We start from the raw sequence: 72,089 nt of genomic DNA on the forward strand, positions 1-72,089 counted from the left end.
ACTTGCTCTGTAACTCAGACAGAAGCCTAGGTCTGTCTCTCAGTCCTGAGCATGTAGAAGTCATGGATTAAGTGTGTTTTCTTATCTCAGTTCCACCCTGACCACAGCCAGCCTGGCGCAGACTCAGGTTCATCATCATTTGCAACGAAACCACTTTTTAGAAAATGAAATTGTGTTGTTATGCAGACCAGCCCTCACAGCCTTTCTCTTCCACCTCACCGTCCAGATGAGCAAATGATATGGAACCAACATGAGATGCTCAACCTTTGATCTGAGTTAGCAGTAAAGTATTAAAACTCAGTTGAAACCATCTTGGTCATTTCTAGAAAATTCTAAATTGCAGAAATACTTGTTCTTAAGGCTCTCCAAGCTGTGTGACCATGTAAAGAGAGTGGATTAGCCTCCAAACCGAAACAGAAGCCACGTTCCCAGTTTTGAGCATCCCAGCCAGGGGCCCCAGAGTTTCTTTGTGTTTTCTCTGAACTCTCACAGAATTCCAAGCTTCCCTACAGGTTAGCACCACCGCCCGCCCCCGCATTCACATACCATCTATCCAACTCATAACATACATGAAGCTATTTCATCCCACTGAAATAATTCCCTTGTGTGTCAAAGGAACAACCATTTTGCACATGCTGTACTTGGCAAGCTTGGTAGAAAGACCAGAGGTGAAAAGACATTCGAACACTCCTCTTGGCTTTCCTCCATCAAGGTGGTATGGAAGTGCAGTGAAGGTTCATTTCAGGAAAGGGAACAGGCCTTGAGGGGGCGAGATCCAACCCGTGACTCTGGAAACACCCTGCTCAGCCCCTTTGCTCTCCTTTCTAGCCATATTCGCAGGCTGGTCTATGAACCTGGGTATCAGACGCATTACTCTTTATGCCAGCACCAACCTTCCACCCAGTTTCAGACCAAACCTGCTCTTTAGGGAGTGGTGCGGAAGAGAAGGCACTTTTCCTGAACCTTTGGACAGGCACATTAGCCTCAGGTTAGCCTAAAGATCCCATGGGTCTTCTTTCCTTATCCCTTTCAGAGAAATGCCTTATAAAGTCAGGCTGACTCATACTGACCTCCCATTCGGACTTTGCCTTGTTGTTCAATCATGGCTATAGAAGTGATTGCAATCTTCAGAAAGAAGGCCCTTGTAAATTACCATTATTTAGCCCAGAAGGGGTGATATACCAAAATGGAAGAAGCAAGACCTTGATTATACTAACAAACATTTCTCCCACTGCACCCCCTTCCAAAGCATTTCAACGTGTACCCAAAGGAGGGAAGCGTCCAGTGACACGATTGGAGAACTTGGACGCCCTTTATCTGGCTGTCTTTGCTTTGTGCTCATGTTTAGGTTATCGCCACAGGCTCCACATTCAGAAATTCTCTTTCCATGTTGGGGATACCCTTCCCCCTCAATGAGAGGGGGAAACTGAGCAGGTGGGCCAGGTATGGAGGTGATTTATGTCAATTGCATCTACATCACTTTGGCCGGAAGTAGGCATACGGCCCTACCCAGATGCAAGGGAGCTGGGGAAGGATGTCTTCATGTGACACCGGGAGGAAAAAGAAAAATTTTCATCGAGGATTGTCTCTGCACAATGAAGGATTACATTCTGGAAGCCGTAGCTCTCATCTCCCTCCCAGGCTGTCCACGGAGCAAGGAGCTTGCCTGGAGAACCACCTTTCTCCACCACACCCCTAGGGATCCGCTCACACTATGCAGGGCTCTCCCCCACCGCCAAACCCTTGCCCGGGTCATAAGTCTTGCACTCAGCTCCCCTGTTATATCTTGCCTTTCCCCTTCTGAAGGACAAGCCCAGACAACTCTTGCAGCCTTTTCTCAATTCAGGGCCCTTACAGGTCTACAGCATACATTAAATGGGTTCTGTAAGCCTTGGGTATCTGCATAAATCCAGTTCTAATGAACTCAAGGAAGCCCGTCTAATATCACAAGCCCCCCCACACACACCTCTGTCCCCCTGGGTCTCCCTGTCCCTCTACTTCTAGAAATGCTCTACACTCTTCTTGATTTTACCTCTTCTAAGACAATATGGACTGTAAAGTCCACATCTGTGACTAAATTCCTCTTATTCCAGCCATACAAGAAGGTTCCCAATGCACGATGGTTTTGGGAAAAGAGAGCACATCATGGAGAGTCTAAGAAAGGGAATACATGCATCGATTCTTTTCTTTTTCCTTTCTGTGTTAGTTTCAGGTGTAGCAAAGTAATTCAGTTATACATATATATATGCATATATAAAAATATATATATTCTTTTTCAGATTCTTTTCCAACATAGGTTATTATAAGATATTGAATATAGTTCCCTGTGTTATATAGTAGGTCTTTGTTGTTTATCTATTTTATATATAGTAGTGTGTATCTTCTAGTCCTAAACTCCTAATTTATCTCTCTCCCCTCCATGCATCGATTCTTAATCACCACAGCAAGAGAGGATTCCTCAGGGACAGAGGGAGAAGGAAATTGAAATGATTATAGTCTGTCCCCCAAGTTTTCTTCCCTAACCTTTAGGAAACTTTTCCATTTATTGCAGGCTTGAAGTTGAGAAATGTTTCATTCTATCACAATTCTGCATATGGGTAACAAAGAAAATTCTTCATGCCCAAAGAATCCTTGTTTAGCAAATGTTCACTGGCATAACTGTGCACCAGGCACATTGCTGTAATACATCGTGAACGTGATGCTGTGTTCCCCCAGGGATAGTGACCGATGCCTGAAACACACATTTAGATCAGGCAGAGCCAACCATACAAAGCACAATTAAATTGCTTTTGAATTTTATTTTATTTATTTTTTTATACAGCAGGTTCTTATTAGTTATCCATTTTATACATATTAGTGTATATATGTCAATCCCAATCTCCCAATTCATCACACTACCATCCCCCTGCCACTTTCCCCCCTGGATGTCTATACGTTTGTTCTCTACATCTGTGTCTCTATTTCTGCCCTGCAAACCGGTTCATCTCTACCATTTTTCTAGGTTCCACATATATGCATTAATATATGACATTTGTTTTTCTCTTTCTGACTTACTTCACTCTGTATGACAGTCTCTAGATCCATCCACGTCTCTACAAATTACCCAATTTTGTTCCTTTTTATGGCTGAGTAATATTCCATTGCATATATGTACCACATCTTCTTTATCCATTCGTCTGTCGATGGGCGCTTAGGTTGCTTCCATGACTTGGCTATTGTAAATAGTGCTGCAATGAACATTGGGGTGCATGTGTCTTTTTAAATTATGGTTTTCTCTGGGTATATGCCCAGTAGTGGGATTGCTGGGTCATATGGTAATTCTTTTTTTTGTTTTTTGTTTGTTTGTTTTGTTTTTTTTTTTTTTGCAGTATGCGGGCCTCTCACTGTTGTGGCCTCTCCCGTTGCGGAGCACAGGCTCCGGACGCGCAGGCTCAGCGGTTGTTTTTTTTTTTTTTTTTTGATATTGAGCTGCATGAGCTGCTTGTATATTTTGGAGATTAATATTTTGTCAGTTGCTTCATGTGCAAATATTTTCTCCCATTCTGAGGGTTGTCTTTCGTCTTGTTTATAGTTTCCTTTGTTGTGCAAAAGTTTTTAAGTTTCATTAGGTCCCATTTGTTTATTTTTGTTTTTATTTCCCTTACTCTAGGAGGTGGGTCAAAAAGGATCTTGCTGTGACTTATGTCATAGAGTGTCCTGCCTATGTTTTCCTCTAAGAGTTTTATAGTGTCCAGTCTTACATTTAGGTCTCTAATCCATTTTGAGTTTATTTTTGTGTATGGTGTTAGGGAATGTTCAATTTCATTCTTTTACATGTAGCTGTCCAGTTTTCCCAGCACCACTTATTGAAGTGACTGTCTTTTCTCCATTGTATATCCTTGCCTCTTTTGTCATAGATTAGTTGACCATAGGTGCGTGGATTTATCTCTGGACTTTCTATCCTGTTCCATTGATCTATATTTCTGTTTTTGAAGCACAATGAAATTAATAAGCATGTGCTTCTTGCCAAGTTTTGTGTTCCTTGGTCCTATGGGGAAGAGAAAAGTAAACCCAACTTAGAGCCTGCCCTCAAGGTGCTCAGACGTGGTAAAATCTCTCTAATTGACTACATTTGGCCCCTGATCATGCTCTTTCTCTGCCCTGCTCTGTGCTCCGGGAGGCTGACCCCCAGGGAATGCATCATCCAGACTCAGATTCTTCAGCCAAGAGGTTGTATTTATCCAATAGGAGACCTCAGAGAGGTCAGAGGCAGAAGAGAGTGGCTGGGGTATTTCTCTCCTGTCCTTTCCTGGCCGTGGCTATAATTCTGAGCCTCCAGCTCCTGCCAGGTGGCCTCTCCCCACACCGCCTGGACTCCAGCTCTCCCTGGACTCATACCACCACACCACAGCTACCACTTCTAGATATTTTTTCACTGGTTTGTTGATGCTTTGCCACTCTTTTTAGAATATGTTCCTTCAGAGCGAGGAACTTGTCTGTCTTATTCACTGCCGTAAATGTCCAGTGTCTAGAACGATGCCTGGTGTGCAGCAGGGGATAAGTACTTTGTGTTGAGTAAATAACTAAGTGAATGAATGAAATAGCAAAACCATCATGACTTACCACTTGCTAGATTCCTATTCCAATATCATTTATTTAATCAATAGTTATTGCACGTCTACTATATTCAAAGCACTTTCCCTTGCCCCAGGAAGAGGGAAGCACAACAAAGTACACAACCATGACAACGAGGACTCCTCCAAACTAGCTGGAAGCCAAGAATTCAATTGCTGAGAAACATCACAGGCTAAAGGAATTATCCAACCAAACCTTACTCTATATTTACCTTTTTTTTTTTTTTTTTGGCTGCGTTGGGTCTTTGTTGCTGTGAGCAGGCTTCCTCTTTGTGGTGGCTTCTCTTGTTGCGGAGCACGGGCTCCAGGCGTGTGGGCTTCAGTAGTTGTGGTGCACAGGCTTAGTTGCTCCACGGCATGTGGGATCTTCCTGGACCAGGGCTTGAACCCGTGTCCCCTGCATTGGCAGGCGGATTCTTAACCACCGCGCCACCAGGAAAGTCCCTACCTATTTATTTTTAAATTTCTCAGAAGATTGATAATATTTCTATAGTTATTTCTCCATTAATTTTTTTTAATTGCATACTTTCTCTCTATAATTGCCAAATCTTTAAAAGCAGGTTAGGACTAGTTTCAGCAGTTAGCTGGTAAGTGTTTATTTAGTGCTTACTATAAGTAATATAATATAGTATAATAATATATAATTATAGACTATGTTTATATACTTATATATATTCTATCAAATAATGTGTACATATATGAATATATAGATTTTATTGAATTTTATAGATAGATCTATATCTATTTATCACTAAATAAATACCAGCTGAATGCTGAAACTAGTCCTATATATAGTTATTTATATAAACATAGTTATATTGTTATAGACTGAATGTGTCCCCTCAAAATTCATATGTTGAAGCCCTAATGTGATGGTATTTGAAAGTGGGGGCCTTTGGGGGGTCATTAGGTCATAAGGGTGGAGCCCTATGATGGGATTACTGTCCTTGTAAGAAGAGGAAGAGTTAGCCCTCCCTCTCTACCATGGAGGACATTAAATGAGAAGATGCCATCAGTAGACCAGGAAGAGGACCTTCACCCAGAACCCAACCACACTGGCACCCTGATATCGGACTTCCCAGCCTCCAGAACTGTGAGAAATAAAAATATTTGTTTATGTTTAAGCCACCTGGTCTATGGTATTTTATTACAGCATCCCCAGCCGGAGAGAACTAAGAGATAGAGATGGAGATTATAGAGACAGAGATATGTCTCATCATGCTGTTACATGATTGCATTCTGAGATTGAGCCGCTCTGATTTCATCCCCTTGACTTACATGACACCTGAATGAGTTACTAGGTAATGTTCATTTCTTTAAACACGTCTTGAGGGCAGCCATGTTCCTGGCCACATGGAGAAATGTGAGAACGTTGGAGCCCACCCACTGACACCCAGGTGTCTTTTTCTGGTTCAAGAATGAGCCATAGATAGAAGGACTCCTGGGAGCAGGGCACCTGCAGCCTGAACCCTGGAGCCCTTCAGAGTCCCCAGACAGGCCTCCACTGATGGTTCTCTCATTTCCCTCATGGCTAAAGATACTGAGGACAAGTCAAGACTCATGGCACAGTCCTGGGTGATGGACAATACAACTCTGGGCTTGAGATACTAGGATATCTTCCAGAGATACTAGGAATGTGGCATGTATAAAAAAAAATAAAAAAAGAAGTCAGCAAATTCAGCTGGAAGAAGGACCTGCCCACTCTTCAGAGGCTCTCCATGGAGCACACTTCTGAAGGTGATGCAGTGGACTGCAGACCAACCCAGGCAAGCGTGGGAGCCACGTGCTAAAGGTGGCAGGGCCACTGGAGGAGAGCCTCACCATCCAGGAATGCTTGGATGGAACGGCGACAAACTGGCTCCACCGAAAATCCATGAAATATCGAACACTTCAATTTCTCCTGAATTCTTCCAGTTGAAAGCCAGCTCTATAAGTTAGTGCCTTTGGTGAAGCCCTTCAGTCCCCTGTCCCTGCCTGCACTGACCAAACACAGACAAGATAGGGAGTCCTCAGGGATGAGAGGTCCCTGTGATGTCCAGAGGTAGACCAGGGTTCTGAGCTGCAGGAGAAAACTTTAAATCAGGAGAAGAGTGAGCAGGTGAACAGGGATAGAGCACACGAGTCCCCTGCTGCAGAAAATGCCACCATAGGCCCTGCCACACTCCTGTGCAGAGAACGGGTTATGACCCAGCCCTGCTTTGATGCCTCCCAGGTTTGCCATTGGCATTTAGCAGTAGGGATTTTGCTGTAGGTTCGCCACGCAGGGTCTACGGAGGCCAGTGCTTCTCTGGCTACAGTCAGCCATTTGCGTTTTTCCCCAATGCACCACGCACATCATTCCACTTTCTCTTCGTGCATTTTCTCTTTGCTTACGCAGAGCAGAGTTAGAGAGCCCTGTTTTACAGAACTTGGCCTCCCCATCTCCCCGCCCCACTGATGGTCTGCCCTGGATATCAGGCACTTGTTTGGGTCAGAACTCTGCAGGATTCCATGCCATCAATTGTGGCTCACAGGTCACTGGCAACCAGAGACAGAGCTGCAGTGTTCTCTGGAGCCAGAGAGGGCCTGCTGACTGCCACAGAAATGTCTTTCCAGCAGCCCTGGAACAGCTGTGTGGTGCTCTGCCTGTGTTGTCCGAATGCTGGGGACGATGCCCAATTCTCTGTGAGTTTCCCAGTAATTCTGGTATCTGCTCTTTATACTAAAGAGCCCACGTACTTTAAGGAGGGAAAAAGAGTGAGCCAAAAGGTTTTGTGCCAGGGATTAAGACTATGGTAAAATCAGAGAGAAGATCAGACCGCTTACAAGACCAAGAAGGCCTGAGTCACCTCTAGTGGAGGTTGGTCCTCTGAAGTTACGAGCACTCGACAAAAATCTGAACGTGTCCATCTCTTCCCTTGAGGATAAGTAGAGGTTCCTGACAAATGATGGAAAAGCGAGGCTCCTAACCTTTCATTTCATGGAGTGATGTTGCTCGCCTTCAAGGACAGACGCACAGTCACTTGAAGACGCATCAAAATCCTCCAATGCCTAGTAACACACACCAAAAATATCTTAAAGGCATCTCAGAAGAACGTAGAACAACTTTGGAGAGAAATGATGGGTGGTTTGGATGAAAACACTCATCTTCAGGAAAGCCTAAAACTGCTTATCTGAGGGATTTCCCCGGTGGCACAATGGTTAAGAATCCACCTGCCAATGCAGGGGACACGGGTTTGATCCCTGGTCCGGGAAGATCCCACATGCTGCAGAGCAACTAATCCCATGCTCCACAACTACTGAGGCTGTGCTCTAGAGCCCGCGAGCCACAGCTACTGAAGCCCGCATGCCTAGAGCCCATGCTCCACAACAAGAGAAGCCCCTGCTCGCCGCAACTAGAGAAAAGCCCATGCGCAACAACGAGTACCCATCACAGCCAAAAATTAAAAAAATTTTAAAAACCAAAGAACTGCTTATCCTAGAAGTTATGAGATGGAAGAAAGTGTGGGAATTAAAGAACAGAAAAAAAAAAAACCCTTGAAAACTCAAACCATGAGAATGAAACAGGTTGTGAATGACAAAGCAACCAGTTAAAATCTCTAACTGAAACTATACTGAAGGTGATACATTTGTCTGCTCTGTTTAGAGAAGATTATGGATGATGGCAACTTCGAATGCGATGAAAATAGTGAACCACACGTGGCTGCCTAAACTGTCAGTCAGAAGTCACTTTGAAGAAACTCATTGATGCTGCTAACTTAAACGTTTCCTTAAAAGGGTTTAAAAGAGAAGACCAGGAATTATTTTAAATTATTTGAATAAAATCCAATGGATGAGGAGCTTACAGGTCAAATGAAAAGTTTCTAAACTGAGCAAATATCTTGACATTTAAAAATTCACAACCTAAAGGTGAAAGTCAAGAACTTCAACTGAAACTTCAGATACCGCCTGAACTGTGTCAGGAACATGCAGTGAAACTTGGCAGAAAACCAGTCGAGGAAATAATTTACCTCTTAGGGAAAAAGCTTCCTAAAACATAGGAAAGCATCAGCAGCATGAATTGGAGACACAACTCCAACTGGAAGATGACTGAAGATCTGGAGAAAGAATTACAATGAACAACTTCCTTCTTGGAGAGCTAGATGGACTATCTCCCACGGGAAAAAAGCTCAAGAGAGCTGGTTGGCAGCTTCATCAACTGAAAAAAAGCTCAATGGACTAAGAAAAGGAAATGGCCGTACCAGACAAAAATCGGCTGAAGCTGATTAAATTTCCAATTTTCTCAAGTGACCCTACAGTGGGCTGATTAATGGCCACACCCTACTGTCTGGATCCTGTGTATATGTCATGTCACGTGGCAAAAGGGACTTCACAGAAGTCATTAAGGTTATGGATCTTGAGGTGAGGACTATCCTGGACTCACCAGACGGACCCAACCTAGTCACTTCAGACCTTAATGCCAGAGAAATTTCTCCAGCTGGAGCCAGTGAGATGCAGCCAGAAGAGGAAGTCAGGGAACTTCCAAGTGGGAGAAGGATTCACTGCTCTGTTGAGGTGTAGGTGTCCAAGTGCAAAGATTGCAAAAAGACCTCTAGAAGCTACAGCCAGCCCCTGGCTGACAGCTGGCAACAAAACAAGGACCTCAGTCCTACAGCTGCAAGGACTGAGTTTTGCCAACAACCTGAATGAGCCTGGAATGAGTCTGTCTATAAGAGCCCAGCCCGTCAGCACTTTGATGCAGAGAAACCAGAGAGCAAAGCCACACCTCTAACTTACAGAATAAATGTGTGTTGTTTTGAGGGCTAAGTTGAGACCTAATGCCCTTCTATTCAAAAAGCAGCCTTAGGCATAGGTCCAAGAGGATCAGTGCATCCCCTGAGCCATCAGGTCCCTGGGGGAGGAGGAAGGTTAAGGAGTCTGGAATGCAGGTCACATGCAGGTTTGCTTCTGCTTTCAAGGCATCTGACCCCTGCATACCCATGGCTACAGGAAGTTTTCCTGCATTCTCTCTTTAAAAGTCATTTTGAGTCATCTGTTTTTAGCTTAACTACTATTTTTTAACTGAGGCTACATCTGCTGATAAAATTACAATTCCTAAGGTAGTGTTTTTCAAATATATATAGGTGGTTGTTACGTAATTCTTATGCATACATTATTTCCACTTCACTGGACCCTGTAGAGAATAAGTCAGATAAATACTGTATTTTGTTTAAAATTAAAGGTCTAATTTATTTATTTATTTATTTTTGGCTGCGCTGGGTCTTTGTTGCTGCACGCACGCGGGCTTTCTCTAGATGCCGCGGGGGGGGGGCTCCTCCTTGTTGCGGTGCGCAGGCTTCTCATTGCGGTGGCTTCTCTTGTTGCAGAGAAAAAATTAATTAATTAGTTAATTAATTAATTAAAATAAAGTAAAAGGTCTATTATCACTTAAGCCATCATTGAACTTCGACATGACCAGACGGAAACATTCAAAAGAATAAAGATCATTTCTACATCCTATGAGCTGTTATTAGAAATCCGTAAAAGTAGGTTGATACTTACCTCAAAATTTTTTTATTGTTTTTAAAAACAACACACACACAGACCCGAATGACAACACCACCCCCAGCTAACCTTAGTCCTATAATATTTTTATAATCACTAATTCATAGATGAGAGGATTTGACATTTGCATTTGTTTCTTATTTTTCCATTTTTTAACCTTTATTTTGTTTAGGATATTCTTTACTGTTTAAATGTCTCTACATGTCATGCAGTCAACAAGTTTTCCTTTTGTGAAAAACGTAAAGATACCTGTTGAGCTGTTGTTACGTCTAGCAACCTGCTAGGTGCTGGAGATCCAAGATGGCTAGACCTTGGCTGGTTGTCCCTGGGGGCCGGGGTGTGGTGAGGGAGAGGCTTGGAGACAGACGTGCGAACAAGTGATTGTTGGATGATGCAATATGTGTAACCCCAGGGTGTGTGCAGAGCCTCATGGCATCACCACAGGAGATGCAAATTCTACCTGCAGGGGTCAAAGCAAAAGAGGCAAACTTCCAGATGAATTTTTAAAAAGATTTAGGAATTCAGTGTTTCTGTGGACCATGCAGTGCGTTCAAAGAGCATTATAAAGCCTATACGCTTGCCTCTCTTGAATTTTGCCAAGAAATTTAGCAGGGGTTTTCCCCTCATGGCCTCTTATATCGTCTTTGGAAAGGAATCTAACTGGCATTTTATACCTGAATCCAGCATCTACTAAACAAATGGTTTGGGCCTCATTTTCTGTAAAAATGGCAATTAATCATAACCATCCTGCTTACCTCATAAGACGATCGTAAAGATGAAGTTAGATCACGTATGTGAAAACACCAGGGCGGTCTACAGATTACTCCAGGCCGAAACATTTCTATACTGAGTTGCCTGTGGCTGAGGTGAATGACTGCCGTGTATTAAAAGAACAGATTCATCAGAATAATAAAGATGTTTGATTCCTTAGAGTTCCACAGCACCATTCTTCTGAAGCTTTGCACATCTGTTCTCTCTTTGGCCTCCAGGCCAAATGTCTTTCCAGGATAAGCTGGGGCACGTGTTACTGCCCCAGACTTGCAGAAGAATGAGGAAGATGAAGTCACAGGGCGGAATCTGGACTTGAACTCCAGCTCTTGCCTTCAGACCATCCCTAGACACATATGGTGCCCAGAGCGCCAAGGAGGAATGGCTGTGATGCTTCCCAACAGATTATTTTAATAGCCATTCAGAAGAGATAAGGATATCCTTCTGATATATCCTTATCCTTAAAGATAAGGATGTATTTATTCCAGTTACAAATGCTCAACAGTCAAGTTCATTCTCTTCAATATTCAACTGGAAATAATAAATCATGCCTCTAAAATATAAAGGAGAAAGCACTGTCTGCCTGACTGCCCGGGCTCCCACCTTCCTCCCAGTTGTCTGCACAGCTGTAGGGACCTCCCTGCTCCGTTCTGCTCCAGCCATGCCGGGCACAGAATATCCTTCCCCATCTCCACCTGCGGAAATTCCTCTCCTCCCTAAACTCAGCTCAAATGCCGCTCCTCTCCAATCCCAGATGCCAGAAATAGGTTCCTCAGCTTAGACAAGTGGGTAAGAACCCAGACCCCCAGGAAGCCTGCCTGAGTCTGAATCTCCGTCCTGCTACTTTCGAGCCCCATTTCTGCCTCTGGTCCCTCATCTCTAAGGGGGAAGTTATGGTGGCCACACTAATAATGGCATGGTCACTACAGGGTTATTAAAGGGATTACTAAGATAACACATGTGGCACACACTTGATGGCTCATGCAATACCCAATAATACTAGCAGTCAAGTTCTCTTCTTTTCCTTTGCAGGTTTTCCGTCCTGCACCAGGTAGCCAGTTCCCTGAGGATGGGAATTCGTTCCCTGGCACCCCTTCCCTGGTACATAAGTGTAGGTTCCAGCTCTGTCTTTTATGATATCTGCGAACTTGGCCTATCATTTAATTTCCTAAAGTCTCAGTCCTTATCTGAGGACTGAGATAATGGGGTTAACATGGAAATCAAAGCCAATAATGTGTATTAAACCACATGGCACAGTGCCGGTAAATAAGCAATTAAGCAAATATATTTTAGCCACTGTCTGGTGATTAAGAGTTTATATGAAAACTGTATTAAAGGGTTAAGGCTCTGATGTCACAGTGTTCCTCAGACAGTATTTTCTGACTTTTACAGTTAAAATTACAGATCAAAATTTGAGGATTGAAAAAAGAGAGAGAGAGTAGTGGTAGGAGGCTCAGGGCTGGGAGGACCGCAGGAGGCAGCCTGATGAGATCTATTCTCCAAGAGAGACAAGAAGCCCTCAACTCTACTCCTGGAAGGAGGCCATGGCCTCCTCCTGATGAAGGGGGAGGGGATGGGGAAGGGAGAGCCAGTTGGGGAGAACGTAAGGGACAAGTAAGAGGAAGAAAAGGGAGGCAGAGGGACAGAGGATGAGGGAGACTCAGAAGAGGAAGAGGAGAAAGAAGGAGACAGACAGAGGGGACAAGGGGACCAGAGCAGCTCTGTGACTGAGCAAGCACTCACCTAAAGGTCGTCGGATGGAGTTCTACAGCCCAGGAGGGTGCTGGGAAAATCTAAGGGGGTAGTTGTTTGTCCCAACACTTGCAGGTTGCATATGGCAAGTGGACTACACAGGCAGGTCCCACAACTCAAAGAAGAGTCCCACATCCTGCTTTTTAAAATTTTATTTTATCAATATTTATTATGTTTTAAAAGTCATTTAAGGGACGTCCCTGGTGGTCCAGTGGTTAAGAATCCATCTTGCAATGCAGGGGACACCGGTTCAATCCCTGGTCGGGAAACTAAGGTCCCACATGCAGCGGGGCAACTAAGCCCGCGCGCCACAACTAGAGAGAAGCCCCATACGCACTGCAACGAAGCAAAGAGCGTACGCACTGCAACGAAAGATCCTGCGTGCCGCAGCTAAGACCCGACGCAGCCAGTAAATAAATTTTTTAAGTCATTTAATAATGATGGCTTACATACCTTACTCTTTAAATTAATTAATTAATATTGAAGTATAGTTGATTTACAATGTTGTGTTAATTACTGCTGTACAGTAAAGTGATTCAGTTATACATATATATATTCTTTTTTTACATATTCTTTTCCATAATGGTTTATCACAGGATATTGAATACGGTTCTCTGTGCTTTACAGAGAACTTGCTGTTTATCCACCACATCCTGCTAGAGGAATGTTTGGCATGGAGGAATCACTCGGTAAGTATTAGCTATTAGGATTCTTCTTCCCAGGAAATTTCCTTCCTTTGACTCCGGCGGGCCCCCCTGGGAAGCGGGGAGCACTGCAGAACGACTCAGCAGTGTTTGTTGCGATCCTGCTATGCCAGGTGCACGGTGCTCTTTCTATCCATGTCATCAAACACAGATCAAATTAGAGGGGAAAGCTCTACAGGAAAACAAAGACACCAGAGAATTCCCCTCTGACAGGCACAGACCAAGACAAAAGGAGTTATGTGAACATGAGCCATATATTCAGAAGAGTTTAGACAATACACTTCTTTGTTATATTGCATGAGTTCATGGCACCCAAAGACGCTGCAAATACAGGAGGACAATAGCTGACATATCAGGTTTTGCAGTCATACTACCAGTGGCTTACTGTTTGCCAAACTGCCTTTGGCTCGGGCCCTGAATTCACATAACAAAAAGAGGAGAGTATTAAAATGCTTACTTCCATTTGGCTTTAAAAGTCCCAGCTTAGCTGAAAGATAAATCAAAAATAAAACCAGAATGTAGCCCGTTGCATTTGATGACAGGATTATTAGTTTATTCCTTTCCTGAGGTATCTAAATAGGAAGAGACAGGGTGTTTCACAAACATAAGCAGAGGGTAAGCCTGCACAGAATTTATCTGAGTTATTAGTTTATATCAGCCCATGGGTGTTTGACTAGTTTTCTAGGGCTTCACAAATGACCACAAATTGGGTGGCTTATAACAATAGAAATTTATTCTTTCACAGTTCTGGAAGCAAGAAGGCCAAAATCAAGGTGCCAGCAGGTTGGTTCCTTCTGGAGGGCTGCAAGGGAGCACCTGATCCGTGCTTCCCTCCCAGCTTCTGGAAGTTACCAGCCATCCTTGGCATTTCTTGGCTTGTAGCTACATGACTCCAAACTCTGCTTCTGTTGTCACATGGCCGTCTTCTCCCTATGTGTCCCTGTGCTTCACATGGCATTCTCCTCTGTGTGTCTCTGTGTCCAAACTTCCCTTAGGGTGTTGGATTGGAGCCACCTTAATGACCTCAACTTACCTCGATTACATCTCCAAAGACCTTTTTTCCAAATAAGGTCACATTCCCAAGTACCAGGGGTTAGGATTTCAACATCTCTTTTGGGAGGACGCAATGCTGACAATAACAGGTGATGAATTTGCTAATTGCTAAAGAGAATTTAGAGTCAATCAAGTTCTGCCCACTGGCCTGAGTATCTTCATTCCTTATATGAGGAGGGCAAACAGACTTGATTTGGGTAGGGATAACTCTCTTCTAGTTTTCACTTGAGTTCTGTTTTGATACTTTTCTCAGTTTTAGAAGAAATGGTATTTGCCTTGTCTCTAAATCTATTATTAACTCTGTACGTAGATAAGTCATCCCAGAAGGTAAAATTACAAAGGCTGTTGAGTTAGTCATTGCTGGCCATGACATGGGAGAAAGAAAATAGAGGCCACCTCAGAGAAGTTCCTCCACTTTGCCAGAGGCTGGCTGTGTGCAAAGAACTTCACCAGCTGGGAGGGAAAGTAGCAAACGGGGCCCCTCTCTTTAAAGAAAGCCTGGAATAATATATTCCAGCCCCTTCTGTATCTTAAAAGCAGGCATGAAGTTTGGTTTAAGGCTATTAGCTTCCAAAGTTACAAATGTAAGATCGAAGGGAAACGACAGTAACATAGTTCCACGCAGGCAAAATGGTTCCTCCTTTCCCCATCCTTTAGGAAAAAACAATAACAAAAAATTGCTTGTGGAGAGTATGAAAGTTAAATTTACCTGTTTGTTTTGTCTGTTTATTTATATCATGGGTCAGCAATGGGGGCCCACGTGCCAATCTGATGGCTGCCTGTTTTGTGAATAAAGTTTTATTGAAACACAGTCACCCCTATTTGTTTTATTATCTATCGCTGTTTCACACTACATGGCAGAACTGGGTGTTGCCAGCAAAGCCTGAAACATTTACCATCTGGCCCTTAACAGAAGAAGCTTGCCAGTCCTTTAGATTTAGGGAATTAGGAAATAAAGGATATCACGAGGCACCAAACACCCTACTCATGGATTACCAGTAGTAACTTGCAACCTCTTGGCACTGCCATTTCTTTAACAAGCCTATGAGCTTAGCGGTAAACACTTGGCATTTGTGCCTATTGGTACAAGCCAGGCAGGGTTTAAACAACCAAAAACCCCTAGCAATCATAAGAATAGGGATGCCAGAAGTGGATACTATTAAGAATCAGAATCCCCGAACTGACAGAAAAGAAGACTGAATCACAGTCTGGGATAGCCTTCTAGGGCTTGAAGCAGGGTGTGGATGAAGAATGACGCCCGCCATATCAGTAAACCAAGGATGTTGCAGCCATCAAGCCCTCAGCCACTGCAGCCACGCCCAACAGTGCACCCTGAGGGGCTTCAGGATGGAAAAAAGGAGGATACTGGCCCCAGAGAGCTAAGGTGCATATCAAAGGAATCATTTCAGTGAGCCCATACTCTTGTACCTTCCCACACATGGAAAAGTGCTAAAATCCTTAACTTGAGATGTCTGGTTTTCTTTAATTAACAGTAACCTTTTGATGTTCCAACTCCCTGGTTTTTGTTGCAAAAACTCTATGTCCCGCCTCCTCCCTTACTCTTGGAAGCAGTTCCTCACAGCTATCTGAGAGGCTGCCTCCCGGGCTCAAGTCCTCAGCAAGTCCACCAAATAAAACATAATTCTCAACTCTTAGGTTGTGCACTTTTTTCAGTTGACAAGGGGATAAAATCCTCTTCTTATGCTTGTTGATAACCACTTTCTGGCACTTCTCCTTGCTACTGTCATTCTTGTACTTTGTCCCCTCCTTTGCTTGGGTCACCAAACCACACCAAACAGTGCTGTAGACCCCTGAGCCTTTCACGGGGTCCCCCCCAGAGCAGCTCAGACCCAGTGCTCTATAAAAAGCACCTGCCATTTTGTCCCAGGGGCTGAGGCTCCTCTCCCAGCTCCCACAGCCCTCTCCCCAGCCTATGGCTTTGATCGGGTGTGCCCGTATTCTCAACCCAAACTGTCTTTCCGGCCGGGCCCTACGGATGAGTGCCTCGGCTGAACTGTCCGCCTGGCTTCGCATCAGATCATCTTTGAATCCAGGCTCTGCGGCGAAAATGCCAGACCTGATCTAGCCCAGTGCGCTCTGACCTCATTATTTTTCCCCTAAGGGCACAATGTCCAATCTCTACCACTAAGCCACAGGGACTTCGATGTACTATATTGGCTGTTGCCTTTTTGCTGAATCTGTCTTTCCATGACAGTTTCTGGGTTAACCCAACTTAGAATATACCAGAACCTGAAGGGGCTGCTAATCTTTTATGTCCTAGGAGAATATATATATGGCATTTAGAAGCTTGCCTGACTATAATAAGCACCTAATACATGGTAGTTTTTATGTTATTATGCTATCTGAGCCAGCGACTGTAGTTTCTTAAGTGCTACCCAGTATTCAGAGAGCTTCTTAGAACCAAGCGTTTACTTCTAAGAACAGGATTTGTCTTCAGGTTATTGAAACTGTAGTCTTATGTAGGATCTCTTGAATATTTCTCAATTCCTATTTCCAGGTGGAGAAGGGAAGCTTGGGAAATGTGCCTTTAAGTAGAATGAGAAGGCAAGAATACCTGTATTTATTTTTCTTATTTTATTTTTAAGCCACTGAAGCTCAGTTGGGCCAAAAGATAAGCAATCCTTGAACTGTCACAAGCTTTGTCTAAAACAGAAGCATGTTTTTCATCTTCTCAACAGAATGTCTTTTATACTTTTCCATATAGCAAGGATTGTTTTTCCCCAAATACTAGCACAGAAAGAACTACTCAGTGTCAGAGATAGCATATTTACCCAACATAACTGCAGCCCTCCAGGGTCATCTATTCTCATGTGCTGCTAGATGATCCATGGTTATGATGTGCTGAGTATTTACTGCTCATCTCTTGAGCTTCCCGTCTCTCCATGTTGGTGTCTTGTCCTTTGAACTCTTTGTCCAGCCAGCCCTGGGAGACAGGGCTGCAGGAAGGGGTGTAATAGAAATCAGGAAGCAAAGGTACTGGTTCCCCAGCAGCGGCCAATCTGGGAAAGGACCTGTTTCAAAGATTATTTGGGACAAACACATGCTGTACTGTTCCCAACACTACCTGTCCAGTGTCTGCTCCAGAAGTAGCCACGTGAGGTGGATAATAATTAATGGGCCTGTAGGGACCAGACCAGTAACTTGGTAACCACAGGGAAATTTTAGACAGTGGGCCTGGCTCCAGATATGAGATAATCTGTGATCTTTAGAATCAGGCCTCATTTAGAAGAGCTGGAGCTGGAGTTGAGCCCATACTAGCCTGCAGGTAAGAGGGCCTCCTTGTTAGACAAGAGGCGTCTTGTCTAACACAAAGCCCGGAAGATTCCTTCTATCTTGGACTTGCTTTATTGTTGCCCTCATCAAACAATATCATAAATATTTCTCCATATTCTCCACTAAATTCTGAGCTCCTTAAGTGGTATGATCATATAATTTTCATGTTTAGATCCCCAGTGCCCATCAATCAGCCAATTCACTAACCAATCAATTCATTTCAGGTGAAAAAGAACACTGTACCACACACCCCTCAATTAGACCAAGCAGTTGAGATACTAATGGGGCTTCAGGGACTCCTCCAGGGTGGTTTAAATGTGGCATCTTCCTTTCTCCTACCTCTTTCTCTGGGTCATTCACAAATGGACTGGGAATGTTGGTCCCCTCGTGTCTTAAAACTAAAAGGCTCTGTCTGGTTGTGGGGCGATGAAAGAACACTTGGGACTAACAAAATTTTTCCCACCTACCTGCCAGGTGGCATGAACGTCATCCAAGCCTAGATGCAGGGATTCATCCAAATGTTTGTTGTCATCTATTGCATCATCCTCTTCTAGGAAAGAAGAAAACAGCTTCCATATCTCTGTGCCCCTGAATGTTCTTGGTCTAATCTGACCAAAGGCAGCTCTTGGCCTTTCAGTGCCAAAAGCACTGACCATCCTAGTACCTACAGTGTCACCCTGACCAAGCACTCTGGAGGTGTGCATGACTCATGGAGTCCCACCTTCTGGAAGTTACAACAGGAGTGGGGATAGCATAGCAGGGCCAGAGTCACAGCAGGAGAGGTGACCAACCTGTCATTTACCAGAGAACAAAGCAAGTTTTTTTCCTTCTCAACCCCCCTGAATAATACTCCATTTATGTTTTATTCCTTTTAAATGAATCCAAATTTGCCCCTCGTTTCCTTACATTTAGTATCTCATTCTAGATCTATTTAGATCCAGTGCCCTTCCTGTACCTTTTTAAAACCCACTAGTTTACCATCTGAGTCAGATGTTCTGGACTCTGACCTCTGGTCCAATATTTGAGACAAGATGAAGAGGTGACTTTAAAACTTTCAAAGGGTAAGAACCAAATCAGCACATCCAACCCTTACAACCTGCCATGTATCACAGAAGGTACTATATGGATGTTAAAAGGGTGAGCAGAAGTGCCTTAGGCTCCACATCCCCCCCCCCACCCCACCCCACCACCACCACCACCCCACCCCACCACCCCACCCCCGTTACACTGAGACATTGTAAGAAGGCATCAGGAAATAGACAAGGGAATTATAGGGGAAGGAACTATGAGCTATGCTGGCTGGAAGCCATACGCCTTGTGGCGGAACAGATTCTTTGACCACCTCCAACAACAACTCCCAACCTCTTTGGAATTCTGACATCCCATCACTCTCTGTTTGACTATCTAGTCTTGATCTGACAGCTTCCATCTTGCAGGAAACAAGTTACACAGCATAGATTCATTACATTTTTACAAATGAATGTGAATGAACAAGACTTTTACTGCAAGCATTTTACTGCATCCCTTGAAACAACTTGCAACAACTTGGCTAAACAAACACCGTTTTTCAAAAATAAACTCCAGTGGTTGTGTAGCTATTATAGCACTGTAGCCACTAGGGGAGCATTATTGCAAGAGTCCTAGGAGCTAGCAGAGAGCAGTTGTAACCTCAATCAGGAGACAGCACAAGAGAGGGAGAGTTTCCCACTTCCTGCAAATGAAGTTCAGGACACTTCCTCAAATCCTTCCAGTAAATCCTCCCTTTACTTGAGCTAGATTCAGTTTTTCAGTCCTTTAAACAAATGATCCTTGACTAGAGCATGCTGAACTGGAACTCAGAAAAAGGATAAATGGAGAAAAACCAGTAAAAAGCTTTGCAGGCCCATCACCTGCCTTCTCTCGTTTGACCATCCGAGCACAATACCCTGCAGGAGTGGAGGGTGAGAGAGAGCTTGCCTGTGTCTGGTATCACTCTCCCACCTAACAGAGCCATATTCCCATCTGAAATGTTTAACTCAGATAAAAGAGGGCATTTTCTTGGCCTCTTTAACTGATATCTTTGGGTAGGGCAAAGGAAAAAGAGACATTGAACAACATGAAGAGGAAAAATAAAACAAAACATGAAAACCTGTGGCAAATAATTCCCACCCAAGCATGCACACTCCTTTACAGAGCACATAAAAGACCCTGGATTTGGAAAAAGACTCTGTTCCCTCAGAGTCATACTTACATTTTCAATAAAAATATCTTTGCTCTACAGACCCGTCTGCTGCCTGAGTCTACTATAAAACAAGCTCCAACTTGGCCTGGCTGTAAGGGGGAAATGTGAAGCTGGGAAAATTATTTCCCCAGCTTCTTTTAGCGCCCCGCCCCCCTTTATTGTGGTAATTCCTTGACTTTCATCCCCAGTTTCCCATAACTGCTTTATTTCCCTTGTGCTTAAGGCCAGGTCAGCACACAGTGGTTGGTGGCCCAGTCCCTCAAGTCTCCGCTTTCTGCCGAGTCCCTGTGAGTCTTACTAGTTCATACAGGAAGTAGTGGTGTAGATAAAAGGGTTTGGCTTAGACAGGCTGACAGCCCACAGCTAAGGAGCCCAGTGCCTTCTCTGAGCCTCAGTTTTCTAATGTATAAAATAGATATTTCTGCTCTCCTGGGTTGCTGACAGGCTTGCAGAGCTCCAGGCTGGGAGCAGGTACACGCCAGGCTCTACACACTACACTGCAAGGGGCCTGGCCTCTCCCCGAAATGTACTCACCTTCTTAGAGTTTCTGTTAGTGGGTCCAAGAGTGCATGAAATTTAAGAACAAGTTGATAAGGCAGCGAGAAGTGGGCAGAGGATGGAGTACGTTTGCTCAGGGGCACTTCTGTGCCCTCACATCCCACCGCAGGGGTAGAATGTGCTTTCGTACACTTACCACAGACTCAGATGAAAACTTGAGAGAAGGTTGAGGACGCCATCGAGCAGAAAGGCTGAAGGAAGGTGAGCAGTTAGAAGTCAGCATAATTCTGCATCAGGATCAAAACTGAAATTCTGCAGATAAAATTTTATTGTGAAAGAAAGATGTGAATTAATGGGAATTACAATTTAATGAAGTTAGAATTAACTACTATCTTAGCTGATTTTTTATATACTGAGCTGAAAGGAAGTTTATAGTCATTCTTATTATTAATAATATTAATATATTATTATTATTATCATGTTTAGCCAATTCAGAGTCTTTTGGGGGAACCAAAATGTCTCTTAATGACTTAAAGAAATTAAATTACTTATTTAGAGCCTATAATAAATCTCTTTGACTCTTTGTTAACAAAAACTTTAAATCCATCATTCAGAGATAGATTCCAAGAAATAGCAAACTTATTAAGATTTAATCATACAGACTAAACAGCCAAGTCCAAGTAGTGAATTTGACTGAATTTAGCTGATGATGTGGATGAGAATTTGGTTCTCTGAAATATCTTAGAAAATAAATTCTGGGACTTCCCTGGTGGTCCAGTGGTTAAGACTCCACGCTCCCAGTGCAGGGGGAATGGGTTGGATCCCTGGTCAGGGAACTAAGATCCCACATGCTGCACAGTGCAGCCTAAATAAATAAATAATAAATAAATAAATAACACTGTAAAAAAGAAAATAAATTCTATGATTGTTAATGTGAGGATAGCAATCCATGTGCACAACTTTATGTTCACTCTTTATCTAGTTGGTTATAGTTTTAAAATTTAACTAGTAGGCTAATTAGTTACTCCCATGCCATTTTCTATAAAGAATAATAAGCCACTAAGAAGGTTTTATAAAATAGAGCTTGATGACATAAGTTACCTATAGGTGGAAAACAAACGTAAGTACATGAAGTAGAACTAGGAATAAATCCAACAAAAAATTGTCTACCATATGAAGCTATTTAGTATTGGTACCAACTTCTTAACCAGGTGTGGAAAAAAACAGTTTGACTTTTTATAAATATAAAATATTTAACTTTTTACTTTTTCAAGTTTAAACTTTACCTATTTGAAGCACATTCCAAAAAGATTCCTTTGCACTTCAAAATCTTCTAGTGAGCCTTCTTAAAATTAAATCATATCTTATTATGATATTTATATTTAATATTATATCAAATTGAATTACTATTTTCCTACCTGATAGCTTGAAAACAAGGACTGTCATATTACTAGAAAATCCTACAAAAATGCAAATCTCAGCCTGTGTGAATTCCTGGGAAGCGATAGGATTTTTTAGGGACTTATATATATATCCACATCTATAATTTTTTTAAGATAGAAAATTTCTGTAGGAATTGCTTGCAAGTTTCTGTTTACAGGCTTCAAAGACTTCAGATATACCCTACCCCTCCACTTAACACACTATTCTTTTATTTAAAAGGTTTTCCCAATAAAGTGTTAGTTTTATCAGGTTTTGGTCCCTACAAAAGCAGTCATCTTGCAAATTTCAGAAACAGATAGCCCTTAAGATCCAGCACTCACAATCTTAGATTTTCTGAGTCCTACTTTAAGTATTCTGTCCCATATCCTGTCCCACTGAATCATCAAAATAGCCCAGAAATTCCAGCATTTCAGCAAAAAAAGAAAAAAGTATATAAGCATTATAATAAACACATTCACAATTCAAAAATAACTTCAAGCCACAGATGATGAATAATCACAAGCTAAAGAAATACTTTAATTAGTGGTAGAGCTAGTAAGAAACTTTTAAAAGCTGACATTGTGCTAATTGATAAAATGACTTTTTTTTCCTAATCTAAATAAGATTTCTGGTATATCAGTTAAAAGTATTAACATCAACAACATTTGCCTTGGTAGGTCCAACGTAAGACACAACATGTTAATTTCAACAATAATGTTTTGAGTGCTTCTTGGCTTACTCCATACAAGGCAGTATCAAGCGCTAAGTAGAGTTATAAACAACCCCCAGGGATCTTTCTTTGCACTCGATTAGGGAAAATTTCTAACATATACAAAAGTATACAGCATAGTATAAGGAGCCCTCACATACCCATCACCCAGTTTTAATAATTATCAGCTCATTGTCAGTCTTGTACCATATCCCCAACCACAACTCCACCCCATATTATTTGAAATCAAATGCCAGATATCATAACATTTTATCTGTATACATTTATTATTTACTCTTAATTTTAAATACAAGCATAACAGCATTATGCCACCTAAAAAAAAAAACAACCCAATAATTCTTAAATAGTATCAAATATTCAGTCAGTGTTCAAATTTCCCTGCCTCTTAAGTCTCTTTTAATCTCAAGCTCTTCCTCTGCCATAGTTTGAGTTCCTCCAGAAAGAGACCATAAGACAAGGGTTCAAGTACACGTAGTTTTTTTAGGAAGTTCAGGGGACACCGTGAAGTAAGGAAGAGAAGGCAACCAACAAAGGGTATTAAACATAAACCAACAATGCCATTTAACCATTTACCAGTGCATGATTGAAGCTTAATCCTTTCAGGGAAAAGGTATTAACACACACACACACACACACACACACACACACACACACATGTAAGCCCCTCGGAATTACCTCCCTGAGAGTTGAAAAAGCAGGGTATTTATTCACCCACTTTATTTAGTCATTGATTAAAGGCTGCTTCTGGGGGCATTGATTTCCTGGCACTCCTGACCTTCCAAAAGGGGCAGAGCAGGCTTCCATGGGTCAGGGGGAAAAGCTCTTTGGCACAGAGGAGCTAGTGACAACTGGAATTCAGGTTGAGCACAGTGAAAGGTACAAAAGAGAGGTGTAAGCACTGACAGCGTCTACTACACACTCTTTCCCTTCCTTGCCATTTATATGGTGAAGACGCTGGGTTGCTTTGTCCTGGAGAATTTCCCCCATTCTGGATTTTCCTGACTGCATCCACATGGTGTCTTTTAATCTGTTTGCTGGCCCCTGCATTTCCTGTGTTCTCACTCTCCAGTGGGTAGTTGGTTACAGACTTGATCACTTAACAGACTGGATACAGCAGATATATAATGCCCAGGACTTTTCATTAGCAGATATATAATGCCCAGTTGTCTTTCTTAGATATTTTTGCCAAGTTCATTATTTCATTAGAGCTTACAAATATTCTAACTCTCATTCCTTTTTTCACTTACTAGCAGGAATACTTCTATAATACAGAAACTTCCTCTTGTCAACTATTTGGTTACTCCATGATACATTTAGTACAAGAAAGGTAGGATAAACACTTGATCTTCTCCTTTTATTTACTAATTCTCAGAGTCCTCTGTAGGTGACCAGGAGTTCTTTATTTTTTATGAACTCATGGATTTAAACATATCTGCTGTGTTTCAATCCATAGCTCAAATGTTTCTTTTCAAAAGGAGTATATCTGTTAATGTGCCTTAATGTCATCTTTAGAGGATTTGTAAAACTTTTTTTTTTTGAGAATTATGTTTTATTAGCATCATTAGGATTCTCTATGTATAGTATCATGTCATCCGCAAACAGTGACAGTTTCACTTCTTCTTTTCCAATTTGTATTCCTTTTATTTCTTTTCTTCTCTGATTGCCATGGCTAGGACTTCCAAAACTATGTGGAATAAGAGTGGCGAGAGTGGACATTCTTCTCTTGTTCCTGATCTTAGAGGAAATGCTTTCAGTTTTTCACCATTGAGAATGATGTTTGCTGTAGGTTTGTCATATATGACCTTTATTATGTTGAGGTAGGTTCCCTCTATGCCCACTTTCTGGAGAGTTTTTGTCATAAATGGGTGTTGAATTTTGTCAAAATCTTTTTCTGCATCTATTGAGATGATCATATGGTTTTTACTCTTCAATTTGTTAATATGGTGTATCACACTGATTGATTTGTGTATATTGAAGAATCCTTGCATCCCTGGGATAAACCCCACTTGATCATGGTGTATGATCCTTTTAATGTGTTGTTGGATTCTGTTTGTTAGTATTTTGTTGAGGATTTCTGCATCTATATTCATCAGTGATATTGGTCTGTAATTTTCTTTTTTTGTAGTATCTTTGTCTGGTTTTGGTATCAGGGTGATGGTGGCCTTGTAGAATGAGTTTGAGAGTGTTCCTTCCTCTGCAATTTTTTAGAAGAGTTTGAGAAGGATGGGTGTTACCTCTTCTCTAAATGTTTGATAGAATTCACCTGCGAAGCCATCTGGTCCTGGACGTTTGTTTGTTGAAAGATTTTTAATCACAGTTTCAATTTCAGTGCTTGTGATTGGTCTGTTAACATTTTCTATTTCTTCCTGGTTCAGTCTTGGAAGGTTGTACTTTTCTAAGAATTTGTCCATTTCTTCCAGGTTTTCCATTTTATTGGCGAATAGTTCCTTGTAGTAATCTCTCATGATCCTTTGTATTTCTGCAGTGTCAGTTGTTACTTCTCCTTTTTCATTTCTAATTCTGATTTGAGTCTTCTCCCTTTTTTTCCTGATGAGTCTGGCTAGTGGTTTATCAATTTTATCTTCTCAAAGAACCAGCTTTCAGCTGTATTGATCTTTCCTATTATTTCCTTCAGTTATTTTTCATTTATTTCTGATCTAATCTTTATGATTTCTTTTCTTCTGCTAACTTTGGGGGATTTTTTTTGTTCTTTTATAAAACTTTTAAAGAAATTTCTCCAGCAAAATTTCCCAATATGCAGCTCAGAAAATATTATCATCATTCCCAAAGAGCATAAAGTAAAATTCATCCATCTTTCAAATCAGAAAACTGGGTCTCCAAATCATAGAACTAATTTTTTTTCACTTTTTTGTTTGAAATAATTTCAAATTTATGGAAAAGTTGCAAAAATTGGACAAAAAGCCTATATAATCCAGATTCATCAAATGTTAATATTTTGCCACATTCACTTTCCCAGTCTCTCTCTCCTCATCTCACTCTCTTTTTTCTCTTTCCCCATGTGTCCACACACTTACACACACACACACATTAATCAAAATTAGAAATCTGACATTGATACAATACTAATTATCTATCATTCAGCTTGTATTCAGATTCTTCCAATTTTCCTAGTAATATCCTTTATAGCAATTCAGGAGCCAACATGGATCGTGAATTGCTTGTAGGTGTCACACCTCTCTGGTCCCTTTACTCTGGACTCGTTCTTTAGCCTTTCTCGATCTTGACGTCGACAGTCTTGAAGAGTGCAGAGCACTTGTAGAACAGGAACTAGTGTTCACTCTTCTCAGCCCCTTCTGGAGTTGGTGTTGCCTTGGCAGTAAAACTTGCTGTGTGCTATCCTGACCTTCCAGAATCTATTTCTTAAGGGTGAATAAACCTAACAACTCATTTTCATGAATCTATATGTGCAGAATCTGAATCCACATACACATATAAAGATTCAAGGCAAACTTATAAAACAGTTGTGGCAGTGGTAGCTAGTACTTATAGCAACAACCCTAGGAGATCAATACAATTATCATCACCCCTATTTTATGGCACAGGAAACTGAGGCACAGAGAAGTTAAGTAGCTTGGCCCAAACCACACAGCTAGAATACAGCAAAACCTGAGCTTCAACCCCATAAATCTGGCACTAGAGGCTTCTATGGGTTCTGTCTCTCCCAGATAAACCTCATCACCTCTTTCACAAGCATCCAGCCTGGTGAGTGAGTACTTGGCCCTGATGATAGGTTGGCATATGATCTGGGTAACAAAACCCTCAGGAACTATGTCTTGGTCTACTTCATAAGCCCCATACTCTACATCTAAGCCAGGTAGGAAAAGAAGACCAGAGAAGCAATAAGTTAGCAACAGACATAAATTCTTTGCAAGCAAGAAGTGGCAGTGTCTGGACAAATTGTCACAGAGTCATATTAAGTTAAATATTTACTCCCGCTGACAGGAGTAAATATTACATTTTTAATTATTATCCACTTTAACCAACATTTAGCTTGTGTCCACTGTGTACGGGAGACCATACTAAGAATTTTGGAAAAAACACAAATAGAAAAAAGGGTCTAAGGGAGCAATATGCATTCATGAAAAAACAAAAGCCTACAAATATTTATCCAAAAGTATACACGTGTTGATCAGTTAGTATTATACAAAGAAAACAGTGTTCACACAGACCCTGAGGGAGCCATCAGAGAAGGGAAAGTTTATGGAGATAAATTTCTCCTTGAAGGTGTAGGTTTTAAAATAGGTTTAGAAGACATAGAGAACAAATGTATGGATACCAAGGGGGAAAGGGGGGTGAGGTGGGATGAACTGGGAGATTGGGATTGACGCATATACACTACTGATACTATGTATAAAATAGATAACTAATGAGAACCTGTTGTATAGCACAGGGAACTCTACTCAATGCTCTGTGGTGACCGAAATGGGAAAGAAATCCAAAAAAGAGGGGGTATATGTATACGTATAGCTGATTCATTTTGCTGTACAGTAGAAACTAACACAACATTGTAAAGCAACTATATTCCAATAATAGTTGGAATAATTATCAGAGACAGTAAAACTGTTGTATTAAAAGATGAAAAAGCCAGAAATAATTAACTGCTTAATAGGGCAGCTTGGTCCAGGAGTCAGACCCCAAGAGGCTACAGAGGGAGGCCTTCTGTTTGGTGGGGCCTCAGGCAACATTAGTCATTTTAGACCAGACCTTTATTTTTCTTTCAATTTTTTTTTTATTGTGGTAAAATACACATAACATGAAATTTAACATCTTAACCATTTTAAAGTGTACAGTTCAGTGGCATTAAGCACATTCATACTGTTGTACAGTCATCACCACCATCCTTCTCGGCAACGTTTTCATCTTGCAAAACTGAAACTCTGTCCCTGTTAAAGCATAACTTGCATGGCAACCACCATGCTACTTTCAGTCTCTGAAATTGACTGCATTAGGTACCGCAGGTAAATGGAATCATACAGCATTTGTTTTTGTCTTTCTGTGGCTGACTGATTTCAAGTAGCATGATGTCCTCAAGATTCATCCGTGTTGTAGAACGTATCAGAGTTTCTTTCCTTTCTGGACTGAATAATATTCCATTTTATGGCTAGACCACGGTTTGTTTCATCCATTTATCTGTTGATGGACATCTGGGTTGCTTCCATCTTTTGCCTATTGTGAATAAATAATGTATACAAATATCTGTTCAAGACCTTGCTCTCATATTCAATATGCTGTAATAAACCATAATGGAAAAGAATATAAAAAAAGAATATATATATGTATAACTGAATCACTTTGATTTACAGCAGAAACTAACATAACATTGTAAATCAAGTATACTTCAATTAAAAAAATCAATAAGAGAAAAAAATAACATAGGTTTAGAAAACCAAGGAACTATGTGGAGTTAAGAGTGTCTTGAGTGGGATAAAGATGCAGAGCTGGGAGGAGATCACACACACGTGGACCTACAGAGAGAGGAGAGTGGTGGACTCACCTGGGATGTGGAAGGATGCTAACAGCAAGCGTGACCATAAAAATCTCCAGACAGGTCCAAATAATGCACATGGGCTCAGGGTTACAGAGGTCAGGATGGGGAGACTGTCTCAAGAGCGGGAAGACTTTGGGTTTGGGGGTTTTGTTTTATTTTGTTTGTTTTTTATAACAATGTGAAACCGATTAAGTAAGCGTGAAAGAGGGGTATGAAAACAGCTCACTGGATCAAGGTCAGAAGAAAAACATCAGGGCTTTAGAGAAAGCAATGTGTTCTGATAAGTGGTGGGCAGAGAGGAAAAAAGGGTAGAAATGTAATTTTCTTCACTCCAGACATTTTGTCAAAATGGTTGTGGAAAATGAAATGGCAACTGGACACGGAAGTGAGGTCAAGGGAGGGATTTTTTTTAAGTAAGAAGAGAATATAAACTGGCTACAAATTCCCTGAGATTGTGTCTAACCAGAGCTACAGATATGAAATCAGCTCCCAATGTCTGCTTTCATGACCTCAGTCATTAGAAAAATGTGCAGGAGAAACAGGAAAACTGAGAAACATAAACCTTTGAGCAGAAAATAGAGGGGAATCATAGAAAAAAAACTTCATACTATTATGCAAAAGGCCACCTGTATATGCTTACAGTGGAAAGGGAGGAACCAGGGGCATGTGATGAGAGAAAAACACCAGAGTCAGTTAAAATTTTACATGCAAAGATTGAAGGCAAACCTAGAAATAGTAGTAATTGTGGCAGGCCTAGTTAACACTTATGTTGTGCTTACTCTGTGTAGGATCATGTGAGTGTAGAAGCAAAGACCCTACAGAGGGATCCAAAACCCAAGGAGAGACACTGATGTTTTTCATCACATCTCAGAGTTTTGATAAAAAGTAGAGGATAGATGGATGCATTCACTAATTCAATAAAACATTTACTGTGAACACTAGGGGTACAGAGATGAATTCACTATGACCCCTTCAGTCAAGGAGCTCCCAATCCAATGCAACAGGCAGATAAGGACAGTCCAGTGCAACAGCGGCCACCAAGGACAGAGTGACAAACACAAGTGTTCCACTGAGACGTGGGGTTCCACTCAGTGGACTCCCATGAGCCCCTCTTTTATCCTGAGAGGATGCCCATCACTCAGGATGTTCTTTGGTGTTCTTAGCGTTGCCTCCTGCAGGATGACTACTAACCCTGCCCCAAGAAAGATGGTCTCTATTGATCCTTCCAGCCCCGTTGTCACCTCACTTCTACCGCAAATAACCAGCCTTGCGGAGTGGACCTTGATGTTATCACAAAGAGGAACTTCACCTCACCTATACTGGAGCTCTCTTACTGGTGTTCCAAAAGGTTGTCTGGCTCCTAAAGATTATTTTTTGTAATTTTCTCTCTAATGCAACTTGAAATACCTCTACTGTGCTGAACCTTGAATAAGCTTCTTAACCACCCTCTAGTGAGGTTAAGAACACACAGATACACAAACACACACACACACAACACACACACACACACACACTCTCGCTCTCTCTCTCTCTCTCCTTTGCTCAGTAATCTAAATCTGTTTTTTTAATTTTATTGAAGTATAGTTGATTTACAATGTAGCGTTAATTTCTGCTGTACAGCAAAGTGACTCGTTATACATATGTATTCTTTTTCATATTCTTTTCCATTATGGTTTATCCCAGGATATTGAATAGAATTCCCTATGCTATACAGTAGGACCTTGTTGTTTATCCATCCTATATGTACTAGTTTGCATCTGCTAATCCCAAACTCCCAGTCCTTCCCGCCCCCTCGTCCCCTCCCCCTTGGCAACCACAAGTCTGTTCTCTATGTCTGTGTTTCGATGCCTGAACATCAATCCCAACTCTTACACATCATCCCTGCTTAAGGTTCCCAGGCACATCTAGTCCAGAGGCTTCTAGGTAGCAAGGCCAATCGGTTTTCCCCAGGGGCACAGTCTTGGGGCCGAGAAGGGGTTTGTGGGGAGGTGCTTTGCTGTTTTATTACATAAGAGGGAGAAGCACCTGGAAAAGTGAGTTTTAGTGAATGAAAGTGATCATGTGACAATGCCTCCAGGCTCACTTCAGCAAACGAAAGGAAGTGAAAGTCAAGCTCTCAATATCCTTTTCACAGAGAATCACCTGATCACAGTGACTCAGCACCATCAGACATTTTTGTCACTGGTGCCTGATAGGACCCAAACATTGCTCCAAACGTGTTGCCTTGTCACACCTCACCACTGTTACTAGGAAAACATATTCAATGCAGGAAAATGTATTTGTTACACTAAAAGCAAAGATAAAGATTGCAGGGCAGAAGCAGGTAGTGATCTGATCCAGATCAAAGCTGCCTTTCAAAAGGCATTTGTCATTGGTTCACACTCTCCCATTTAAGCTCTTGCTGACTCATTGTAAACTACTCAAAGCTGCACCGAGCTAATGTTTAGAAATTCATTCTATATGGAAGCAAAGTCCAATATCAAATTCTTAAAAGCGGTTGACTTGGTCTATTCACACCTGAACATACACTTAGTCGTGAGTCACTCACCACTCAACATGATTGTAGGAAAATGGAATAACCGGCCACTCAAGTGAGGTCAATGAGGGTTATTTTTAATAAGAAATAAGACTGCAAATGGCCACAACCTCCCTCTGCGTTGATGTTTCTATGCATATATATACATTCTCACATGAAACTCTACAAAACTAAAAGCCAAGTGAGTGGAAATACCTGTAACTCAAACTAAGACTAGAGTAACAAGGGACTCTACAGACTACAATTTGGTTGTATATTTCCATTTCCTTTCCCATTATTCCAATTATACATTTTTTAAATGTAGTGAGGTATAATATACATACTGTAAAGTGCACAGATATTAAATGTGGGGTGGATGAATTTTTCCACCTGCGCTTACCTATATAACCACCATCCAATTCAAGATAGAGGACATCTCTGCTCATTGACCCTTCCCAGTAAATATCTCCCCAGAATGAAACTATTCTGACCTCTATCATCACAATTTCTGTTCTTGAACTTTATGTAATTTAAATCTTTAAGATAGATACTTTTAATTTTATTTAATTTTATAAAATGTGATACATTCAAAAGGTACAAAAGTGATGTTTCTCTCCCAGCTCTGACCTGCAGGAACTCAGTTCCTCTACCCAAAGGCACCCAATGATATCAGCTTCTTGAGCATGTCTACAGAAATATTTACTCATATGCATGCAAATGCATGTGTGTATACGTAGTTTTCCTCCCTTCATACAAGTTCTGTAGAATACCATATACACAACGTTCTATACCTTGCATTTTACACACACACACACACACACACACACACACACACACACACACAATATCGGGGATATTGTTCCCTATTCAAGACTTGCCCTATTTTTACTGTGCCACAGAGTATTCCATTATTGAATCAGTCCCCTATTGATAAACATTTAGGTTATTTCCCATTTTTTGCTGTGATAAACATACACGGAAGTAAATCTATGAAGTAGATTTACTTACACGGAAGTAAAAGTACAGTTCTGGGTCAAAGGACATATACATTTGCAATTTTTATAGATTTGCAAAATTCATCCCATGATATAGAAGTTGTTCCCATTTAAACTCCAAGATCCTATTTGCTCACACCTTTGCCAACACAGGGTGCTATTGAACTTTTGGATCTAAGCCAATCTGATAAGGAAAAATGGTTTCTCTAGGTAGATCGAATTCGCATTTCTCTCATTGTGAGGCTGAGCATATTTCATGGACCTAAGAGCCATTTGTATTTCCTTTTCTGTGCACTCTCTTTTTGTTCATTCTTATTTAATTGTTGGTGTATTTCTTTGAAGATGTGTCTTACATATTAGGGAATTCAGCCTTTAATTGGGAAATGTCTTGCAAATATTTTTCCCTAGCTTATTATCATTTGTTTTTCTTTATGGTAGCATCTGCCGTACAGATTTTTTATGTAGTTGAATTTTATTGTATGGCTTCTGACCTTTCCACTCAAAGAATATAAAGGAAGATTCTCCCATGGAATCTTTTGGTGTTTTAATAGTTTGTTTTTTCTTTATGTTTAAATGTCTGATTCATCTGGAATTTATTTGGGTATATGATGTAAGGTATGGATATAACTTTATCTTTTTCCAGATGACCATTCAGGTTTACAGACACCATTTATTAAATAACTGCCTTTTCCCTCTTGATTTGAAGTATTGTTGTTATCACATCCTAAATTCTATGTGTCCTAGAGTTTCTGTCTCCCATCATTGATCTAGAGTTCCTACCTCTCAGCAGTTTTTAGTACCAAACTGCTTTAATTATTACATTTTAAAATGTTATAACATCTGATAGGGCTAACCACCTCCACTCTGCCCTCCCCCTTCATTGTTTTATTGTTTTGTCTTTTTCGGAATTATCTTGGTTATTCTTTTTTTAATTTTATTTATTTATTTTTGGCTGTGTTGGGTCTTTGTTGCTGCACGCAGGCTTTCTCTAGTTGCGGAGAGCGGGGCCTACTCTTCACTGCAGTGAGCGGGCTTCTCATTGCAGTGGCTTCTCTTGTTGTGGAGCACGGGCTCTAGGCACGCAGGTTTCAGTAGTTGTGGCACGCGGGCTCAGTAGTTGTGGCTCGCAGGCTCTAGAGTGCAGGCTCAGCCGTTGTGGTGCACCTGCTTAGTTGCTCCGCGGCATGTGGGATCCTCCCAGACAAGGCCTCAAACCCGTGTCCCCTGCATTGGCAGGCGGATTCTTAACCACTTAACCAGGGAAGTCCCTATCCTGGTTATTCTTACTAACTGATTTTTCCACGTAAACTTTGGAATCAGCTTGTCTAGCTCCAAATATCTTGTTGGTCCTTTTATTTGGATCTCATTAAATTTGTAGATTAAGGTAGTGTTCATGTTACCTATTATTATCTAACAGACTACCACCAAAACTTAGTGGTTTAAAAACTTCTTATTATTTCTTATAGCATATTGATAAACTAAGCCCCTCAGGAAAATTTTCACTTGGGGTGTCTCAGGGGCTTGTAGTCAGATGAAGATGTCTTCCCTCACATGTCTGGTACCTGAGTTGGGACAGCTAGAACAGCTGGGGGCTGGCCAAGCATCTCTCTTTCTCCAAGAGCCTTTCCACGTGGCCGGTTGGGCTTCCTCACAGCATGGTAGGATCACAGGAGTCAGACTTCCTACATGGCTACTAAGGCTTCTCCCAGCCCAAGAATTCCAAGAGACAGGCAAAAGCTTCCGGGCTTCTCATGACCAGGGTTCAGAAGTCACACAGTGTCACTTCTCCCATGTCCTATATATCAAAATAAGCTACAGGTATCGAAATGGAGGGGACGACACAAAAGTGTGACTAAGGGCTGTTTTTGAAGTCAAGCTTCCATATTTACAGAGAGTGACAACATGAATGGGGTCTGTGGAGAAGAGTTTATTTATTTGGCTCATGTTCTCAAATAACTTTTAGGCAAAGAGAATTTTTCATTCATTTAGAAGTGCTAAGAAAGAACTTCTGTGATATAAAATAGAAAATTAGAGAAGGGAAATGGTTAACCCTACATATAAATGATACGCTTTAATAACACTTTATGGTTCACACAATGCTTTCCTCCCCAATCTCAGCTGATTTTCATTTCTACACGAGACAGTTTTATTGTTCTGGTTTCCCAGATGATGAAATTGAGGCTCAGATGGATTCTAAGTTGCTCAAGGCCACACAGTTCCTCTGACTCTAAGGCCCACCTTGCCCGAGGCAGAAAAACTCAAGTGTCCACAGGAGCCAGGATGATAATCAAAATGAGTTAACTGGGACTGCCCTGGCAGTCCAGTGGTTGAGAATCTGCACTTCCACTGCAGAGGGCTCGGGTTCCACCCCTGGTCAGGGAACTGAGATCCCACATGTTGATATCCACATGCCATGCTGTGTGGCAAAAAAAAAAAAAAAAAAAGAGTCAACTGGTCCAGTTGTATTCTTTTGAAAGAGACACATTTTGTCTGAAAATTAAGTGCATAAAATATTCTTTATTTCCACTAATCATTATTCTATCATTTCTTGTTAAACATGCCATTGTCTTCAGCTACCTTTGGTTTCCAACTACTGATAGAGATGGAGTTGCAAGAAACAGTTTACTCTCTTCTGAAGTTGACCATGAGAAGAACACACCCACACACATGGTCAGTGACAAATGAAGGCTCTGGCAGTTGGAGTCAAAAAGAGAGTAGAGAGACATTTGCAAACTGGAAAGGGAGCTTTCCAGCAAATCCAGCGAATGGTTGTCATGCAGCACTATGGGCCCAGTGTGCAGGTTTTTAATTTTCAGAGCTGTTAGAAGTCCATATGTCAAGTGAAGTAGTCTGAGGCTGAAACAGTGACAACAAATTCAATTCTTTTTAAAGACTGAATTGCCCACCAGCCCCTGAGTATGGAATGGAAGCAGCAGCCTGCTCCAGCCCACGAGCGGAAAGAGTCTTACAATTAGAGTTCCCAGCCTGAATTACTGCACAGGTGCTGACCCAAGTTCTCTGAATCTCTCTCTCCACAATATGAAAGCCTCAAACCAAGAGACAAAGGGGAAAACTTACATTGAAACAATGAACACCATGGAAACTGTCTTAGTCTGTTCAGACTGCTAGAACAGAATACCATAGACTGGGTGGCTTATAAACAACAGAAATTTATTTCTCACAGTTCTGGGAAGTCCAAGATCAAGGCACCAAGAGATTCAGTGTCTGGTGAGAACCCACTTCCTGGTTCATAGACAGCTGTCTTCTCACTAGAACCTCACACGATGGGGTCTTTTTTTATAAGGGCACTAATTCCATTCATGAGGACTCCACCCTCATGACCTAATCACCTTCCAAAGGCTCCATCTCCAAATACCATCACATTGGGGACTAGGATTTCAACATTTGAATTTTAGGGGGACACAAACATTCAGTCTGTAGCAGAATTACAGCTAAGGCGACAAGAGACCAATCTGTGAAGATTCTTCTACATCCCTAAGATCAAATAGGACCCAAACAGAGGTCACGATTACCCCTGAAGATAGGCTCATAGGAAATGAACAGACAAGGAGAGAGTCAGCAGCCACACAGATATGAGGAATCACACTCAGTAAACTTCACACAATAGGACATGTGAAAGGCACCTTAAAATAAACGTTTCAAATGTCAAAGAGATGGTAGCAGGAAGAGAATCTCTAAGATAAGAACAGAACATTTTAAGAAAAGAACCTGAAAGTCTGAAAGGGAGTCGAATGGAATGGATTGAATTATAATGTACTGATTTGACCTGAATCGAATACTAAACTGACCAATTATTAACTAAGATTTGTTGTAAATATTGCCTAAGAAGAGAAAAAAAAATGAAGGGAAACAAATATGAATTTGCCTATCAAAAATTTTTTTTAATATTCTAAAGTTATTTAGAAAAATTATTTTTAAAAAATCATTCTAAACTTTTTGTCTCAACTTCTACAGTTATTCATTTGATAGTGATTTATATTAGAAGAGGGGCATCATTTTACCTGAGTAAACACAAGCTTAAGATAAGGAATGGCACAAAAGCTACTGATGAGAACAGCATTGTGTAGTACTTCTTCATAGTTTAAAGGAACCTTGAAAACCAACACAAATTAAAGGTGTTTCTACTTGGTAAGGTAAGTAATAATGGATATGGACATATTACAGAGCTATAATTATCATGCCTCAAGTGCACGTAGAGTCAATTTTATATAAAATAAATAATATTATTATTTATAATAATATGATTTTATATAATAATAGAATAATTATAATAACAAATAATTTGACATAAAAATAGGAGAAAAAGATAGCGATATAATGTAACATTTAGAAATGTGTTTAGCTACAAATAACAGAAACTCAAAAACAGCAGCTTAAATACTAAGTTTGCCACATGCAACAAGAAGTCTGGGGCAGGCCAAGGCTGTGACGCAGGCTCAACAGGCTTTTTCTGTTTTTTACTTATCTTCATGCTGTCACCCCTTTGTTGCACTATGGCTGCTGTACCTCCAGGTATTACACCTGTATTCTAGACAAGGAGAAGAAGGAAAGGGGAGGTAGGAAGGGGCTGGAAAACAGTCAGGAAAACAAAAGCTTCTGCAGAAACCCTCCGCTTATATCTCATGGAACACTACAGGGTCCCATGGCTCCTGTAACTGCAACATAGATAGTCTAGTAAAGCAAGTAATTTTAGTTTGGCACACTGGATAAAATTAAGGCTCTTTTCGAAAGAGAGAGGGATGAGAATTGACATCAGCAGTTAGAGGGTCAGCCCTGGCCTCATGATATTATGACTATGTTGATTATTAAACACTGAGAAAGTTATAGACTATTCTAAGAAATCTGAGTTTTGATAAACAACTATTCACATCAATTTTTGCTAAGTCCTTCCTACTTGCAGGCAAAAGGTGAACTAAAGTACTCCTAAAATTTCCTCTCATTTTGTTATTATAAACAGATCCGTCTTTCTTTATCCACAATTGCAAAATGTAAAAACAAGACAAACAACTAAAAACTATGAAAACAGGAAAAAAAAATGTAGCCAATTCTGTGGCAGAAACTTTATCTGACCTGAGGTGAAGATATTTAGAGCCTTTATTTATATGAATTAGTGTGACTGTTTATTTCATATATTGCAGAAATATTAATGTTTGATTAAGGGGTGCTGCCCCAGACCCTGCTTGGAATATTACATAATAAACAGTATCATCTAAATTTGAAAAGTTCTGAGTTCCTAACACCTCTATTCAGTGGTTTGAATTGGGGATTGTGGAACCATACTTAGAAAGATGACCTCAATATAAATACACAGCTTGTCAGGGGAATGGCATAAATAACTTTAAATTAAGGCAGGCAGAAATGAAAAGAAAAAATCCTGAAATTTTGAGAAACTGGAATAAGGTCAAATTAATATGTTGCTTAAATTTGAGTAATTTGAACCATTTATATAGTCACTTAGGATGAAGGCATCAAGAATTACATATTTCTAAAACTCTAAATATTACGTACATTACGTACATCTAAACGTTACGTACAAGTCCTAGGACTAGTCTCAGGAATATCACTGACAGGTATGACTCATTGTTAATATTCGCCTCCCTACATGACCACAGGATTCACAAGGGTAAAAGGTAAAGCAACTGCACAAGGAGTCTTTGCTCTTGTTTGTTACGCTGAGATTATCCTCCACCTGAAAATGCTTAAGCAGATGCTTCCTAGCAATGCAATACAATTGACATCTAATCATTCCCAACGAATACTTTAAGTGCTTATCAAACTTCTGCTAAAACACAGTTATTGACATGATAAATGACAGCCAAACTAGTCAGTGTATTACCTTGTTCAATATCCGTATTATATTGTACAAGCGCTATATTATACAAGTATTATATAAATACTATTGTAAGGTAAAAAATACAATGAATTAACCTCGCTTGAGCTCTTTGTAGGGCTGCTGAGGCAGAGCTGGGTACCAGGTAAGTGACTAGGCCAGGCGACCACCACAATCATGCTTCTCCAATTTTAATGAGCACACAGATGGGGGAGGGGCGGGGGGCAGTGTTACAACGTGCCTTCTGATTTAGTAGGCCTGGGGTTGGGCCTGAGATTCTGCATTTCTCCCAGACCTCCAGGTGACACAGATACTGAATTGTGCACCACATTTTCAATAACAAGGCCCTAAAACTTCTTCCAACCCTGGGTTATCATAATCCTCTAAACAAGGATTCCTATACTCCATCTGTGAACTGGACTATGGAAACATAGGGTGATAATAATAATAGTTGACTACTGTTAGTTGCTTTGGAGGAAAACATGCATCTCAGAATCTACAAAGTCTTAGGGGAACTCCATGTGATTTAGAAATCAAGCCAGCTTGCCAAGAGGATAATGAAAAACATCACTGAGATGGGGGCGAAAATCTCCGAAGACTAGAAGCCTTTGCTCTGACATGCACCCTGAATATGGCTGCCCCTGTGCCAAGGTCTTACTCAAAGGTAATTAAGCCCAACCTTGAGAAAACATGTGTTCTTACGAGTCTCTGGAATTCCCAGCCTCCAGTGAAGTTAGGCAATTCTGGAGGACCCAGTTAACTTCTTAGGTCTATTACTTGCGAGGAACATTTAAGACCCCATAAAGAAACAAGATGTCAGCTAGATAATAGGCCATAAGAGAAGTCGAGCAGAGTGGAGAAGTCCATAATAACTAAGGACTGAAAGGAATTCAGAGTGAATAATTTCTACAGGGCTCTTATACTGGATTTCAACTGGTCTCCTAGTCTCCAGAATCTTTTCATACCAATTTCTGTTTCTTAACCACAGTCATCCTCTCCAAAGAGAATTTTTTACGTGCTGCTCTGTTGCGAAGTCTAAGGCTCAGAGAGATAAGGAAATGCTCAGTCTTTTGAGTGTACAATTCCATAGGTTTTCATGAAAGCATATGGTTGCATAACCACAACCACAAGCAAGATACTGAATGCTACCATCATCCCCAAAATACAAGCCCTATTAAAATCATTCTTCTTTTACTGGAAATTGGTGGCCAATTCAGAGCACTATCAAAATTTATTACAAATGACACTTTCTTACTTTCATGCTCACTTTCTGGTTTACCAGTTCATGAAAAGTCTAGCAATTTCCGGGTTTGTCTTCATATTTCAAAAGAGATTCTTTAGTTAACTCTGAATTTGATGATTGTTCTAATAATGTCGATATTTAGAGACTTGATTGCTTTCAATGGTTGAAAAGCTGTTTTCTAGCCAAACTTGTAACTTGTAACAAGTATAATTTAATCCATTTCTGCATGCATTCTTTCTTCTTTTCCTAAACACTGTACCACTTGGCTTTTTAGATGCCATATTTCTGAAAATTAATTTTTAGTATAAATTATAGTATATTTTTATTTTTTATAGTATATTTTTAATCAATACAAGGTTTAAATCAAGTAAATATAATGTACAGTGAATTAGAATTAATTTATATGAATTAGCTTAATTCATATAAATTATAATATTTAAAAATCAAATAGATGTACATAAAAGTTTGTATCAATAATATTAGGAAACCCCTTGTGCACTATTGTTGGAAATGTAAAATGATGCAGCTGCTATAGAAAACAGTATGGCAGTTCCTCAAAAAGTCAAAAATAGAATTATCACCCAGTAATTCCACTTCTGGGAATATACCTCAAAGAACTGAAAGCAGGGTCTCAAAGAGATGTTTGTACAACCACATTCATAGCACCATTATTCACAATAGCCAAAAGGTGGAAGCAACCCAAGCATCGTCCAATCAATGGATGAATGGATAAACAAAATGTGATATACACATACAGTAGGATATAATTCAGCCTTTAAAAGGAAGCAAATTCTGACACATACTACAACATGGATGAACCTTGGGGACATTGCGCTAAGCGAAATAAGCCAGTCACAAAAGAACATATATTGTATGATTCCTCTTATATGTGGTACCTCAAGTAGTCAAATTCACAGGGACAGAGAGTAGCATGATGGTTACCAGAGGCTGGGAGAAGGGGGAATAGAATACTTCATGTTCCTTTCCAGGCTCACAGAGGGGGAAAACCTTTCTCCATCTTTATCTGTTATTGTTTTGAAATCAGAGCTTCCAAGGAAAACAGTACCTCCTTAACACAGAAGCTGGCACAAAGCTTTGTCCAGGGTTGAAAGTGTGCACTAATGAACAGTTTTCAAATAATTTGTAAACCAGAGAGGTGAGCCTGCTTCTGCCCTGGGGTAGTCACATGGGTGAACTTTTTTGGCAAACACAGGGCAAGAAAGCAGGCATTGTCCTGGGATTAGGATGGAACCCAAATTTTGTGTCTCAGTCAAGGCTGAGAGCTTTGTTATATAAAACTGGGGAGACAGTGGGTCGATCTGAGTGAGTTCAGGGTCTTCTGGGAGGCAAGAAACTGAAGTTTTAGCCATCCCCAGTTCCCTGATATGTGAAGATAGGAAGCTGTCAAGGTGGACCAGGATGCCTCTGAAATTAAATTAACTCTAGGCTAGCAGAGGTCCAAACAGGTGAGCTGAGCCTGCCCCAGAGTCAACAGGGGAAGGCTACATCAAACACTGGTCCTGTGCTGATCATTTTGTAATGATATAGAAATACTGAATCACTATGTTGTGTACTATGTTGTTTATCAATTATACTTCAAAAACGAACAAACAAACTGGTAGAAAAAGGGATCAGATTTGTGGTTACCGGAGGTGGGGTGGGTAATATGGGGGAAGCTGGATTGGATGAAGGTGTTTAAAAGTTACAAACTTTCATTTATAAGTATGTACTAGGGATGCAATGTACCACACAATAAACATAATTAACACTGCTGTATGTTGTATATGAAAATTACAAGAGTAAATCCTAAGAGTTCTCATCACAAGGGGAAAACCTTTTCTTCTTTTTCTTTCATTTTATATCTATATGATATCACAGACACTCACTAAACTTACTGTGGTCATCATTTCACAATGTATGTAAGTCAAATCTTGTACACCTTGAACTTATACAGTGCTGTGTGTCAATTACATCTCAATAAAACTGGAAGGGGAAAAAAAGCAGCCATTGCTAATGATATAAAAAAGAAGAAACTCATGACTGCTGAAATGAAATTGGGTGCTATGTCCACATTATCTTGGAAACTTAACAGTGGGATCGTAGGGTTCAATACCCTCTTGCCTTAGCATAGAAACAGATCTAAAAAATTACATCCATTAGAATATACCAAATGTAACTGGGAACTTACAATTCACGGTTACTTTTGTATTTTTGTTTATATTGTAAAACAATTTTTACTGAAAGATGCCATACATATAGAAAAGGGCACACATTATAATTACATAGTTAGATGAATTTTTACAAAATGATCACACCCACATAGGCACCACCCAGATCAAGACAGACCAGCACCGCGAAGTCCTCTTTGAGCTCCCTCCTTGCTATGAATGTTTGCAAAGGTAACCACTATCTTGATCTTAAGTCATCTGAGATTGATTTTGTCTGTATATCTATTTAATAAAATGGAACCATACAGAACAAAAACAAACAATGTAGGTCCTGCAGTTGCTGGAATGCCTCCTGGCCAGGCAGCAGGACCTGGTGCTTTTGATCCAAGAAACAGGTGCTGAGAGTGGAGTTGTGAGAGGAGTGGTGGATGCACCTCCATGGAGGCCCAGAACTCCGGGAGGGGAGGGGAGGGGAGGGGATGGGATGGGATGGGATGGGATTGCCCACCCACCCTCAATGAACTGACTGCCAAGAGTTGCCCAGGAGGCACCATTTCAGAGTGGACCACCGTCACCTGAAGATTAGGGACGATTTGGTTTTTTCTGTAACAGTATGTGCATGGTGGGGAGAGTGGCAACAGCTGATACATCACTTGTGAAAGTTAGACAAAGGCGCTTTTCAGACTTTAGAAGTAACCATGGTGTTTGGGAGCTTTATTTCAACAACTCATAGAAAGGAACCTGAAAGGGGGACTATTAGACTTCTTGTTAATCTGGCAGCTGGGGTTCTGGAGCTGTCTTCAACTCAATATGAAAATCTAAAAGAATGTGACTAATTAAGTCCATGAGGCAGATAAATCCAGCTACACATATAACATAACCCTTATCCAAAAACAGTATTTGAAGCAATATCAGAGGCATTATAATTTAGTGATTAAAGGCATTTGAAGCCAGACAGGCTGAGACCACGTTCTAGTTCTGCCACTTCTTTGCAAGGTAATCTCGGTTATTCTGATGGGCAGATCATTTTCCATCCTTTTAAGTTCAATTTATACAATAGCTTGGTGTGGTTGATTAAAGAAATGGTGTTTGGAAACAGAAAATCTGAGTTCAAGTTCTTGTTGTGCCAATTAAGAGTGTGTCTTTGGCAAGTCATTTAACGTCTTATATCCTCAGTGTTATTCCTTGTAAAATGGGATAATAAAACCCTATCTTTCAGGTTTGTAGGGAAGGTGAAATGTGGCGATGTCTCTGTGAGAGCTTTCTGAACTATTCAGGAATGAGCCTGGTTACCCTGTGTGGCTGATGTGGTCCACAGTCCACCACTGCATCCCCCTGGCGCTTTCACCTACGTGCTCAAGCCTGCTCACTACCCGAGGGCTTTGTTCTGGTCCTGGGAGAGTGACCAGCAGCGTGTGAGGCAAGCCATGGTGCTGGGAGCAGCCCTGAGCCAGCGGTGGGCAGAGTTTGATGGATAGATACCCCCCTTGCAGGGCTGCCAAAGAAGTGGAGTCCACATTAGAACAAGATGACAAGAAGCTATTTAGAGTCTAAGCTGGTATTATGTGTTGTGATAATGGATCATTAATTCCAGGGGGGGATCATAGAAGGGTTTTAGAAGTTGGGGGAGGGGGAGAAGGTGGGATAGAGGAAGGGGAAATAGAGGGAATACACAGAGCCCTGTGCAGTTCTCAGGGCTTCCTCCTCTCCTGTCACCTCCCCCTCTCACTCCACCCCCCACCATGCTGATGCCTCCACTCCAGCTGCCCTCCCTGCAGCGGGCCTTCGCCCGGGTTGTTCCCCCTGCCTGGAATGCTTCACCCTCAGAGAGCCACTCGGTTGATTTCCTTACTTGCTTCAAGTCCTTGCTCAAATCTCTCCTACTCAAGGAGACCTAACTACCCTGGCCACCTTATCCAGGCCGTATCAAGTCCTGACCACACACCTACCCTCACACTCTTGATCCCGTTCTAATTTTTCTTTTTTTTCCATAACACTTAATCACCTCTGACTCCCTATACAGTTACTTATTTACTGTGGGTATTGTGTGTCTCTCCTTCCTAAAATGTAAGCTCTATAAGGACAAGCACCTTTGTGTCGTCCACTGATGTAGCCCAAGCACCTAGAACGGTACCCAGCCAGTGGTGAGCGCTCAATGAACATTCGCTTAAAAAATGAATGAATGGATGAATGAATGCCAACATTCATAAGCCCACAGGAACAGTCAATGTGACACTCCACGCCTTCACTGTAACTTAGCGCCCTGTGCCTCCAAGGAGAAAGAAAAGGCTTCATTTTCTCTGTTTCCTGTCCCCCACTTCCTACACATTCCCCACTCTCCTAGTCCCAGTCTTGTCTTTTTTTGGGTCTAGCAACCAGAGGCCTCTGCCTTGTGAAAGTAGTCATTTTCTTCTCAGTTTGATTTCAAATGTTAGTGCTTTTGCTTGCCTGTGAAGCCGATGGTAACAGTTTATTTAATAACTGGACTGTCTCCCTTCTCTTTTTTTGGACACAGTAGATGCCATGAACCATATTTTGCTCTTGGTTGTTTTTGTCAAAGAGAAGGTAGGATCTGCTCTGTGATCAGCATTAGGTCTGGACCCTGCCCTTAAATTGTCAACATTGTGTTTGCTTGATATATTTATAGTATCTGGAAACATTTGCTTTAGTTCCAACAGTCAAGTTTAAGAGATAAGGATCTGAAGAAGAGAAAAGGATGGGATGGAAATCAGCCCATGTGTCAAATGCTGGGAAAGGACAGAGCTACAGGCTGGAGCGTAACAGAATCTTACTCTACAGTGAAATCAGTAGTAAAAAAAAAAAAAAATATATATATATATATATATATATATATATATATATATATATATATGTATATACCAAAGCATTTAAATAATTCTAATATGTAAGCTGAGAACTAAAAGTTGTACTTAAATTCAAAGAGTAGCATTTAAAATTCTGATGCATCCTGGTGAGTGTTGTAGGACTGAGTTTAGGATTTGATTAACTAAAAACTAACTAGCTCCATTTCCTGAAACCTAAAATCATAAGCAATTAAGTGTATGAAGAACACAGAAAATACACAGAGAAAATTCCTCAGGAATGCTCACTTTCAGTCTTTTTTCTTTTTTTTTATCATCCACCATAATTTTTTTTCACACTTTTTTAAATTGTGGTATATAATTGACCTATAGCAGTATATTAGTTTCAGGGGTACAATACAATGATTCAAGATCTGTATATATTGCAAAATGATCACTACCTAGTTAATATCCATCACCATACACCATTACAAAAATTTTTTTTCTTGTGATGAAAATTTTTAAGATCTCTTAGCAGCTTTCAAATATATAATACAGTATTATTAACTATAGTCACTATGCTGTTCATTACATCCCCAGGACTTATTTATAACTGGAAGTCTGTACCTTTTGACCCCCTTCATCCATTTCAAACCCCCCCCCCCCAGTAACCACCAACCTGTTCTCTGCATCTATGAGCTTGGTTGTTTTTTGGGTTTTTGGTTTTTTTAGATTACACATATAAGTGGGATTGTACGGTATTTGTCTTTCTCTTTCTGACTTATTTCAATTAGCATAATATCCTCAAGGTCCATCCATGTTGTGGCACTTTCAGTCTGAAAGATAATAATCTGATGTAGTGAGAACATTGGCAGAGAGGACTCCACGGCACACCAGGAAGTCACTGGCTGACTGTGTCAGCTGGTAACAATATGGACAGACTGCACAGCTAACAGAAGAGTCACCACGTTTTGCCCTTCAGACCCAATAAACACTTACGTATAGAACAGTTCAACATTAAATATTCTGTTTCCCCATCCATTCATCCATCCATCCATTCAGTAGATATCCAACACTTTGGATATCTACTGAAGGGCCAGGCAAATGAGCTTAAAATTATTGAAAAAGAAAAAAGAAAGAAGCAGTCCCTGGTGCCAGGAGTTCCCAGCAAAGTAAGAAAGATTAGTTGGAGAAAGTTTCAGGAAATGCAGCCCACGCTGAGAATGACTGGCTTGTCTGCAATGCACGGGCTGAAGTGAATGCAGGAATGAACACATCAGTATTTCTTCAGTGTTCTTGCTTTGTCACATCTATTTATTTACAGGGTTTCATATTTATATATTTATCTTAATCAAATTACTTTTTTTTTGGTGCTGGGTTTAAAATGTATCATTGGCAGAGTGAAAGAGGGTATGTCTTTTTTTTTCTTTATATTTTACTTTTTTTTTTTTTTTTTTTTTTTGGCCGTGCCGTGCAGCATGCAGCATCTTAGTTCCCCGACCAGGGATTGAACCCATGCCCCGTGCATTGGGAGTGCAGAGGAAGTCCACTGGACCGCCAGGGAAGTCCCTGTATTTTACTTTCTTTAATCCCCTCCATGAATCAATTCAGAGTCCAGCCTTAGCTCTGAATTGCAACAATACCAAAATAGTCGAGAAACCAGTCCATTAATTAAATGCCTACTTCATAGATAAGAAAATTTATGTTTGGAAGTTTGCGCAATGTCACCCACTGACATCTGTGGCAAGAATTTTTTTTACCTTTTTATTCCTACTTAATCTAGAAAAATTTATGGGAATTTTCATAATGCTGCATTATTCTGGAAGTGGGTGATATATTAAACCATTAAAAATAACTCAGTCTGACCCTGTCTATAGGGTACACAGTCAGCTCCAGCAAGAAACTTTTGGGAACATGTAGAAAAGATCGAGGTGACAAGTGCAGAGCCTGATAGAAAAGTCTAGTTTAAGATGCAAGAAAGTCAGCCGGCAGCATTTGACCTGGTAATTTATGCTTAAAAAGATACTAGGTGCTTTTCTACTATAGACTCTAAAACAAGTAAGGAAAGGGTTATTAAAATGCTTCATTCAAGACTTCCTTCTTTTTCTTTCCTTCCAGTTTCGTTAGAAAGAATTGACATACAGCACTGTATAAGCTTAAGGTGTACAGAATAATGATTTGACTCACATACATCATGAAATGATTAGCACAATAAGTTTAGTGAACATCCATCATCTCATATAGATACAAAAAGAAATAGAAAAACTTTACTCTCTTAACAACTTTCATATACAAGATACAGCAGTGTTAATTATATTTATCATGTTGCACATTACATCCCTAGTACTTATTTATCCTGTAACTGGGATTTTGTGCCTTTTGACTGCCTTCCTTCAATTCCCCCTTTCCCTACCCCCACCTTTGGTAACCACATATCTGATCTCTTTTTCTATGAGTTTGTTTGCTTGTTTTTGAAGTATAATCGACCTATGACACTATGCTAGTTCCTGTTACACAACACAGTGATTCGATATTTCTATATATTTCAAAACAATCACCACAGTAAGGCTACTTACCATACAAAGATATTACATAATGATTGACTATATTCCCCACACTGTACATTTCATACCTGTGACTCAGCTATTTTGTTACTGAAAGGTGGTACCTCTTAATCTGCCTCACCTGTTTCTCTCCTCCCCCAACCCCAACAGTTCCTTCTTGTTTGGAGTTAGTCTGTCTGGAAATTCCTGGACAATGGGAACTTTATTGTATCACTACTTTTGAAACGGGTGAATGAGCAAACTCACGGAGAATTTGCAATAAGATCTAAGTCCTTATAATGACCAACCCTATGGTCTTTGATGCATGGCTCCATCTTTCCTAGTCCCCCCCTACCCCACCCCGGCCAATGACTGACCTCTAGCCATGCTGCTGTTCTTCCTATTTCTGGGCTGCATTAAGCACTAGCCCACCTGGGGCTGGGAGCCTTCCCACATGCTGATTCTCCCAAATGCTGGTTCTCAATCTCAGTACTACTGCCTGAAAATTGGGGACCTGAAAATTCTTTGCTGTGAGAGGTTGTCTTTTGCACTGTAGGAAGTTTAGCAGCATCTCTGGCCTCTACCCACTAGATGCCAGCAACGCCACCAACCCCCCTCCTACACCTTGCCCAGCTGTGACAACCAAACTATCTCTAGACACGGCCAAATGTCCCCTGGGGGCAACTGTACCCAACTGTACCCACTACTCTAGCTGGTTCCAGCTCACCCTTCAGGTTTCAACTTAAATGTCCCCTCCTCTAAGAGGCCCTCCCTGGTCCCTTAATCTAAAGTAAAACCCCTTATCAATCTCCCTTTCATACCATCCCAGTCCTTTCCTTGATAGACATTTGCACCATTTGTAATTACATACATATTATCTTATTTGTTTGTTTAATGCCCCTCTAACACCTGCTGTTGGAGGCTCAGTGAGGGCCGTGACTGTGCATACTTCATTGGCTGTCATAAACTCAGCAGCTAGCACAGTGCCTGACACACACAAAAAAGATGCTCAGGTAAAATTGTCTAAGTACATTATACTAACATTTCAAAGGATTCTGAGGTCAGAATCCTTGTATCCAAAGTCCCTAGATAGACCCCAATCTTCGCAGGGGTAGGTATTTATATTCTAGGATGTATGATGAGTGACTGGCTTTTGATCCATTGCCCAGTTCTGCCACTTAGCTGCCCAAGTTGGGTTAATCACTTCACTTCATAGACTTACAGTTGTCTGCTCTGTAAAATAAGGCAGAGTTATAGTAAGGAGTAAGGATATTGTTTATAAGGTATCTGTCACATAGCAATTGCTCAATAAAATGGCACATGTCATCAAATATTCTTAATATTGATAATGACAGTCCTGTCCATCCTGGGCCTTAGCAATCCAACCACACTCAGCTACTGCCATCCAGCCTCCAACCAACAAGCCCAGTTCCAACAGCCAGGCCAAGGCTACTAGAGACCCTACAAATGAGCCGGGTGAGTAGTTCACTCTCCTGCCTGAGCCTGGTATGCAACATGCCCCACTGAGCCCGGAGCCCGACAAATGGCAATCTGTCTCTAACCCCAGGCATCTTTGTTCAGCCTGTGTAACCTGGCTTTTGCACAAATCTCTTGGCTTGCACATTAACTTCCTTTCCAGGACCAATTTTCCCCGAGACCCACCCATTTTTATTAGGGCTCAAACACGCTCCTAGATATTTCTAGCCCCCTCTGTATGTCGATAACCATAGTCGATGCAACAACACAGACCAACCAACACAACCCAAACCACAGCAACATCACCACTAGAAACTCCCCCGCTGCCCCCATCCAGTAATCACACCCAACGCTGGTCCTGCTGTTGATGTGAGCCAGAAGTCCCCTCTGGAGAGTAGGAGATTAATAGCAGAAGCACTGCAAACTGGGACAGATTTGAGGAAAGCCATGTGGATTATCTGGAGAAGGAGGGATAGGGCTGGAAATTGCTGACTCACAGCCCCTGGCATACACTCCCTGCTTTCTCCCCTCTCTCACCTGCTGCAAAGGTCCCAGGGGATCCGTTAGCCAACAGTTGATGAAGAATCTGTGGCAAAGTCTTCGAAACACATCCACAACCTTTAGAATAGTTCAGCATAGCCATAACTCTTCCTATATTTCTGAAAAGTCGAGTTCATTTCCGGATTGAGGTCAACGACCTGTGTGTGTCCTGACTTAGTGTTTCTGGCACAGCATTTCAGCAAACTCTTCCTTGTACTTAAATTCACTAGGTGGGGCTGACATAAGTCAGTAAAAAAGGTAAACCCTTTTCTGATTGAGCAACATGTAGTGCCAGTCAGAAGGAAGGCTGTTGACACATCTTCCTGGGCTAGAGAGCGAAGAAGAGCAACCATTACCCTTGGATTCCAGTTAGCTTTCTTTCCTCTATGGCTCCACAGCTTTCTTTCCTCTATAACCTCTTTTCTGTACAAGGTCAGAGAGTAAATATTTTAAATTTTGCAGTCCACATATAGTCTCTGTTTCTTCTTCTTCTCCTCCTTCTTCTATTTTGTCTTACATCCTTTAAAAATATAAAAACCATTCTTAGCTCCCAGGACACACAGAAATAGTCCCACAGGCCATAGTACACTGACCCTGCTCCAAACTAACAATGCACAAATTTCTGAGTAACAGCCTTCAGTGCGACAATTCAAGCCAAAGTCCATTCATTTTATCTGGGATAGTGTGCTCATTAAGGAAATTTTACCAGTGAGCACACTATCCCAGATAAAATGAATGGACTTTGGCTTGAATTGTCAGTTTGAAGGCCCACTTATGAAAACTCCTAAGTAATTGGTAATTTGTTGAGCTTATACTTAATATTTGTACATTTTACTATATGAAAGTTTTATCTCAATTTTTTTGTGTTAAAGCATTTTTAGTACTCTTTTATTTAACCTCTATCTCATCTACCTTTTTATTTCCAGAACCATGCCCCGTTGAAAATAGGCACTCATTTATTGTGTTTTATGGAGAAAAGGAGAAGCAGGAGGCTGGATGGTGGTAGAGGGAGGAGGGGAGAAAGAGCATTATTGAATAACCCATGGCTAAAAACCAAGACAGCTCATAACTGAATGGCCAGATCTCTTGAAAATCACCTGTTACACAGGCAAAATGAAGCACCTATGGACATCTGGTTCTAATAAACAAGTAAAATTTCATAGTTGTTACATCTGTGGTTACAAGGGCTCATGCAAGTCCTCTGGGGCAGCATAACACATGGGTCCCCGACAGGTTTCTCAGGACTGTGAGCCTGGAAGCTGTGACCAATTAGCCTGTTAAGCCAGGAGAGAGTTCTAAAATTCAATTTGATATCATTTTAATACGCATAAGAGCTCTGTGAGATTCCATAAAATTTGAAGTGTTACAGAGTTGTATGTAAAAGACACTTTTATAAACCTTAAGATTCAAGGAAAGAGGGATGGTAGACTTCCCTGCAGAGAATATTAGATGTTTGAGGGTTCAGGGACCCATTGGCTCTGGAAATCAGAGTCTGGAAATCACAAAGGTGCAAGTATTGGGCTGGCCAAAAAGTTTGTTCAGGTTTTTCTGTAACATTTAAGTTTGTTGCATTTAGGTCTAACATGTCAGATTTATAACAATTACTCAAACACTTGGGAAGGTTTATTAGTCAAACAACATTTTAGAGATAAAGAACTGAAATATATTAAATATTTAAATGCAGTGTAAAATATCTGAAGATGTTTAATTAACAAATCCATAAATAGAACCAAATATTAGTCAAAGACCCTTACAAGTGATTGCAAAACTTTGGTTTACAAACAAAATAAGATTTGTAAACTGAACTTTAAAGTTTAAGGAAAAACTACGATTTTGAATCTGTAACTATAATAAATTTATTATTAACTCTTAAAGCTTAACCAACCTCTGAATAGTCTTTTCTGCACTTAAAACAGCCCTTAAGTACACTGAGAAATTCACACCTAACACCTCCATCACCAGCCTTAATTCTTTCTACAGTTCCCCTTATGACATGATTTATACACATCTCAGAATTTCAGTTACCTCTTCTGGACAGTCATTTATCACTGTGCCTATAGGCACTAATTGCAAAAATTCAAATTGATACTTATCAATTTGACATCCAAGAGGTGCTTAGTAATTTAAAATCAAGTAGTAATTTAAAACCAAGATATCCTGGTGCAATAACATAAGTTCTAAAATTGAGATAAAATGCAAAATAACTAAAATTTTGAGAAAACAGCTCAAATTAATCTGCTAATTTAGAGCTTCTTTGTGCCACAGAAATTTAGCCATATAAGTTGGGAATTTGACCAATCAGCATAATATACTGCCTTCTATAAGCATAGCCTGCTGATAGAATGCATTTTGCTTTCTATAAGCATAGCCTGCCTCCAACTTCTGGAAGTTTAAATTTAGGGACCATTAGAAGAAACACCCCATCTAACATATTCTGACAAGAAGATATAGCAATAAAATAGAAACTAAATATATATTATATCTATAGGCAGTTTTGAGATCCTTTTTTCTAATCTGAAAATGTTTTTTAGAATAGGAAAATAGTGCTGTTAGCTTTGAGTTATTTTCTAGTAATAATAGTTTTAAAAGGGTAAAATAAATACATAATGTTGCAATGGGTGTGAACATCTTCTGTAACTGTAGAAGAGCATGGTAGTCATAAAATCTTTTTTTTCCCCAAAACAAAAGTGTGTGAATGGAAGATGTCTCCAATAACAAAGAACAAGGACAGAGGGATAGCCCAATTAGCAGTAAAGAAAAAATCTTTACACCATTTATGTATAAATTTGTTTTTCCTTACTATAATTCAGGGTTTCTTAGCTATCTAAGTCATAATTGTATATAATAAAATTTAGGAATAAAAAAGGAATAAAGAGAAACTTCTGCCTTTTGCCACCTTCACAGCAACCAGTATTAAACTTGTCCTCCTGACATAAACAACTATAAATGACAAATAAATAAGGCAATTATTTTCAGACATTGAACATGAGGCAGCACAGGACTCAGAACTTTAAGACAAGGGAAGCCCACAAAATGAGTGACACATTCACCCTGGTTCTTTCCCCAGAAAATCCTTCCAAATGATAGGGGCCAAGAAGTGGAGCCCAAGCAGAGCATAGCAGTCGTCTGAGCAGAAGAGGCAGAGACTGAAGTTCAGGGCTGCTAAAGGTCTGAAATGTGTAGGGAATAATACCAGAGGGCAGAGAACCACAAAGATGAGTTCCTAGAAGTCTGCATGGGAGTTCCCAGCAGATCCTAGGCTGGGGACAGGGATGTACATATCAGGGCAAAACTCCACAAGGCTCCACAGAGAGAGGCTGCTGCTGGGCTGTGTGCTGAATGAAGGCACCAGAAAATAGCTCAGTGCTGGAAGGCTTTGGAGTTCTAGCCCTTGCCAGGCTCTTTGAGCACCTCCTGAGGCGACAGGAAGGCCATGTGATAGCAGGAAGTGTCACGCCCTCAAGTGTGGGGCATTTTTTAGAGCAGAGGTTAGCAAAACTTTTTACAAGCCTGGACAGTAAATATTTCAGGCTTATAAGTCATATGATCTCTTTCCCAACCTTTCAATACTGTCAGTGTAGCATGAAAACAGCCACAGACAATATGCAAATAATGAGCATTGTTGTGTTCCTATAAAGCTTTATTTATAGACACAAAGATGACCTAAGTGTTAGAACTGGCAGACAAGGACATAAAAGTAGCCATTATAAATGTGTTTAAAGACTTAACAGAAAAGATAAACACAGTAAACAGGTAGGAAATGTCAGCATAGAAATGGAAATGATAAAAAAATAACCAAATGGAAATTCTATAACTGAAAATTACATTACCTGAAATAAAATACTCATGAGATAGGTTTAACAAGCAGGCTAGAGACTGCATAAGAAAAAGTCAGTGAGTTTGAAGACAATCAAAATAAATCATCCAATTTGAGGAGCAAGAGAAAAAATGTTAATGGGGCAATACCAGTCATCTAACATATGGGTAATGGAAGTATCAGAATGAAAAGAGAAAGCGAACAGAGAAGGAAAAAAATATTTGAGAGAAAGATGGATGAAATATTTTCAAATTCAGATTTTTAAAAAGTCAGTTTATAAACCCAAGAAGCTCAGTGAAACCCATGCAGGATAAACACAAAGAAAAATACACCGAGACATACTATCATCAACATGCAGAAAGATCAAAAAAATGAGGAGAAAAGTCTTAACTGAAGCAAGAGAAAAAGATGCATTACATTCAGGGAACTATAATACAAACTCAAAATGACTTCTCATCCAAAACAATTTTCTGACAAGAAGTCAGAAAATGAACCATTAAAGAGCTGCAAGAAAAAAAAAAAAAAACCACCACCATCAACTCAAATTTCTAAATCCAGCAAAATTATCATTGAAAAGGGAGGGAGGGCATAAAATAAAAGCATTTTCTGATCAATGAAAACTGAAAGAATTTGTTGTCAGCAGACCTACACTGTAAGAAATGCTAAAGAAACTCTTCAGACTAAAAGAAAAATGAAACCAAGATCTCAGATTTATAGGAGAGAATGAAGAGCATGGAAAATAGTAAATATGTAAATATATTAGAAGGCTATTTTTTTTCTTAGTTTCTTTAATAGACAAATGTTTAAAGCAAAAGTAGTACTGCTGTAGTGTATGGGGTTTATAAAATCCAAAGAAGTAAAATACGTTACAGCATTAGCACAAAGATGGAGTAAAAGAAATTATACTATTGTAAATTTCTTCCATTTTACATGAAGTGCTACAATATTAATTTAAAATGGACTGTAATTTTTCAAAAAAAGAAGAAATTTTTTTAAATAATGTTAAAATATTCAATTAAACAAAAACTGGGAAAGTAGAACCGCAGGCAAATTCATTTCACCTGACTTCACTAATCAAGGTTGTTTTAAGACTTGCATGTCCTCCAAGCTGCACTATATCCAAACAATAAGATGTTTGCCTGAGTTGTTTTCCAGGAACTTGGAGTCAGCTGTGTCAAGTTCTAACTTAGCTGGTTAGGACTGGATGTAACCACTGACCCTCCAACTGGGCATGTGTATGTCTGCTTGGTGACATTTAACCATCAGTGGGCCAAAAACTCCACCCTCAGATTGTGCTAAGCACCTCCATTTTTGAACATGCAGAGGCCTGTAGCTTAGTACACCTGCGCAGAACAACGATTACCGTATCTTTTTCCAGTAACCTTTCTCTACATTCCCCATGCTCCCTAAGCCTCAGACTGCCCTGCTTCTTTATTCTTTATTCCATAAATACCTTGACCCCTTGCCTTCAGGGAGGTGGGTCTGAAACTTGTTCTCCCATCTCCTTGCTTGGCTGCCTTGCAAATAAACCCTCTCTCCTGCAAATCTCAGCATCCCAGCATTTTGGTTTGCTGTGCATCAACCTGGTTTGGTAGCAAAAGGAGTAACAGAGTAACAAAAACCACATGACAAACAGAAAACAATACGAATTGATAGACCTTAATCCAACCATAACAACAACTACACAAAATGTCAATGGACTATATTCCCCAATTAAAGGGCAGACCGTCAGGCTGAATTTAAAATGCAAGACTGAATAATACGCTGTCTGTAAAAGACGCAATTTGAATACAAAGACATAAACACATTGAGGGAAAAAGATATATCATGCAAACAGTAAGTGTAAGAAAGCTGGAGTGGCCATATTAAAATCAGTCAAGATAGACTTCAAGGAAAAGAGGCATTTCATAATGATAAAAGAATCAGTCCACCAGGAATACATAATCCTAAATATGTATGCCTCTGATATTAGAGCTTCAAAATATATGAAGTGAAAATTGACAAAACTAAAGGGAGAAGTAGACAAATCCACAATAATAACTGGAAACTTTAATTACTTTCAGCAGTTGACAGAACAAGTAGAAAAAATAAATCAGCCTGACCAACACCAATCAAATAACTATTGCACCTGGTCTTCTTTCTCTCAGAGGCACCTAGTGTAACCCAATATACACAGAATGAATTAGAAAATTTAAAATAATTCAGTACAATTTTTCCAATACAAATTTTTATAAAATACTATTTTCTTATCACATCTTTATTTTCATAAGGTTCTTGGAGCTGCTGATTTAGCTCACCCAATATACGGAGTGTTATGGACTGAATTGTGTTCTCCAAAATTCATATGTTGAAGCCCTAACCCTCAGTAAGTCAGAATGTGACCGTGTGTGGAGTTAGGGCCTTCAAAGAGGTGATTAAGTTAAAATGAGGCTGATAGGGTGGGCTATAATCCAATCTGACTGGTGTCCTTATAAGAGGAAATTTCGACACCCAAGAGTCACCAGGGATATGCATGTGTAGAGGAAAGACCATGTGAGGACACAGTGAGAAGGCCACTCTGTGCAAGCTAAGGAGGGAGGCCTCAGAAGCAACTAAGCCTACCAACACCTTGATCTTGGAATTCTAGCCTCCAGAACTGTGAGAAATAAATGTCTGTTGTTTAGGCCATCTAGTGTGGTTCTTTGTCACAGCAGTCCTGGCAAACTAATACAGAGAGCCAGTGGTTGTTGTCAAACTGAATAGCCAAATCAGAAAAAAATCAGACTTTGTTTATCAATTCAAGTTGATTGTTAGTACATGTCCTCAAATCAACCATCTCCCCTCTGCATGAAGCCCTAAGTTTCTCACCTAGTGAAAACATTGCTCCCTCTGCAAGCCCCTCTTTCAGCATCTGCTTTGTTCTCACTGAACGCTCACCAGGAGAAGTGCAGTTGTTTTGTTTTTTGTTCTTTGTTTTTGTTTTTGTTTTTTGCCGTACACGGGCCTCTCACTGTTGTGGCCTCTCCCGTTGCGGAGCACAGGCTCTGGACGTGCAGGCTCAGCGGCCATGGCTCACGGGCCCAGCCGCTCCGCAGCATGTGGGATCCTCCCAGACCGGGGCACGAACCCATGTCCACTGCATCGGCAGGCGGACTCTCAACCACTGCGCCACCAGGGAAGCCCCGAGAAGTGCAGTTTTTGACAGTGGAAGTGGACAAGAGAGGTCATTGGATGAAAATTGTCACCATGCTCACTCATGCAATACAATACTACAGAGGAAGTCAGGACATTTGAACTTGGGCTGGAAGGCTCCATGTTTAATGTAGTCCATGAACAGGAATACACAGGGAAGACACATGGCATGTTTATAGTGCCTCGACTAAAGAAGGTCTTGACACCCAGGACAGTATGCCACATTAAGAGCTAGAGCAAAGTACTGGTATGATTTTCAAGCAAACAAAAGGAAGGAAGAAAGGAAGGAAGGGAGGGAGGAAGGAGAGGATAAGTGAGAATATAAGAAAGGAAGACACACTACTACCCATATCTTAACCCAGGTGTGTGCTCAGTCGACCTGAATGCAGACAGGAGACAGAATTTTAGAGAAGGTGGTATATCTAGTCCAACAGTCACATTTATAAAAGTGGAAGCTTTTATAAATTAGGAATTAAGTGGCAGGAGCAGAACTGGGCCTAGACTGAGGTCCCTACACACCCAGTCTTCTCTCCACATTTCCAAAGGTGTGACGTGAAGTCACTGATGTGATAATCTTGGGTTATAAAATGCAGATAAAGACAGTTTTCTCTGATACTACATTGACTCCAGTAATGTAATATTTATGTAATATTTAGCATCAAATGAAGAGCGAGGATATTTTAATGAATAACGATAATCCAATTACACTTTGTAATGTACAAAGAGAAGAGTTTTTATTCAGTGTTTCCTCTCATCTGTTAATGACAGGCTATTTCTGAGACTGAAAATAAGATAAAAGTCCAACATAGCAATAAACTAATTACAGATTATTTCTGGTGTCGCAAAGTAGTAGCTATAGAAGTATTGACAGAGAAGAGATTCCAGTGAGGGTGAAATTCTGAGTGGTGCTGGGGGCTGGGCTGGGGGAGCAGATCAAGGCTGCCCTCACTGGATTGGCACTATCAGGCTCTATAAATTTTCAAAAGCCCATCTAGACTGAGTGGTGCTTAAATGGGACATAGGCAGGCAGGCCAAACCACACAGACCGAGGGATCAGAGTTGGCATGAACTTCTGGCAAGGTAGGGCCATGACTGAGGTCAGGTCAGGTGACTGAATTCAACAATCCTGCCGCCTCAATAAAGATTAAAAGATGAATTAGCAAAGAGCTCTCTCTAGAATCAGCAGCTCAGTCTAAAACACTCATTGCCTGTTCTCATGAGTCTAGCGATCTGTATAAATGACTTTTTACAAAGACAAGTATTCATTTATGTGGTAGTGGATGTGAGGTGTGAAAACATAAATCATGACTTATATTTAATGATTAAAGGTACTTAGTGCTTCCCACTTTAAATACACTCAAAATGTGTTCATTTTCGTTTTATAAAGAGAATGCTGGAACTCAGAGATGTGAAGTGGTTCTGCAGTACGTAAAGCAGCCAAGACAAACGAGTCTCTCTAAGGCTTAATCTGAAGGAGGTAGGGTCAGAGGTTACAGTCGGGCTGCTGCATACAGTTGTACAAGCAGGCCTATGGTCAGTTCCCCCCAAAGCAGAGCTTCAGACAATCAGTTACTCTATCCTGAGGAACCCTTTGACAACTCTTATGAAATGTGTCTCAGAAACTTCCATGGAGGCTTGTGGAGGCAGCAGAGCATTTATTCACTGAGCCCTGTCCCCACTGGTCAAAGGTTGCCTCACAGAGCATTAGTCCCTCCACCCTCCTGCCCCTGTGTTACTCCTCCCTGCCCTCAGTCCCACCCTTCAGTCTTGCACACGCGTGAGTGCCAAAAAGGCTCCTATGGACGTCCCCATGAGGAGACTCACAAAAGCCCCCAAACAAGAAATGAGAGGCCTGGGTGGTAGAGGAGGCACTACTCAGGGGCACCTGCGTGAAATTAGTTGACACCTGCACAGAACTGGTCACTGCAGCTGTGGCTGGAATAAAAGGTGAGGCCAAGAGGATTTGAGATAATATGCAAGTGTCCACTACCCAAGTACACTCAGTCGGGGGGTGAGAGGGGCTGAAATTCATCCTGTGCTCTGCTCTCCACAGCACGCACGCGGGTGCCGGCTGCAACTCCCTGGAGGCAGCGGCTGGCTTTTCTCATTCACACAAAGATGCCATGTGGGATAGCAAAGGTCCTGGTTGTTGTGCACCAGCTGTTGCATAGCAGGCTAGAATCTTAATTTCAATGTTCAAAACTCTAAAACAAACAAGGAAAAGAAATAAAAGCCATCTAAATTGGAAAAGAAGAAGTAAAATGATCTCCGTTTGCAAATGACATGATCTTATATGTGAAAAATCCTAAACACTCCACACACCCATACACAAACAAAACTGTTACAACTAATAAAAGATTTTAGCAAAGTTGCAGGATAAAAAGTTGATATACAAAAATCACTTGCATTTCTATACACTAGCAGTAAACTTTCTGAAAAAGAAATTAAGAAAATAATCCCATTTATTAGAGTAGCAAAATTTCTCACGGGTTGGAAGACTAAACATTGTTAAAATGTCCATACTACCCAAAGTGATCTACATATTCAATGCAATCCCTATCAAAATCCCAATGGCAGGGACTTCCCTGGTGGCACAGTGGTTAAGAATCCACCTGCTAATGCAGGGGACACCGGTTAGAGCCCTGGGCCAGGAAGATCCCACATGCTGCGGAGCAACTAAGCCCGTACATCACAACTACTAAGCCTGCGCTCTAGAGCCCACGAGCCACAACTACTGAAGCCCACGTGCTTAGAGCCCATGCACCACAACAAGAGAAGCCACCACAATGAGAAGCCTGCGCACCACAACAAAGAGTAGCCCCCACTCGCCACAACTAGAGAAAGCCCGCATGCAGCAACAAAGACCCAAGGCAGCCAAAAGTAAAAATAAATAAAATTTAAAAAAAAATCCCAATGGCACTCTTAGCAGATAAAGAAATAACCATCCAAAAATTCATAATGAATCTTAAGGGACTCTGAATAGCCAAAATAACCTTTAAAAAGAACAAAGCTGGAGGCCTCATACTTTCTGATTTCAAATCATGCTACACAGCAACAGTAATTAGGATGGTGTGGTAATAGCATAAAGACAGACATATAGACCAATGGAACAGAACAGAAAGCCCAGAAGTAAACCCTTACATATATGACCAAATAATTTTCAAGAAGATTACCCTAAGGAAAGGGTAGTCTCTTCAACAAATGATGTTGGAAAACCTGAATATCCCCATGCAAAAAATGAAGTTGAACCCTTCCCTACACCAAATGCAAAAATTAATTCAGAATGGACTAAAAGGGTTGTGGAATCAAGATGGTGGACTAGGAGAATGCGGAATTCACGCCTCCGCACAACTAGGGCACCTACCAGGTACCGGTGGGGAACCATGGGCACCTAAGGGGATGGGAGGAAACCCCAGTGACCGGGTGTGGGGTGTGGGAGCAGTGAAGGGGGAAGAGAAGTGGAGGCAGGACGGGACTTGCGCCACTGAGGGGCGGCTGGGGGAGGGGAAAGGATCCCACTCCAGGAGGGGTTAACTGGGGGACCATTGGGAGGGCAGAGATCAAAAGGGAGCGTGGCCAGGTTTCCCCTGCCCACTTGGGCCCCCAGGAACCTGCTGAGATCTCAGGCCTGATCCTCTGCCCACTGAGGCCCCCTCCAGCCACGCAGGTCCTGAGGGAGTGGGAGGGAGGGAAGGGGGAGCAAAAGTAAAGGTCGGACTTCCGGTGGGGGGGTTGGGGAGAGGAGGAGTTCCTACACCCAAAAGAACCCACCCACCAGTAGGGGTCCAGCGGGGATGGCGGAGACCCTGGGAGCGGTGTGCAGAGGAACGGAAGGGAATGCAGCCAGCACTTGCCCTGTCCACTTAGGCACCAGGGTGCCTCCTGGGCTCCTGGGCCTAATCCTCTGCCCTGGGAGCCTCCCTCCTGCCGTGAAGAGCCCAAGTCCCGCCCCTATGCCCCCTCACCTCTACACTCAGAGACCCCCCTCTTAGACCCCCTCCAACGTGCTGGGCCTAAACCCCACCCACACACCCTCACCCAGGGCCTTACCTCCAAACTCTGGAACTCCACACTCCAGACGCCTTCCTTTGGACGTGCTGCCTCTCCCCTTCCATGCAGGTCCTAAGCAGAGCCCCCACCCCATGCTTGAATGTCACCCAGCCTAGGCCCCGCCCCCAAGGCCTTTTCCAGCTGTAGTGGGTCCTGAGCCTAGGCCCTGCCCCAGGCTGAGACGTCACCCCCCCCACCCGCCTATGTCCTGCCCCACCCTAAAGCCCGGTTCTGCCTAAGTTCCACCCCCGCCTAAACTCTGCCCCCATAGCCAAGGCTTTTTTTCTTCTTCTTCTTTGTTCCTCTTTTAGATTGGGGTTCCATTTTACCTTGTTGATTCATTGTTGTTCATTCACTTATATTTTTATTTTTTCTAATAAATCTTTTATTTTTCTAATTTTATTTTATTCTCTATACTTTGTTATTGTTCTTTCCTTTTGGCTTGTTCCCCCCAACTTTTTTTTTCTTTCTTCTGTTGTGGTTTTATTTTACCTTGTTGCAGTTGTTTCAATTATATTTTTAAGTTTCCTAAAATATTTTTTAATCTTTCTAATTTTATTTTGTTTTTTATTCTTTGTTATTGTATTGCTCCTTTTTTTCTTTCTTTCTTTCTTTTTTTTTTTTTCTGCTGTTCCACACAGCTTGAGGGATCTTGGTTCCCAGGCCGGAGGTTGGACCCAAGCTCCTGTGGTGGGAGCTCCAAGTCCAAACCACTGGACTAACAAAGAACCTCAGACCCCAGGGAACATTAATCAGAGGGAGGCCTCCCAGAGGTCCTCATCTCAACACCAAGACCCAGCTCTATCCAACTGCCTGCAAACTCCAGTGCTGGAAGCCTCAGGCCAAACAACCAGTAAGACAGGAATACAGCCCCACCCATAAAAAAAGAAAACAAAAAAGAAAACAAAAAAATATGTTACAGGTGATGGAGCAAGGTAAAAACCTAAAAGACCAAATAAATGAAGATGAAATAGGCAACCTACCTGAAAAAGAATTCAGAGTAATGATAGTAAATATGATCCAAAATCTCAGAAACAGAACAGAGGCATGGATGGAGAAAATACAAGAAACATTTAACAAAGATCTAGAAGAACTAAAGAGCAAACAAACAGTGATGAACAATGCAATAGCTGAAATTAAAAATACTCTAGAAGGAATCAATAGCAGAATAACTGAGGCAGAAGAACGGATAAGTGAGCTGGAAGATAAAATGGTGGAAATAACTGCCAGGGAGCAGAATAAAGAAAAAGACTGAAAAGAATGGAGGACAGTCTCAGAGACCTCTGGGGCAACATTAAACGCACCAACATTCGAATTATAGGGGTTCCAGAAGACGAAGAGAAAAAGAAAGGGTCTGAGAAAATATTTTAAGAGATTATAGTTGAAAATTTCCCTAACATGAGAAAGGAAATAGTCACCCAAGTCCAGGAAGCACAGAGTCCCATACAGGATGAACCCTAGGAAAAACACACCAACACACATATTAATCAAACTAACAAAAATTAAATTCAAAGAAAAAATATTAAAAGCAGCAAGGGAAAAACAAAAAATAGCATACAAGGGAATCCCCATAAGGTTATCAGCTGATTTTTCAGTGGAAACTCTGCAGGTCAGAAGGGAGTGGCAGGACATATTTAAAGTGATGAAAGGGAAAAACCTGCAACCAATATTACTCTACCCAGGGGCTTCCGTGGTGGCGCAGTCATTGAGAGTCCGCCTGCCGATGCAGGGGACGGGTTTGTGCCCCGGTCCAGGAAGATCCCACATGCCGTGGAGTGGCTGGGCCTGTGAGCCATGGTTGCTGAGCCTGCGCATCCGGAGCCTGTGCTCCGCAATGGGAGAGGCCACAACAGTGAGAGGCCTGCATACCGGAAAAAAAAAAAAAGATTACTCTACCCAGCAGGGATTTCATTCAGATTCCATGGAGAAGTCAAAAGCTTTTCAGACAAGCAAAAGCTAAGAGAATTCAGCATCACCAAAACAGCTTTACAACAAATGCTAAAGGAACTTCTCTAAGCGGGAAACACAGGAGAAGAAAAAGACCCACAAAAACAAACGCAAATCAATTAAGAAAACGGTAATAGGAACATACATATCGATAATCACCCTGAATGTAAATGGATTAAATGCTCCAACCAAAAGACACAGACTGGCTGAATGGATACAAAAACAAGACCTTATATATGCTGTCTACAAGAGACCCACGTCAGACCTAGGGACACATACGGACTGAAAGTGAGGGCATGGAAAAAGATATTCCATGCAGATGGAAATCACCAGAAAGCTGGAGTAGCAATACTCATATCAGATAAAATAGACTTTAAGATAAAGACTGTTACAAGAGATAAGGAAGGACACTAAATAATGATCAAGGGATCAATCAAACATAACAATTATAAATATTTATGCACCCCACATAGAAGCACATCAATACATAAGGCAAATGCTAACAGCCATAAAAGGAGAAATCGACAGTACCACAATAATAGTGGGGGACTTTAACACCCCACTTACACCAATAGACAGATCATCCAGACAGAAAATAAATAAGGAAACACAAGCTTTAAATGACACAATAGACCAGATAGACTTAATTGATATTGTTAGGGCATTCCACCCAAAAGCAAAAGAATACACATTCTTCTCAAGTGCACATGAAACGTTCTCCAGAATAGATCACATTCTGGGTCACAAATCAAACCTTGGGAAGTTTAAGAAAACTGAAATCATATCAAGCATTTTTCCCAACCACAATACTATGAGATTAGAAATCAATTACAGGAAAATAAAACAGTAAAAAACACAAATACATGGAAGCTAAACAGTGTGCTGCTATATAATTAAGAGATCACTGAAGAAATCAAAGAGGAAATCAAAAAATACCTAGAAACATATGACAATGAAAACACGATGCTCCAAAACCTATGGGACTCGGCAAAAACTGTTCTAAGAGGGAAGTTCATACCAATTCAAGCTCACCTCAAGAAACAAGAAAAATCTCAAACAATCTAACCTTACACCTAAAGCAGCTAGAAAAGAAGAACAAAGAAAACCCAAAATTAGTAGAAGGAAAGAAATCATAAAGATCAGAGCAGAAATAAATGAAATAGAAACAAAGAAAACAACAGCAAAGATCAAAAAAACTAAAAGCCAGTTTTTTGAGAAGATAAACAAAATTGATAAACCTTTAGCCAGACTCATCAAGACAAAAAGGGAGAGGACTCAAATCAAAATTAGAATTGAAAAAGGAGAGATTACAACTGACACTGCAGAAATACAAAAGATCATAAGAGACTACTACAGGTAACTATATGCCAATAAAATGGACAACCTGGAAGAAATGGACAAATTCCTGGAAAAGTACAACCTTCCCAGATGGAACCAGGAAGAATTAGAAAATATAAACAGACCAATCACAGGTAATTAAATTGAAACAGTAATTAAAAGTCTTCCAACAAACAAAAGTCCAGGACCAGATGGCTTCACAGGCTAATTCTATCAAACATTTAGAGAATAGTTAACACCTATCCTTCTCAAACTCTTCCAAAAAATTGCAGAGGGAAGAACACTCCTAAATTCGTTCAACGAGGCCAACATCACCCTGATACCAAAACCAGACAAAGATACGACAAAAAAAGAAAATTACAGACCAGTATCACTGATGAATATAGATGCAAAAATCCTCAATAAAATGCTAGCAAACAGAATCCAACAACACATTAAAAGGATCATACACCATGATCAAGTGGGGTTTATCCCAGTAAGGCAAGGATTCTTCAATATACACAAAACAATCAATGTGATACACCATATTAACAAATTAAAGAATGAAAACCATATGACCATCTCAATAGATGCAGAAAAAGCTTTTGACAAAATTCAACACCCATTTTTGGTAAAAACTCTCAAGAAAGTGGGCATAGAGGGAACCTACCTCAACATAATAAAAGCCATATACAACAAACACCCAGCAGACATCATTTTCAACGGTGAAAAACTGAAATCATTTCCTCTAAGATCAGGAGCAAGACAAGGAAGTCCATGCTCGCCATTCTTATTTAACATAAATTTGGAAGTCCTAGCCATGGCAATCAGAGAAAAAAAAGAATACAAATTGGAAAAGAAGAAGTAAAACTGTCACTGTTTGCTCATGACAGGATACTATACATAGAAAATCCTAAAGATGCCACCAGAAAACTACTAGAACTAATCAATGAATTTCATAAACTTACAGGATACAAAATTAATGCACACAAATCTCTTGCATTCCTATACACCAATGATGAAAAACCTGAAAGGGAAATTAAGGAAACACTCCCATTTATCATTGCAAAAAAAAGAATAAAATACCTAGGAATAAACCTGCCTAAGGAGGCAAAAGACCTGTACTCAGAAAACTATAAAACACTGATGAAAGAAATCAAAGATAACATAAACAGATGGAGAGATATACCATGCTCCTCAATTAGAAGAATCAATATTGTGAAAATGACTCTACTACCCAAAGCAATCTACAGATTCAATGCAATCCCTATCAAACTACCCCTGGCATTTTTCACAGAACTAGAACAAGAAATTTTACAATTTGTATGGAAACACAAAAGACCCCAAATAGCCAAAGCAATCTTGAGAAAGAAAAACACAGCTGGAGGAATCAGGCTCCCTGACTTCAGACTATACTACAAAGCTACAGTAATCAAGACAGTATAGTACTGGCACAAAAACAGAAATATAGATCAATGGAACAGGATAGAAAGCCCAGAGATAAACCCACACACGTATGGTCACCTTATTTTTGATAAAGGAGGCAAGAATACACAACGGAGAAAAGACAGCCTGTTCAATAAGTGGTGCTGGGAATACTGGACAGCTACATGTAAAAGAATGAAATTAGAACACTCCCTAACACCATACACAAAAATAAACTCAAAATGGATTAAAGATCTAAATGTAAGGCCAGACACTATAAAACTCTTAGAGGAAAACATAGGCAGAACACTCTATGACATAAATCACAGCAAGATCCTTTTTGACCCACCTCCTAGAGAAATGGAAATAAAAACAAAAATAAACAAATGGGACCTAATGAAACTTAAAAACCTTTTGCACAGCTAAGGAAACCATAAACAAGACGAAAAGACAACCCTCAGAATGGGAGAAAATATTTGCAAATGAAGCAACTGACAAAGGATTAATCTGCAAAATTTACAAGCAGCTCATGCAGCTCAATACCAAAAAACCAAACAACCCAATCCAAAAATGGGCAGAAGACCTAAACAGACATTTCTCCAAAGAAGGCATACAGATGGCTAACAAATGCATGAAAAGATGTTCAACATCACTTATCATGAGAGAAATGCAAATCAAAACCACGATGACGTATCACCTCATCATCAGAATGGCCATCATCAAAAAATCTACAAACAATAAATGCTGGAGAGAGTGTGGAGAAAAGGGAACCCTCCTGTACTGTTGGTGGGAATGTAAATTGATACAGCCACTATGGAGAACAGTATGGAGATTCCTTAAAAAACTAAAAATAGAACTACCATATGACCCAGCAATCCCACTACTGGGCATATACCCTGAGAAAACCATAATTCGAAAAGAGACATGTACCACAATATTCATTGCAGCACTATTTACAATAGCCAGGACATGGAAGTAACCTAAATGTCCATCAACAGCTCTTTGGATAAAGAAAGAGCACATATATATAATAAAATATTACTCAGCCATAAAAAGGAACGAAATTGAATTATTTGTAGTGAGGTGGATGGACCCAGAATCTATCTTACAGTGAAGTAAGTCAGAAAGAGAAAAACAAATACAGTATGCTAACGCATACATGTGGAATTTTAAAAAGCGGTACTGATGAACCTAGTGGCAGGGCAGGAATAAAGACATAGATGTAGAGAACGGACTTGAGGTCATGGTGGGGGAAAGGGAAGCTGAGATGAAGTGAGAGAGTAGCACTGACGTATATACACTACCAAATGTAAAATGGATGGCTAGTGGGAAGCTGCTGCAGAGCACAGGGAGGTCAGCTCGGTGCTTTGTGACGACCTAGAGGGATGGGATAGGGAGGGTGGGAGGGAGGCTCAAGAGGGAGGGGATATGGGGATATATGTATACATATAGCTGATTCACTTTGTTTTACAGCAGAAACCAACACAACATTGTAAAGCATTTATACTCCAATAAAGATGTGGGGAAAAAATGGATTAAAGATCTAAACGTAAGACCTAAAACTATAAAACTCATAGAAGATACTACAAAGCTACAGTAATAGCTTTGCTATTATATAAAGTATAAAGCTATATAAAGTAATAGCTTTCCTGAGGCAGAAAGCTTCAGGACCTTGGAATTGGCAATGATTTCTTGGATATGACACCAAAAGCATAGGCAGAAAAAGCAAAAGTAGACAAATGTTATGATATCAAACTTAAAAACTCTGTGCATCAAAGGAAACAATCAACAGAATGAAGAGGCAACCTATCTGAATGGGAGAAAATACTTGCAAATCATATATCTGACATATATAAGTTGATAACCGGAAAATGTAAGAGACAACAACAACAAAAAACAAATACCCTAAGTAAAAAATGGGGAAAGGACTTGAACAGACAATTTTCCAAAGAAAATATAAGAATGGTCAACATGAAAAGATGCTCAACATCATTAATCATAAGACAACCCAAGATCAAAACCACAAGATTATCACCTCATACCCACTAGGATGGCCACTGTAAAAAAACAGAAAATAATGTGCTGATGAGGATTCAGAGAAATTGGAACCCTTGTGCACTGTTAATGGGAATGTAAAATGGTGTAGCCATTATGAAAAACAGTATGAGGATCCTTCAAAAATTAAAAATAGAACTACCATATGATCCAGGAATTCTACTTCTGAATATATATCCAAAAGAATGCAAAGCAGAATCTTGAAGAGATATCTGCACACCCATGTTCATGGCAGCACTACTCACAATGGCCAAGAGGTGGAAGCAACCCAAATGTCCATCAACAGCTGATTGGATAATGAAAATATGGTATAAACATACAATGGAAGATGATGCAGCCTTAAAAAAGAATGAAATCCTGTCACATGCTAAAACATGGATGAACCTTGAGGACATTATGCTAGGCAAAATAAGCCAATCATGAAAGGACAAATACTGTATGTTTCCACTCACATGAGGTATCTAAAGGAGTCAAAAATCACAGAAACAGAAAGCAGAAAGGCGGTTGCCAAGGGCTGGGAGGGAGGAATTAGTGGTTCGTGGGTATAGAATTTCAGTGTTGCAAGATGAAAAAATTCTAGAGAGCTGTTGCACAACAATGTGAATATACTTAACACTTTCGAGCTGTACACTCAAAAATGGTTAAGATGGAACATAGAATGTTATATGTTTTTGATCACAATTTAAAAAAGACTAAGAAAACGAAAACAATACCTAAAATAATATAACTCAGAATTTTTAAAGAAATAAAACAATTGGTGAGGATGACGGAAATGACGCCCAGTCATGAGACTTATACACAGTTCACTCTCCATAAACATGCACAACAAATTCTAAAAGACACAGAGCATGTTTCGATATCCTCTTTAGCTCCTCTTTCCGAAAATTCTTAGTGAAGAAACTAGTTAGGGTTCAGTCTGGTTTCTCCATATGACACACGAAATGCTTATGCCACTCAGTCATTGAGAAATCTGTTTCTTGCTTTGGGATCTTTAGGAGTGATTTCGGCAAGTTAGCTTTGCTTCTTCACTTGTTCACAGAAAATCTTTGAAGTCTGAGTTTGTGTCAGTTGGTCATGAGGGAAGGCTTTGTCCATCCCTGGCTGTGAATCACTGAGCTCTGGCCCTGCATCTGTGGCATCTGGAGGCACGTCGTACTCCCTGCAGAGCATCATTTTGCAGCCAGGACTAAGTGGGTGTGGGGTTTCAAACCTATTTTGGTTATTGGAATCACTTCCTACTTGGAGTGAAAGCCAGAAATAACTTCCCTGTTGACTGTGTTACTATTAAAACATTTCTGTCCCTCTTGCTTCCTGCCCTCCTGCCAACAGTTGCTAGGAGTTGGGACAAGCCTATTTCCTCATCCAATGTTGTGCGAGTCGTCACAAATTGTCCAAAATGATGCAGATGGTCATAGCTGGGACCAGAACTAGAATCTAGGTTTTTCTGACTACACATAGGATATTATCTCAGCTATACTTCTTGGCTATAGTTATTGGTCTTTGGTTAGTATGAATTCCAATATTCCAAGAGTTTTAAGTTTAAAAGATTATTTTCTGGGACTTCCCTGGTGATCCAGTGGTTAAGACTCCATGCTCCCAATGCAGGGGGCCCAGGTTCGATCCCTGGTCAAGGGAACTAGATCCCGCAGGCCGTAACTAAGAGCCCACATGCCTCAACTAAAGATCCTGCACGCAGCAACGAAGATCCCATATGCCACAACTAAGACCCGGGGCAGTCAAATAAATAAGTACTAATTTTTTTAAAAAAAGGTTATTTTCTTGGGACTTCTCTGGTGGTCCAGTGGTAAAGAATCCACCTTACAATGCAGGGGACATGGGTTCGATCCCTGGTCAGGGAACTAAGATCCCACATGCTGCAGGGCAACTAAGCCCACATGCCTCAGCTAGAGCCTGTGTGCCGCAAACTACAGAGCCCACGCGCTCTGGGACCCACGTGCCACAACTAGAGAAGAGAAAATCCGCACGCCACAACTAGAGAGAAGCCCAAGCACCACAACAAAGAGCCTGCACGCCGCAACGAAAGATCCCTCATGTCTCAGCGAAGATCCCATGTGCTGCAACAAAGACCCAACGCAGGGCTTCCCTGGTGGCGCAGTGGTTGAGAGTCCCCCTGCCGATGCAGGGGACACAGGTTCGTGCCCTGGTCCAGGAAGATCCCACATGCCGCGGAGCGGCTGGGTCCGTGAGCCATGGCCGCTGAACCTGCGCGTCCGGAGCCTGTGCTCCGCAGCGGGAGAGGCCACAACAGTGAGAGGCCCCCATACCGCAAAAAAAAAAAAAAAAGACCCAACGCAGCCAAAAATAAATTAAAGAAATAAATAATAAATAAATCTTTTTAAAAAATAAAATAAATAAAGATTATTATCTTTAAATTATTTTTAAAGACTAATAGGGGGGAAAAAAACCTAACCAAAATAATAACACTCATTATCACTATTTTATACAGGTAGGAACAGAGAGGAAAATTAACATTTATTCAGCATCCTATTTGACAGACCTGTACACACTTTATCTTATTTAATCCTCACTACATTGAAGGATATTTTTTATTATGTAAATACTTTTCCCTATACTTGACAGAATGAAAGAAGTCAAGTAAAGTACATTTATTCACATCATACTCTGGCTCCCATCCCTCCGTGGTCAAAGACAGCCTCATGGAGCATCATTTTCTTGTATTTCAGTTGTGCATCTGTCACCATGTCTTGGTGAGCTCCTGGAGACCTCCCACACAGCAAGAACAGAGAGGTAACAGGTGAGCCAAAGATACACAAGACAGCTGAGTCCAGGCACTGCCAGGTCACACCTACACCTCTGGTTGCCAATGCCAGATGGGGCACAAGAGGTGTCCCATATACCCACCAACTACAAACACATATCCAGACAGCCCATACTTCTTAATTCTAGCCTTCATCCAGCTATCAAATTGCACCATCCTCTTCTATGGGCCTATCAACACATGATACCCAATTCGTGTTTAAAAATGTATGAAAATAAGAAGAATCTTCAAGGTATTAATATTTCCATAACCTATCATTTTTCTCAGTCCAAAATATTAGTGATATCTAAACATGGATATTTTCAAAAGTGGTCCTCTTGATTTTAATTATCTTTTGGAGCAAAAAAAAAAGAAATAGTAAAAATAAATAAGCACTTTTCAGAGTTAAAAAAAAAAAACTGTAGCCATGAGGAGTCAGCAAACAATTGAAAGGTTGATCTTTATTTTACTGAATCATAATTCTGCAGTGTACACTAGACAGCTTGGGGGTAAAAAATGCCAAGCAAATATGGGGATGAAAAATTCCATCAGACTGGAAAAAATAGCTTTCAAGAATGTGTGAAAAATTAGGAAACAAACATTTGAGTTTCAACACAGGCAATTCAGAAGTAAAATTATGAAGAGAAAAAAGCAATCTATGCTATTAACTATAGCTATCCTATAGTTTACTACTACATATTAGTAGATTAAGTAGATGATGATTACTATTGGCTATGAAGTAGATATGGAACTCTAGAAAATAAGTGGAGAAATCATTAAGCTCTAGAAATTACTACAGATGCAGCTGGATCATATTTTTAAATAAATAAGGTTTCACACACACTCACATTTCCATGCCCTCTGGTCTTTTCAGATTAAGTCATCCAGGGCATTTTTCTTTGCAGCTTCAGGGCAGGCACTATCTGGCAAAATGAAAAGGACAATGCAGTCAAGTGTTTGGCATTTCAGGCCTTGGCTGGCATAGAGACAGATGACTTGGGAACATGCATTCTCTGAACTGGAGAGAGAGAAAGCTAAAGAGAACTGAATTTACTCAAGAGCTATTGAGAGGGAGGAATGGGTAGGATTTGTTAATTAATTTAGGACTGCAGTAGAGGCCAGGGAGAACTCATGGGTAGTTCCTGGGTTCCTCTCCTGGGTAACCAGATGGATGGTAGTGTCATTCACTGCAGTTTGGACCATGGAAGGAGCTGATGGATTGTGGGGCGGGGGGTGGGGGGCAAAAATGCAGTATGAGGCCAGGGGAAGGAGAGAAGGATTCAGCCTTCAGTCTGGGACAGGTTGAGTTTGAGCCATCAGAGAGAAGCTGCTCAGTCGATGGCTTGATTTCTGATGCTCAGGAAAGAGATTTCAACTGGAGACGTTAATTTGGAAGAGATTAATATAGAAGATAAGAACCTACGTAAGGGATGAAATTGCCCAGGAAAAGTGTATAGAATAAGAATAAAAGGTGACCCAAGACATACCCTGAAGGAACACCAATATTTAAAAGATGGAGAGATACAAAAGAGCCCTCAAAGGAGACTTCAGGGTATTCAGAGCAGTAGGAAGAAAACCAGAAGATGGCAGTGTGACAGAAGCTACAAGAATATACTTCAAGAAGAAATTGGTCATCAGTGTCACATTCTGCTAAGAGGTGAAAACGGAACTTGAAAAGTGTCCACTGGACTTAGCAATACAGAGTTGTGACCTTGATAAGAAGCACTTCGTTGGCATGGTAGAGCAGAAACCAGACGCCAGTGGGTTGAGGAGTAACAGGTGACAAAGACAGCACAGACACAACTGCTGCTTATATCCACTCGGCTTATATCCAGGGACAGTAACTACCACATCCTGGAACGCATCCCTTAGAGCAGGGGTCCCCAACCCACGGGCCATGGACCCTATTACCAACCAGGCCCCACAGCAGGAGGTGATCAACGACAGACTGAGCAAAGCTTCATCTGCCGCTCCCCAACGCTCACATTACCGCCTGAACCATCCCCCCCCCACCCCCACCCCACCCCGCCACCGTTCCCCGCAACCAGTCCGTAGAAAAATTGTCTTCCACGAAAATGGTCCCTGGTGCCAAAAAGGTTGGGGACCGCTGCCTTAGAGCCATTGCATAGAGAGAATGAGTAGCTGAGTGATGAATAGACAGTGGGTATAACTCATCATGGTAATTTTCATATTAAAAACATAGCTTGTTGTTGAATTGAAAGGCAATAAATACCACTCATTAAGTAAACATTGACTTGCAGTGTATTAGGCAGAGCCAGAGTAAAAGCTGGGACAATCAGCTGTTCTTTTATTCCTCTATTAACTGTAAATCTTACCCCTAAACAATTTCATTTTCAGATCAGTACTAGAGGCAAAAAATAAAAAAATAAAAAAAAAATCTCTACCCATTCCCAAACACGTCAAGTTGTACACACTAAATATCTCCAGCTTTTTGTATGTCGATCATACCTCAATAAAGTGGTTTTTTTTTAAAAGTTCTCTACCAGTTATCTAAATCATCAGGTAAAAATGTCAATAGAATTGATGGGCAGTCTTAAGAAATGTTACACTGTAAGAGTATAAATACTCTGGGAACTTCCTCTTAATTCATTTAAAGGAATCATAAATATAATGAGTCATATACATGCCATATATTCAAAAGAGAAGCATTTTGCTGCTTCTTTCCTTTAGAGGTGGTGCTAAAGCACAGGGAAGGAAGGGCATTCTGGGGCTTTGAGCTCCTAAAGGACCAGGCCCATTATCTGCCTCTTTTCTGTATCCCCAACAATATGGTAACTTCATTTGAATGAATGAATGGCTTGTTTCGTAAATGTACTAACATTAAAACAGCAAGAAAAAAAAGCATAATAAGGACCACTGACTCTCACAGATCTTGAATTTAATGACTTTCTAAGAATAAAAAGGGAAAAATCCCATAAAATTAGAGTATACAATAATATACTGAGGCATTCTTTTCAGTTTAATTTTATTCATTTCTAGATCTGTGTTGTTTATAAATATAACAGAAAAAAGAACTAAAGAAAAAAAACAGCTGGTGCATTTTCTTTCAAGGCTCTACATGTTAGAAAGATATTTACTTGCAAGGCACATTCATTGTACGCTGATACTGGACAGCCCTTCACTGAAAGAGCTAAAGGAAATAGAACTTGGGGAAGGCAGAAACCTGACCTTCACAGAAGGCATTCCAGGTAGGGTTCGTCAGGTTCTGGCCCCAGCCAGAATCTTCTTTCATGATGGCGATTCTTCCTTTGTATCACCTGTGAGGCACTGAGTAACAATATGCTTGTA

At 40.7% G+C, this 72,089-nt stretch overlaps 1 long non-coding RNA gene across 3 annotated transcripts; it reads right to left on the reverse strand.

Annotated features, from left to right (window-relative positions):
• Window positions 1-27,354: 27,354 nt before the first annotated feature.
• LOC125965644 (uncharacterized) lies at window positions 27,355-59,394 on the reverse strand. 3 transcript variants are annotated; one of them, XR_007479821.1, is made up of 3 exons: window positions 59,258-59,394; window positions 48,217-48,739; window positions 45,861-47,436 (listed from the first exon to the last, which is right to left on the reverse strand). It is a non-coding gene; the product is annotated as an uncharacterized LOC125965644 (long non-coding RNA). The 3 variants fall into 3 exon arrangements; XR_007479819.1 differs by lacking the exons at window positions 45,861-47,436; window positions 59,258-59,394 and adding an exon at window positions 27,355-27,765 and having other exon boundaries at window positions 48,217-52,016; XR_007479820.1 differs by lacking the exon at window positions 59,258-59,394 and having other exon boundaries at window positions 48,217-52,016.
• Between the last annotated feature and the right edge of the window lie 12,695 nt (window positions 59,395-72,089).

Source organism: Orcinus orca, chromosome 10 (assembly GCF_937001465.1).
Source record: "Orcinus orca chromosome 10, mOrcOrc1.1, whole genome shotgun sequence".
In the NCBI taxonomy this organism is placed as follows: domain Eukaryota; kingdom Metazoa; phylum Chordata; class Mammalia; order Artiodactyla; family Delphinidae; genus Orcinus; species Orcinus orca.